Consider the following 72,089-nt stretch of genomic DNA (forward strand, 5'->3'; position numbering starts at 1 on the left):
CGCATTTATCCAGTATCCTTTCTTACCCTTTCCAGCAGCAGAGATCCACAATCAGAAACCCATTGTCTTCATAGGTGTTGATGTGATGGAAGAGGTTGAAAGGAGAAGTCCTGTATTTATTATTGAGGTACTTTTTCCTTTTTTTGTCAGCAATATGAAGCCAAACCTTGAAAAATGAGGAAAATATTTTGATGCATTTAAAAAGGAAAAAAGTGTACATTATTAAACACACCTTCTTCAGAATCACAAGCTCAACAAATATATCTAGGACTTACCCCCATGGTTTCATTGGACTCAAAGCAATCCATGTAGTTGGCTCCCCAAAGACTCCATGAAGAAAGGAACTTGAACAGGTTAATTTTGACTGGTGTCTCCACAAAAACGATATAGTTGGGAGTCAAACCAAAACTGTTCAGAAACACAAACGGGCTTGTGAATGAAAGGGCTGATTCTCAAGTCACAAACAAATTTGTATACATGCGGTATGCTCAGTTACAAGAATCAACAGTGCCTACATGAAATTAATTATGTTTAAATTTAGTTTTCTGAAAAAAAAATTGTGATCAGGATTGATATCAAAGGTAGGCAAAGCAAATCTTTAAACTTGAGTTTTCCTGAAGATTCATAGCAGGCCTTCAAGTTACCTATGAACGTAAGATGGCTTGAATCGGTCACTGCAGGGGAATTGTACAACGATCTCTGACTTGCTTATTGGATCTTCCTTGTCTGAAATAAAGTGGTTTTAAAAGGCTTTGGAACAGCCTCTTATTTTTTTTAATACAAAGCATTTAGAACAGCTTATACAGGCAAAGAAACACATTTTGATTGTTTTAGAGAGGTTATTTTCATTTTCTCCATCATTTGCACTTCTTAGTGAAATTTCATGTGATGCTGCAAAATCACCCAGGAAAATCCAAATAGCAGCAGATTTGGAAACGTGCATTCAAATAGGGTGTGGCAAGCGGAATATAGTGGAGTCACATCTTGTAATAGCTGGAGGTGGGTTTTAAGTCAGGGGAGTAGGGAAAAAACCTCAGAATGGGCAAAATGCCTTTTGCAACATCTTAAGATGCCCAAAGGATATAGTTTAGATGGGTTTGTGTCAATAGCCCTGTGCAGTAATTCTTAACACACATTAAAATTTACTCACTAGAAAGTGAATGTCCTCAAACTTTAGTGTGCATCAGAATCACATAAAGAGCTTCTTAAAATACTGATTGCAGGCTCCACTCCCCCAATTTCTCATTCAGTCTGCCCTGGACAGGGCTCAAGATTTGTATTTCTAACGGTTTCCTAGGTGATGGTCTTGGTCCGAGAACTATACTTTAAGAACTGTACTAAATAATACTAAACAAAAATCTGTATATGTTCAAATAATTCCATCATCAAGGTGGTGAACAATGAACCTGGCAATAAATGGAAAATGAATGGAGAATTCTTGGGTACACTCCTTTTTGCTGTAGTTTTTTTTTCTATAGTATTTATATGAGTTAACAGATTTGTTTGTAGTTTTGGGAAGTAAGCACAACATACTTAGTACACTCTCATACATGTATGTATGCTATTATACACACATACATGCTTATTTAATTTAGTTTTGCCTAGCACATGGATAAGTGCTCAATAAATGTTTGCTAAGTTTGAATCCAAATTGTATATGATCAAATCCATATATATATATTATGTGTGTATATATGTGTATATATACACACTACATTTTTAAATTCTAGAAGAGAACTTGGACACTTGCTTTCTATATTTTCAAGTAGTCATCCTTTGATATGATGCCCTTGGGCATTAGGACCCTTATAGGGTAGGGGTGAGGGCAATATTTCTGAAATCTGAGAGTAATTTAATTATGCACAAAATGCTATTCTGATATTCTGATCTTTCTCACAACACAGTAACCTTCTCACAATACAGATACTTGTTTTCAGAAGAGGACAGATTGGTAAACTCACCTGCTTGCAGTGGTGGGATCTTTACAATGTTGTAGGCAATTGAAAAATTTTTTCCAAAGCAATTACCAATATTGTAAACGGTTCCATCATTTTCAATGTGGGGGTGAGCAGTGGCTCCATTGACGGAGACGTAGTTGCAAAGATCAACCTACGGAAGTAAAGTGAATGTCCTCCCGTTGAGAGAAGGAAGATACATTATACCTTTGTCCCTAGGTCTGAGGTCACCACTCTCACCCTAAGTGCACTTTCTCTTTCTTCTCATCTCTCTGGATTCTACCCTCTTTCACCTTGAGTTCCCACCTTCATGCAGAACACACTGCCCCTCATGTGTCTGAATCTGGAGTTACCTGTGACATCTCTTTATCTGATGTGTACTATACAAGGCTCTGGTTAGTTACTTTTAGTATATGCAGACTGACCTCAAGCCATAAGTTTGAGTCTTCAGACTTTTTTTATACACTTATTATTGTATTAGATTTAATTGAATAAAATTGCTAATATCCAAAAATTGTTGATTTCAAAAAATGGCAATTTTGTATGATACTGTGTAAATACCAACTATGTGTCTTGCACGCAGTACTATATGAGTTTGGAACTGAAAGGGACTTCAAGCTTCATGTAGTATAGAAAGTCTTAATTTAAATAGACTTTAGGAGAACCATGGATCTCTTTTAATTAAATATAAACATTTCAGGCAAAACATTCAGCATTTAATTCAATTTTATGTCTCATAAGAAGTTTAGAACTGCAAATGTAACACAAATCTCTGTTTGCAGAAGGATAAATTGAGGTCTCAGAGAGATCAAGTGTCTTGTTTAAGGATAAAGAGCTAGATAAATCAGCACTAGATTTCTACCTGGGACCTACTTGGTAAAGATTTATTGAATGAATAATTAATGGAATATATATTTATAAATTATTTTAATTTGGGGGATTTTTTTAAAGCATAGGACATTTTAGCACACTTATTTAAATAATAAGCAAGATACTCATTTATTCAATCAATCATTTATCAAATGCTCTGGGCTTTCACTATGTGCCAGGTACTGTACTGTACCAGGGCCCAGGAAAGAGAAGATCTTTGCTTTCAAGAACTTCATTCTAGACTCGTGCTGTTCTATTAATATAGTGACCACTAATTTTTAGATAGAACTTCAAATTCAGCTCCTCAGTCACATTAGCTACATCTCAAGTGCTTAATAACACCGGGATAGCACAGTTATAGAGCATTTCCGTTATTGCAGAAAGTTCTATTGGCAGCACTGCATTAGACCAATAAGCTGGCATAAAGCATTGCGAGTGTGCAATGGCGTCATAGAGAAGCACCATCTAGTCCAGACCGAGGGATTAGGCAGTTTTCCTGAGAAACATGACTCCAACTAATGTTTGAAAGGTGAGTAGAGTTAGCCAAGTGGAGCAGGATGACAGTGTGTTCCGGGGAGTGGGAATCCTAACGTAAATGCCTACTGTAAATGCATAGACTTGTGAAATAATGTGTGCTGTTTGGCAATTACTAGTCATTTAACCTGGCTACCATGAAGGGCACGCATAGAGGAGGGGAAATAAGAGTGGGCCAGACACAAAGACCTTCACTTGGACTTTATTTGGGAAGTTATGGATTCCCTAGGTGAAGTAATAATTTCATATTTACATTTTAAAATTTCCTACTGCTGCCTTAAATAAATTGTATTTAAGGGAATCAGTCTGGAGGCAAAGGCACTGGTTAATAACAGTAAACAATCAAAAATTTCACATTTTTAAAATTACATTTTACAGTGCTAGTAACAATGGAACCTGACCTCTTCCTAATAAAGTCTACTCTGGAGCCATACCATAGCTTCTATATTTCTCATTAAAATACCATGTAATTGTAATACAGATTCCCTGTTAAAGTCAAAGGAATGACTTAGAAACTCAGGTTTTGTTCTTCTCTAAAGGAGCTACACTCACACTTGTGCATGGTTACACACACAGTATAAACAAGAAAGGGCTGTGGGGAGTATATGTTAAGACGCAGTAAATAGTCTGTTGAGAATTATAGATCAACTTGTGCTATTGAGACTCAATGTTGAGACTATTTTTTTTCTTCTTATTTTTACCAGTACTGTGTTTGTGGTTCTGGCCTTCAATTTCACCTCTTGGTCTCCCAGCTATACTGTATCTCTTTTACCTTCCCATATAGCTCACACATGGCTCCCCAAATAAACATCTTGAAGTATAGCCCTACTCATACTACTTCTTTGAGCAAAAACTTTCAGTAGCTTCCCATTAGCTAAACAACATATTCCAAATGTTTAGCCAATTATTCAAGCTTTTAGTTTCATCCTACCCTGTGTCTCACTATTCCCCTGACATTAACTACTCTAGGCAACCAGTTCTCCACTGGGAGTGTTATTGCCTGCTAGAGGAAGATATGGAAATGTCAGGAGCATTTTGGGTTAGTACAATGATTGAAAACATGACTGGTGTTTAGTGGATGAGGCCAGGGATGCCAAACCTCTCCCATGTGTGGGGATGTCCCCATAATGATGAGTCACCCCCTGCCTAATGTCATACTAGTACCTCCACTGAGAAATGCTGCAAGTCTAGTCAAAGGAGATTGTTCTCCAGTTTTCACGAACACCTTCTACCTCTATGCCTTTGATCGCCTTACCCCCTCCATCTAGCATATCCTTCCCCTAAATTCCCTGAAGTCATACCTCTCGTTCAACTTCCAGCCCAAAACCTTTCCCTTTAAACCTTCTTTCACCTGTCCCACCTTGCATTGCCAACTATTTCCAGAAGTTATTCCTTTAGTATTTGTGCTTTCTTAAAAGATTTTCCTTCTTAAAAGACTTATCATATTCTTTGTCCTATTACAGTTATATATTTCATTTCTCCACCTAGACATTAAGTCACCTGATGATAAGAACAATGCCTTGTAAGTAGGTGTATCTTAATAAATATTGGTTCAAAATGTGTATCTGAGGACTGCTGCATTGAGATTCCCTAAGGTCTCAGTAAAATTTGTCACTTCCTAATATTGCTGAAATTTTGTTCTATGCTATTTCATTCAAGATATAGCTTTATTTCTCATAAGAAGTATCTATAAGAAGGGGCAAATTAGTGCAACATACTTGCCTAGAACCATAAATAGCATGATTTTCAGTATCAGTAGCTATAATTTCTTGAGCACCCAGTATTTACCAGGTTCATGCTAGCTTATAAAAGCTATGAAACACAGGGACCATGTTATCCTACTTATTGATCTATCCCTTGCATCTAGCATAAATTCTGAATGTGGAAAGCACTCAATAAATATTTATGTCATGAATGAATGAATGAATATATTAGGCATTTTATATGGGTTTTCTCCAATCCATGTAAGTGTTTAAAAATTTATAGATGAAGAAACGATGTTTGTCCTATGTCAAATAGCTAGTCATTGTTGACAACGCTAGGATTTGAAACTTAATCTGGCTCTCATGTTCTTTTCACCAAATTGCACCAATTGCAGGAAAGCATCATAGACAGAGGCAATCAGTGCAATCCATTTGGAGCTTAGAATGGTCATTCTGTGTGTCTTCATCAAGTCAGAATCAAACATTCACAGCATGAATAATTTATGTTGATTTAATTTTAAGTTCCAAATTCTAAATTCCCGAACATCACCTAGCACTGTGTCCTACCTGCTTAATTGTCTCCAAGGTCTCTGGATTAATCTTTGTAATAAAGTTGGTCTCTGTGCAAGCGTAGTAGTCTTCCCCCACTGGGTAGACATTAACAAGGGCATTGTCGGTAACCTCCACTCCTCGAAAGTAAGAAAAAAACCTGTAGAAGCAAATGAATTTTTCAGTCCAGTAATTTTCAAGCCATGAGAGAAAAAGGGCTAATGTAAAATGTCTTGAGTAACATTCAGTTTGGGTTCAGTAACCTGGAAAATATATTCTTGCAGGGATCTGGGAAAGCACAGGTGCCAAATTCTGTTATGACGATCCTTTTCTCAGTCATTGCCCGTACGTAAGCATCAGTGCGGATGAACCTGAAGGACATTGAAACATAAGGAAGGGTATAGACAGGAGCAATCCGTACAACCCATGTGGAGCTTAGAATGGGCATTCTATGTGTCTTCATCAAGTCACAATCATAAATGCACAACATGAAGAATGAAGGGTTTTATTAGCTCACTTTCTTGGGGTGACCAAGCAGGGCAGACACAATGTCCCACGAGTTTACATTTCTGTCTTCTAAACCTCACATATGAGGAAATTGAGGTTCAGAGGAGTTAAGTGGTTGGCATATGTAGCCAAGCTGGTTTAGAATCCTAGTTGGTCAGAGCTGGACAGCATGAACTTTCTGTATCACACCATGCAGCCCTGGGGGAAGTTCACAAAGGACCCCCACCCCCGTCACCTACAACCTGTCAACCTAAACTTACTGGGGAAATTCCACACATGGTGTGCTGAATTATATTCTTCTCAATCTCTCTCTGTCTCTTTTATGTTTTTCTTCAATTTTAACATTTATTTTGTTTTAAAAATTAAGTATTCTTGAATTCTATCTCTTGCCCAGACAGGTCTTAGAGTAGATAGCATACCTTGTCCAGGATTTCTCATGTGGACAGCCAGTTACAATCTGATTTTGTACTTTTATTTATTTATTTGAGACAGAGTCTTACTCTGTCACCCAGGCTGGAGTGCCGTGGCGCAATCTCTGCTCACTGCAACCTCTGTCTCCTGGTTTCAAGCTATTCTCTTGCCTCAGCCTCCCAGGTAGCTGGGACTACAGGCATGCACCATCACGCCTGGCTAATTTTTCTGTATTTGTAGTAGAGATAGGGTTTCACCATGCTAGCCAGGCTGATCTTGAACTCCTGACCTCAAGTAATCCGGCCACCTCGGCCTCCCAAAGTGCTGGGATTACAGATGTGAGCCAACACGCCCGGTCACACTTTTATGAAGAAGAAAGAGTGTCCTGATCTGTCGAAGGTATATGAAGCTTTATCTGAACTCCACACTAAGCTGTCATGGCTACATTTCTGCTTGACATCATCTGTTTCTCTTCTGTTATCACACAACTTGTCCTGCTTCAAGTCCCCTTTCACTGTTCCTTTACAGGTCTTGTCAAAATGCCTGAAATCTGTGGTGATCAGCAAAGCCACTAATAGGCTTGAACGTGAAAGCAGAAGACAAAGTATTTGTTAATACTTCGTTAACAGGGGTTTCCTGGAATGACGATTTAGAGCTTCAATAATCTCTTGTTTTCAGAAAACTTCTCTTTCTGGTATCATCGTGACATGCTCTGTCCTTCACTACCCTCTTACCAGTGGCCTTTCCAATTTTATAAAAAGAAAAAGGAATCAAGATGGCCATGGTTTAATAATAATAACAAGCATCACAATAGCTATTATTATGAAGTGCTTTGTGTGTGCTAGACACTGTGCTCTCATTTAATGCTTGTAATGAACGTATGAGGTAGATTCTATTATGTCTCCCATTTTACTAATTATAAAACCAAGAATTGGAGGTCAACATCTTGCCAAAGGTTACCCCAGGCAAGTCATGCCTGTTGAATACGGGGTTTAAAGCCACGCATGTTGGACCCCAAAGCCCTAGGCTTTAGCTTCTCCTTTATTCCATGATAGTATTCCCTCGTGTCCAGGCAGACACACTGGCCCAGGTACATTCTGAGAAAGTGCGTATATAGGTTGCCTCCTGGGTCCAGAGGTTAAAACTCACATGGTTAGGGTTAGGGTTAGGGTTAGGGTTAGGGTTAGGGTTAGGGAGGAGCTGAGCTAGGCCCTACTTAGGGGAGGAGGAGGGGCATGGAGTGCTGCTTTACCTTCTGTGGTATGTGACGTGTCCTTCTTTAAAGTCAAATTTGTGCAGGAGGGCTTGCCCATCAAACAGGTGGTAAAATGGCTCAGATCCAACTTCAAAGAGTCCTGGCCCACATCGAAGGAGACTGCCGGTGAGCCACAGGGGGATCCTGCCTGTGATGAGGGGAGAAAGAACGTTGCTTCTTATCCCTGCCTTGGGCTGGGCTTGTCCTTGGTAAGGCAGAGTGTATCAGCAGCCTGATTGGGCAGCTTCTTCCTCATAGAGCTGGCAGTGATTTTCATTCCCAGCCCTTGCGCTGGACAGCACTGAGAAAATGTCTGCTGACTTGACTCTCCTTCACTAGGAGACCACACTGTGGGAAATGTGGTGACACCCCGGAGTGTGGATAAAGGGTTGGAAGGAGTGAGGGAGAAGCATCTTGAGAGGACAGGGACTCTCCACCTAGATCTCCCCAAACACCAATCCATTTGCCTTTTGCCATCTCATTTTGAAGAAGATTTTCAAATTTCTTGATATATTTTAGTAGAGTGAGGAGTAGAAGGATGGATTAAGAATGGGAATAAATATATTTTAAAAAGATGTGTCTATAGAAAAAAACTTTTTAAATGAATAAACAGGAATCCTGGCTCTTTAAAATCTAGAGCTATATCCCTCTGTGAGTGTGAGCTACTGCCTGGATGAAAGTCAATCTGCTGTAGCAGGAAGTCCACAGGGTTAGATGTCAGGGACCTGACTTCTGGTTTAGGATCAGCTCACATGTCATCTCTGGACCTCAGTGTCCTCATCTGCAAAATGTGGGGTACCCAAGAGAGTCCTTAAGGCCTCTCAGCTTTCACAGTTAGGTTTGTCCCTAAAAACCCAGGTAGATTTATCCTTTGAGAAAGGGAGTGCTTGACAGTGTTTCCTTGATTCTTACCAGTGAATTTTTTCAAGCAAATGGATTATTTCCTATAGCTAATAATGATACTGATAGTAATAATTACTGTCTATTGATCACTTTGTGTTGGATATCGCATGAATCATTCTATTTACATTACTCCACTTAATTTTCACAAAATCCTCGTGAGGTAAATTTTGGGCTTTTGTAGATAAGGGAATTGAGGCTCAGAATGTTGAAGTAACTTAGAGGATTCACAGACAGTGAAATGATAGAGTTAGGTTTGCATCTACATCTGCCTCCCAGCAGAACCAACATTCCTCTAATAAAATGGGCATGAAACCCACCACCCTTTCACATTCCCAGGTGCTTGTCCCTGGACCTTCATTTATTCAGACACCTATGGAACAGATATTTATAGGACATTTACTATGTGCCAGGCACTGAACTAGGCACTGACAGTTTGAAGATGACAAAGGTGTAATCCTGATCCTTACGGAATTCCAATTAGGTAGCGTTTTTCTACCTTAGAGAAATAAAGTAAAGGCAAATGAAAGAAAATGGGTTCTTGCTACAAAAAGCCCAAACCACCTGATCTCTCTCCCTGTGACCCACAGGGGGAGTCTGCATTGAGAGATGCCAAGGAATAGGAAGCCAGAGAAGAGAGACTTTGACATAAAAGAGGATGGTTTAAAGATGGGCGAGACCAACCTGTTACATGAGCCGTGAGCGGCGAGGACAGTTCCTCCACAGTTTCAAACAGTTTCTTGTAACCACCAGCAGGATGCTCGACCCTGAAATAGTGGAAGAATAAGGAAGAAGCCCATGTTGACGCTCCAAGTCTGCAGAGATAGAGGCAGAGCTGCAGGAGACAAGGCACTCTAGGACTGGCTCAAAGCCTGTTCTCTCCTACCAGTCTAGTTTCAGCCCGTGGGTTGAGGGGACGGAGGGGCGGGAGCTGGGGAAGGGGACGGGGAAGGGAACGGGGGAGGGAGGAGCACATGAGGCTGGGGATGGGGAAGACTACTCAGGTATGGAAGGGGGTCCCAGATCACTGCTCTGATGTCAAGAGAAATGACCTCTATGGTCACAGTGAACTTAATCCTGTCCTCTGCAGTTTTTCTTTACTTCGGAATACAAATCAATCAATCCTACTGCCATCACTTCACTTCCTAAAATTTGTTACTAAACAGGGTCCTTCCCACAGTATTCTCCCACCCTATCAACATGCTCAGCTCACTGCATCATTGATTTTCTTGCCTCAAGGAGAGACTCATTTATCTCCTTCCTAGGGGTTGGGAGATGACAGCTTTTTGGGTCGGGTACCTCATCTTTCATTATCCACTCATATTATACCATAATTTCCCCCCATGATCTCATTTTTCTACCAATCCCCAAGACCTACAGTACTTTTTCATCATAGACCAGGAGATTCAGGTTCTTTATTTTTGTTTATTTTCTACCTCCTCCGTTCAGTTTCATTTTATAACTTAAAAAAGTGGAATCTCTGATCAGACTCAATTATAATAATTACCTTTTACTCAGCAATTACTATGTCCTGCATACCATAAAAAGAACTTTGCATGGTATTAGCTCTTTTAAATCTCACAGTAACATAATGGAGTAAAAGCTGTTGTGACATCTTTCTATATACGGGAAAAACTAGACTTAAAAAGTTAGGTAATTTGTCCAAAGTCACATGCTAGGAAATGACTGGGCAAGAAGTGGAGCCCGAGTCTGTCTGAAATCCCCATACTCAAGACTGCTTCCAAACCCTGGGCTAAGTCACACAAATCCCCCATACTTTGGACCTGAATTCTAGAGAGTTGCTTTAATACATAAGCAGGAAAAAATGTCCCCACCAAATTTTAAGGGTCTTTCCTAAACAGGTCGTGAATCAATGCCTTCTCTTCAGGAGCTCTTGAAATAGCGCATTTATCATGAATCCACTAAGGTGTTTTTAAAAAGTCTCCCAGAAATACTTACTGGATAGACATTTTCTTCCAGTTCAGGATCCAGAGTTCTGGCACCAACTGCAGAATGAAGAAGCAAGTTCCCAGCCAGGGGCCTTTTTATGCCTTCTAAATCCCCTAAAAGGAGCTATGGCTTTGGGAGCCCTTTCCCACCCCTTCAGCTGAGGGAGGGGGAACAGAAGTTGCTTTCAGCTCTCAGATCCTCCTGATGCTTGAGCTTTATTTGGGCTTGCTGTTCCCATAACAGTTATTTGGCTGTTTTCCAGAGACCTCAATCCTTCCCAAGGAGAATGAGAACAGATTAGAAAGAAAGGACCCGGGTGGGAGTGGCCAGCATCAGGCCTGAGCTGATCCCAGTCACCCCACTGGACCTTGGCACCATTCTCTGGGGCCCACCTCCCTGTAATGCCTCTGTGCCTTCATTCTCACCCTCATTCATTCACTCACCTATGTTTAAAAATATCTATAAACATACTATCTATGAACCAGACAGAGATGGGTATTGTCCCTGTCCCTGTCTTCACAGATCTTATAACTCTGTAAGAGTTACAGGAAACAAACTATTCAACAACTTTTGATTAGTGCTGAGATTGGAGAAGTATAGAATGTTAAGGAAGCACATTGTGCACCTCTAACCCTCTCTGGCCACCTTATTGATAGCATTCAGTACCAATATTCTTCCAACCAGGTTGAGGACTTTTGATTTGCTGAGAATGAAATTCTGCATATCTTTGCTTGTCACTAATGCCTGTCTGTTCTCTGCCTGACCTTATTGTCCATTGGTATATATTTGGCACTCAGAGAGTATACAGCACTAATTCATTCATATCTCCACATTCTTTCATTAAGTCTCAGTTGTTTGCCAGCACAGACATGGTGCTGCCCAAAGAAGTCCTTGGAAAACAGGCAAGATATATACTACGCCAGCTGACAACCTTAATATTTTTTTGAGAAACTCATTAACAATTTTAAATTCAGTTAGTAGTTATGGCTACTTACCCTGGGGGTCTTCTTCAACAAAACTGTATAACAATTAATCCAAGTGCTTCCCAAGATATACAACAATACTTCATTTCCTTACAGTGAGGGCATAGGCATGTGATGGGCTCCACCCATTAGGGACAGTGGTAGAAGTCCTAGTGGTAACACCTGGGGATCAGCTTCCATAATATCTCTGCCCACCCAGGGCAATTGTAGTGTCTCCATTCCACCGTGGAGCCTGGAAAATTGTTACTGGCTGGGTAGCCTCCAAGCTCCATCCTTTAGCGATCCCAGAGATTCTGTTACCTCCCTAATATTTAAAATATTTGCATTCTGCTTTATTAGAGTTAGTTCCATTATTTGCAGCTAAGAACCCTATGCCTATAAAATGATGGTAGTATAAAATACTACCATCATTTTTGGGGGCGGGGGTATAATCACTTTTGTTGAATCTTGGAGAGCTAGAAGGGGAGATTAATATCTATCTTTGTACGTTAAAAGACCTATTTCCAAAATACTTCAAATAAGAAACTTCTCCTCAAAGTATAAGGATAATCCAAATCTTCTTAAACAGCAATAAAAAATAAATTTTTATCTATAATTAAAGCAAATACTTCTGTATCATAAACACAATATTAAACTTCAATAAATATATCGCTAATTTGGAGTGAGCATTTATTTGCACAATACCATATATACATTTTTTTGCTATGAGAATGCTTTATTAGGCAAAACCACATACTATGAAAGTGCTTTAAAAGGCAACAGGAGGAGATGTGAAGACACAAAGAACAAGGGCATAGTGACACATGGATATTAGAACACACCATGCTAACAATCCACACTGCTTCCACCCTTTACCCAGAAAAGGAAGGATCTAGGCCACCTCCTCCTCATCACTGTAGGATGCTGTGGTACCACCCAGGAAGAATATTGATACTAGCATTAGGAAGCTCCAGGAAGAAAATGAAGTATCTAAGCTGAGACAGGATAAATATATAAAAGTTAGCCAGTCAAAGGGCAGGTAGAAGAGTTCAGGCACAGCTTGCAGAATTTACAAAAGTCTAGAGGCTAACGTAAGGTGAGAAAATAGCTAGAGATGAAACTGGACTAGAGATAATCATAGGCCAGATTGTGTAGAACATCATAAACCACGTACAGAAATCCAGACCCTTGTCATGAGAAGAGGGGAATCACTGAAATATTTTATTCAGAGGAGTGACGTGATCTGATTTGCATTTCAGTAAGACCACTTAGACTGCATTGTAGATAATATGCTGGAATGGGAGATTTGGGCAAGACACTTTAAAGGGAGGCACAGATCAAACAAGTGGAGATAGCTGTTATAAGCAGGTGCACTGAGGGATGGATAGGAATAGTCAAACTCAAGAGATACTTCAGAGGAGGCCTAATCTAACTCTGGCACTGGTAAATGTGTTGGGGAAATAAAAGGCATAAAAAAGGATTACCAGTAGGTTTCCAGTTTCTGGTACAATTCATTGAGATAATACACACTGTGTGTGTGTGTGTGTGTGTGTGTGTGTGTTTGTGTGTGTGTGGGGGGGTGTGTGTGTGATGTTTCAGGGATACAGAGAAAATGAATTATGATTGTGATTTGAACTTATTTATTGAAGGAGAAAATCCTCGGGGCCTGTAATCATTTGAGAGCCTAATAGGGAGGCTGAATGAGTTAGCATCTGAAGGATAAGCTCAATGTTGACACAGAAAAAAGATGGAGGTGGCATTCCTAGGGAAAGACACAGAGTGAGAGAAGGCAGAGGAATGAGCATGTTAGAAAGACTCTCCTGCAGCATTTTTGTTGTATTTTATTTTCTCAGCAGAGTCTCTTCTCTTCGAGAAGAGCTACAGGCCATGTTGTCATACCTGTACATTGTCAGTTCATTGGAGAGAAATTCCACTAATATCCAGATCCAGCAGCTTTTTAAAATTTTCACCTCTCCCCTCCCATTACAAGAGGCTGAAAGTGAAGCCTCTGTCGGAAAGAAAGCATCTATTAGTTGAGCGATAGAGCATTAACAAACTGCATTTAACATCACTTCCTGGGAGATGAGAATCCTGTCTTACTGGTGTCCATGACTGCACCAAGTGCCTTTTTTAGATATCTCTGTGCTGCCTTTGGTATTCTGGGGCTGTAAACACATTGTTTAACGACAGCAACCAGTTTTAGCACTTTTTGCATTGTTTTGCATCTGTGGTATCCTTTATGCTTCAACGTATAGATCCTAGAAGTCAGCTTCTTGAAGGATATTTCTTTCAAAAGTGCAAATCATGGCAATTCATTCTAGGAAGGCTCACAAACTCATAGGCCTTATGAATCATCAAATTAGTATGCTTGGAGAAATTCAGGATGAAAACTAATTTCTGTTTATTAAATTCCATTGAACCCTGAGTTCCTCAGGTATTAGGCAGGGAAAATATGCAAAAGCATTCTTTAGCCAGAAATATTCCATACAAATATTAAGTAATGCTTATTAATGTCAATTCTCAGGAAGTTTGGGAGTGTCTAATCTTCTGGCTTATACTTCCTACCTCAGAAGTAACCCATTTTTTTTTTCCTATTGTGCCATTGGTGTGAAGTTAAAGATCAGATGTCCACATCCTTTCAAAGCATGATTTTGACCTCTTTGCTCCTATAGCCTCAAATGTAGACCTCTTTTCTAGGTCTTACTTTATCTTTCAGTGGTTTCAGTGTGATTCACTGGATCCCCAATGTATTGTTACTTTTCCTTTCATCCTCTCCTTTTATTCCTTCCCCACCTTAATTTTTTGCCTTTTGGTAAAATCAGATCTTTATGTCCAATTTCTGTGTCTGCCTAAGAAACTGTTTTTGATATACTTTGGTACATTTACCAAAATAATATTCCATGAATTAAAATAGCAAAACACCTTTCTACAGAGGTTTCTAAATAGAAATGGATTCCACATTTCTTTGAAGAAACTGGTTTTGAGGGTATTATAAAAGCTGCTTTTTCATCCTTATATTAGGCAGATCAGCTGGGGCCTGCAGGTCATGGTGAGGAGTTTGGATTGAGTTCTGAGAGCTATGGGAAGATATTCAGGGATTTAAACAGGGGAATGACTGAGGGATCTGATTTATGTTTTGGAAAAAAATCCCTCCCACTGATATTTGCAGAATGGATTATAAGTGTCTAGAGAGGAAGTAGGGAACTGGCAGTTCATTTCAGGTGAGATGATGATGGTGCTTGGATTAGAGTAGAGCAATGTATATGGAAAAAAGATGGAAAGATTTGAGATACGTTTTGTAGGTAGAAATTACAGGACACATGGGATAGGTTGATATATCTGGGATATAAGAAAATGAGTTAAAGGTCATCATGTATCTATTGCTAATATTGTAGCATAAAAGCCAGACAGCAAACCTCAGTGTCACACAAGAGTAAGTTTCTGGGGTGGTTGGCGAGGTATATCTGCAATGTGTCTTGATTTACTTTCGTAACTGGAGTTTACCTTGCTGTCTAGATGCTAGCTGAGATAAGTGAGGTTATTTGGCTCTGCTATACCTCTCCTCTCCAGCAGGCCAGCCTGGGCTTATTCTCCTAGCAATGACAGATGAAAGAGCAAGTGAAAACAGGAGAAGCCGTTTAAGGCCTAGGCTCAGAACTAATCTACTGTCACTTCCACCACTTTCTACCAGCCAAAACAAGTCATGCGGCCAGCTTAGACTTTGAGGTGGGTGAAAATAGCTTCTACCTTGGTAGTCTTTAGTGAGAAGAACTACAGTGTCACACTGCAGAGGTCATGAAAATAGGGAAGGATGTAGAATTGAAAGCGTTTGTTTCAGCTTAGCACATGGGAGACCCAAATTCGATTTCTAGGTTTTAGAATGAGCAATTGAATGACTGTCACACTACTCTCCAGGACTAGGGGAGAAATGGCAGAGCGGAAATGGGTATATTACGAATTCTCAGTCAAACACGAGATGCGAGAAGCCTGTAAGACATTGATCTTTTCCAAGACACTTACTTGTCCCTCTTGCTCCTTCCCTGATAGCAGCCCTCATCCTCCCTTCCCTGAAGGAATTTTCTCAGTAGAGGTAGGATTTGACCCAAAGTAGTCTGAGCCTATATTTTGTAAGTATTTCTTCCATCCACATATAGAAATTCTAGCAAATATAATTTTCTTGGTTTCATTACCTGCTCAATGATACTTTAGTACTCCTTATAGACAGATGATCCTGGAGGCTTCCCAGCTGTCTTGCTGGGAAGTTAGCTGGGAAGGGCTGAAATCTCTCTTCAACCCTTTCCCAACCATACTGCCAGAGGCATTCTTTTAAAGGAAAATCTGACCATCTTCCTTCCTTGAGGTTTTTAAGAGCTCTACAGAACTTACTTGATAAAGCACAGCTATAAGATCCTGCCCATCTTGTCCCCTGCTGGCTTCTTAGTGCCATCATCTGCCATTTTCCCCTTTCCTTTGTGCTCCAGAAGGACCAAGCTGGCCACTGTCTCTCATGGAGTGCATATTGTTTCAGGCCTCCCTTCACTCTGTCTAGCCCTTTGCTTGGGCCTCACTTCCTTCTCTTGTCTATCTGTCAAATTCCCAGTGTCTGTCACAACCCTGATAGAGTACAACCTTGGTGGGATGCCTCAGACAGGATGGTATCCTTTGTTCTTTTTCTGAAACTCATATATGCCTATTTTTGTATAGATCACATTATATTATTTCACTTGTTAGCATGTCTGTCTTGCTGTTCTTGCTTATTGTAGAGAAATAGAATTGTCATCCCTAGCACATTGATAGTTGGCTAAACTGTTCAATATCTGCCATGCTGGAAACTGGAGACAGCCACCTGTTCCCCCAGGGGAAAATGGACAGACTAACAAAGCTTTGCACTCACTTCTGCTTTACACCTATAAGTCACACGCAAGGCAACCTTCCTTGCTCCTCTTGTCTTCCCACCACTGCCAGAACTTAGTCTCTCCTGGCATGACTCAAAAATGTCATGGGGAAGAGGGACCTAGGGATAGCTCCTGCCACGTATCTTTCTATCTCCCCTCCTCTAGTGGATATCAGAGTGTCCTTTTGCTGGTGGGTTTCATCCCTCATTTAGAGAATCCTTCTTGCCTTCCACATGCCTGTGTGTATAATAAACATCAAAATTACTTGTGGTCTCTGGCTTGGGTGTGATATGTATTGACATTTGATATCTTGAAAATGTAGAGCATTACGCTCAGGGCATCAGTACTTAAAGAGCTTAAAACTTGTCGATGGTTGACTAAGTTAGTAGAGGCCACTAGAAGAGCTGCCTGAGTGAACTGAGCAGGCAAGAGTAAAAATTTTGTTTATAAGTGAGTGCTTAAGGATTTGTTTTTTTTTTTTTTTTAGAGAATTTGAAATATTTTACTTAAAATCTTGATTGTACTCTGATTTTAGTTAATCAGCTCTTGATTCACACCCACCAAAAAAAAAAGCACAAAAGAGGATTCTGGGTCAGCCCTGTTGGATTAATGGTGGCTCAGCTATTGAAGGCCTGTGGTACCTCAGCTATTGAAGTTCTCAGGTCATGACAGTCTGTGCAAATGCAAAGAAGAATGGGCAGCTGAAATCTTCTAGAAAAAGAGACCCTTCTCCCTGACTCTTTGGACCAGAGAACTGGTTTATTTGATCAAAGAACCTCAAGTGTAGATTAAAACCACTTAACCTCTGACTGTAGGTATCAGACAAAGAGCTATTCTAATAGCATTAGGAATTCTGGTTATGCTGAGCCAGTTTATGGAATTTTTTGGAATTATTAGATTGCTTGGCGGGGGGCCTTCTCAGACAATAAAGAATAGGCTTCCTAATAGGAGATAGTTATTAATAAATTGACTGAATATCCACACTTATATTTATTTTTCTTTTTACCAGCATGTATTTATTATCTGTTTTTATGTTTGACTCCCTACCTAGAGAGTTTCTTGAGAGTAGTGTCCCTGTTAATTTGTCACTGTATTGTAGAACCCATTAGTTAAAAAGTAAATCCTAGTCATCCCATTCTTTCTAGATTCTCAGTTTCATCTCCTCGACTCAGAAAGTGTGTTGCCTGGCTTTATCTACGCTCACTTCTTGCATATCACAGCCTGGAAACTTTTTATAACACTAAGATGTTGCAATTGGATGGCTTTCACCTTGTTTAGTGATTATTGTTCTTTATTCGCTGATGTCTTGTATCTTAAACACTGTTGTTTTATTTTTAAATTATTTTAGGCAGAGGCCAACTATGGTCCCTAGGGCTCAATCTTAGTTGGAAGCTGAAGTTCATAAATTGATAAGTACTTGTTTTGAAATAATTTCAGAGAACTGTCTGACCTTCATATAGAACAGTGGGTTGGGTTGGGAAGCATTTATGTTGTGAATCTTTAGATATGAGAAAATGAGATGATAAAGTTTCATGACTAAAACCATTAGGTATGATATGGTGGTAGTGGAAGTTCAATAATATAGGAGGCAAGAAACCTAAGAAAGACTACTGTTAGACTCATAAACTATAAAAGTTTCCTGTCATATACTGTGTATATGGCAGTGAATTGGAAGACAAAGTCCTTTTTTAAAATCAAACTTCATCCTAGTGAGGCAACAGACAATATAACCAAAAAATACACAACATCTGACTTATGTTACATTATAGCCTTATGCTGCCCCTGTTATAGCACTTGTTACATTATTTTGTAACTGGCAATGTATTCATCTCTTTCTCCAACCAGTTTGTATACTTCTCTAGAGTCAGGACCAGGGTATCCTATCTAGTCTTTTATCCCCATTGTCTAGCACAGTACAGAGCATATAGTAGATATCAGTGAATGAATAGGTAAATGGACAGTACAAATTTTTTGTATCAAAATTGATGGTCAAGGAAGTTATTTTGGATAAATGGTCTTTTGGTTGCTTTTAGCTAATTGCCCTGACATCTCAGAGTTGAATGGCCAATGCATTCATTCTCAACCCCCACTGAGGGTGGTGTGTTGTAATATGTTAAGTCTCCGTATATGTTTTCTAAAGTTCTAATAATAATCTTCTAGTGACGACTTTGTTTTTCTAGTTCTTTTGCCTTCACATTTAAACAAGTGAACAGTTATTCACTTGTTTGAATCCACTAAATTCAAAGAAGACAGAAGCTAATTATGTGTCTACTTGTGTATTATTCAGTACTTACTTCACAATATGGTCAAGACAGCTACGTGGCAAAAAATGCTAAGGCAAAAAAGGACAGCAACTAATTGTGTACCATGTCCATGGCAGCAGGATCCTTGAACCTGTCCCTAGGATCTCAAATAATGTTTCGAAATGAATGAATAAATAGATGAATGGACAGTACCTCAGGTATCCTTCTCAAGGCTAATTCACCGTCAGTAAAATGAGTCTGAAAGGCTAGCTGGAAAAAGGAAGGGTAAGCCATTTTCCATAGAAATATCTACATCTGATGAGGATGCTTTTATCGTGGTTTATAAAGACAATTCCCATTTCCCAACAGGTGTCCTCTAAAACTGCCTGTTCAGCAAAGTGGGTATTTTATAACCAAATGGATGGACTTGGGCTACTATATAGAGAATGGGCAAGCAGGCTATTTTTAAAAAAATATCTGTGGAATAAAATGTTTTAGCTCAGGCCAAGCTATTCAAGTCATGTTCAATACCTTAAATTTCAATCAAGTTTATAAAAGAGAGTTCGATTTGAAAACCTCTGCCAGAATTAGTTGTATCTTGAAGGTCCTTGTATGCAAACAATAAAATAGGACAAGAACACACAGGAGAAGAGAAGGAGAAAAGTCACATATAAGAGAAAATGTGGTAAGGTTATGCATAAGTTATTAGGCTTTAATCTTATTTTATAATTAAACATTTGGTCAAACATTTGATAAGACATCAAATGTAATTATGAAAAGGTAAAATAGCAGACAATAATCCATTAAAGATGCCTAAATCAGACTTGTTAAATTAGTTATTTCCAGAATCTGCTTATCTTGCATATGAAGACTTCAAAAAGCTTGATGGTGGGCAGATTAGTAGATTCTAATAGTTTACCATGCAAGCTGTGATGATTAGTTTGCAGCTGCTGATATGTGCATTAAAGCTGTGAAGTATTTCATGAAACTGCTACAATGTCATTCTCTGACATCAATCTGTAAACGCAGAAATTCACACTCAATCAGATCTGCTAGCAATTTTTTTTTCTACTGTAAATCCTTCATAATCTTTCTTTAGCTAAGTTAATCATATCTGCACAGGCTGTGTGCAGTTAAGGTAATTACCCAAAGAATCTTGGCCTTAAAAAACACTTTGATAGCTAATGTTCATACTTCTAAATGAACACTTTATTTCTTGTCTGAATAATCTAGTATTAAGTTCACATTTCATTTCTCTTTGTGAGGACAAGTTTTTGAATACCAAAATTATTATTTTTTGCATTTATTAATTAGAGATGTTTTGTTTAACTAGGAATTTTTTTTAACAACTGGATTTAGAAAGGTTCCAATTGCACTTAAATTACATTTCAACTGTTACATTAAAAAAATCTACCTTAGATTATTATGGCTGCAAAATTCATAATTAGCAGATGATAACAGATTTGAAAGAATCAGTAAAGTTAAAATTTGAAATGGGGTAGAAGAAGAAGCAGGGTGGCTCCTTTCTTCCTTCCCTGCCTCCCTCCCTCCCTTCCTTCCTTCTTTTCCTTCCTCCCTTCCTCCCTCCCTTCCTTCCTCCCTTCCTCCCTTCCTGTCTTCCTCTCTTCCTGTCTTCCTCTCTTCCTTTCTTTCTTCTGACAGAATTTTGCCCTTTTGCCCATGCTGGAGCACAGTGGTGATCATAACTGATGGCAGCTTCAAACTACTGGAATCAAGCAATCCCTCTGACTCACCCTCCCCAGTAACTAGGATTAAAGGCACATGCCATCATGTCTAGCTAATTTGTTTATTTTTCTTTTGGTAGAGATGGGGATCTCTCTATGTTGTCCAGGCGGATCTGGAATTTCTGGCTTCAGATGATCCTCCCACTTCAGCATCCCAAAGTCCTGGGATTACAGTCATGAACCAACATGCCCAGCCTATTTTCTGAAGGGCATTAAGGGAATTTCTGCACTTTGAAATCAGTGAGCACTATTTCAACAATCGTTGGAGCATGGGACCATTTCAGGTCTGGAACAAGAAGTAAAGGAATGACAAGGAATTCCTTCTTCTTTCCACTTCCATATCCAAACTTGGATTAAAGAAAAATACTAGCTGGGCTTGTAGAAACACATTATTTATTGGTCTTTATCATATTAATCAATCAGTATAGTAAAACTGCAATCAATTCAATAAACGTTTCAGTCATATCCATGACTTGTTATATTTTGTTTGACTAAACTGACTCTAAGAATCCAAGATTCTTGTCTTTAAAGGAGTTTAGAGATAATCTCATCCAAACCTCCCATTTTACATATTGGGAAATTAAATTTCAAAAAGAATAGTAATCTAACCTATTAGTAAAAACCTGAGGGGTATCATTACTTTTACTTTCAATTCAGTCAAAATTGAAATGGCATTGTTATAGCATATAGCAACTAGATTTTAGGCATGTTAGAGCATATTTGTTTTTCTATTTATCAGTCTTATTCTTTTCTGCCACCAGAGAATGTTTATTTCCAACAGCCGATGTGTAGCCCATATGGATACTAGATAGCAATTATCCACATCACATTTAATTATTAGGAATGAGAACCCTAGGTCTTGCCTTCTGTTTGGGCTATACCCAACATGTTGAAACAGAATGCCCAGGCTGAGTTTCCAGGCAAAGTTTATTTCTCACCACAGAAACCAATTTTCATGAACCCAGCTTTTAGGACTCAGTTAAGTCCATCAGAATTAGACTGTATTTAAAGTCAGTCTAGTTAATAGGTATGGCAGGATTTACCAAATCTACATGATTATAAGACTCACCAGGGGCACTTGTTAGAGATACAGGTTCTCTCCTGAAGATTGTGACTCCTTAGGTGTGTTTTAATAGGTTATGCAAGGTTGAAAAACACTAGAATAGGATATGTGAGCTAACTGAAACAAGGCAGACAGAGTAGAGTGTATAGATGGATGTTTCAAAGAAGGAAAAGTTTAAAAGGCAAGCTCTAAACAGAAGCAGATCAGACATAAAGGTAGAGGATCTTAGACTTATTGGACAGCGAGGACTTCAAAGTTGAGGTTGTTGAGTGACGTTAGTGGCTCTGAGGACAGGCTCACTGCTCTCGACTTTCCTATTTGGTGCTTCCTCTAGAATTGTCTAATCAGTTGAGTTTAATATGTCAAACCCAAAGTCCCTGTGGATCTTAATATGCCCAGTGCCCGACACAATTGTCACTTGATACATATTGCTGAAATTAAAATAAAACAGATTCCATAAAGATGGTGAGGAAATCTTATGCAGAGGAATTCTTCCCATTACAAATGATTGAAAAGGTTTTCTTGTTGTTGTTGTTATTTTGTTTTTGCTTTCTGGCTGAGATGGTAAATGTACAAATATCTCTTTAACAATGATAGGAAAACTTCACTTCCTCAAGTACTTTAGCCTCTGAATCTTGTGGAAAAGATATGCCTTTTGGTGTGACAGGAGCTCTGTAAAGGTGTTCATGTTCTCAGATGATCCAGAGATTGCTATGAAATTATCATTACCATCACATAGTTTATCCTCTGAGGCCTTTTGTTTCCTGGTGCAAAGGTCTTAGTAAATTGTTTTACCTTCCTGTGCCTCAGTTTCTTCACTGTAATATAGCAAGAATAATTGTACCTACCTCAAAGAATTCTTGTAAAAAATAAATTATGAATATAAAGTGCTAAAAATAGTGTCTGGCAACAAGTTCTCAGTACATCGTTAGCTATTATTATTATTATTGTTGGTTAAGCATGAGAGTATCTAAGATACTAAGGGGAAGAAAGAAAAAATCATTGGACAATGGGGAAGATTGACAACAATGGTGACCCAAATTTATGTTTTCCCTGTTTCCATGCTTTCTGCAATGTGTCTGGGCAACTCCTCTTATCAAGAGATAAATCTATTTTTCCAACTCTTAAATCTGGGCTGGCCATGTGACTTCCTTAGGCCAGTAAAATGCAGTGGAAGGGACGGTGCACCAGTTCCGGGCCTAATCTTCTGCAGGCCTTGAACAATTCCACTCTGTCTTTTGAGACTTTACCTCTATCTTGAGAAAAAGCCCAGGGTAACCTGCTAGAGAATAACAGACCACATGAGGCAGAAATGAGACATTTCAGCTGAGACCATTCTACAGCAGCCAAGACCAGAAAACTTGCCCTTCAGACTCCAGATGAAATTGATCACCTACAGAATTGTGAACTAAATAAGTGCTCATTATTTTTAAGTCTCTAAATTTTGGGGTGGCTGTTTAATGCAAAAATACTTACCTGATACAAGCTATAATTAAAAATAAGGGACAGGCATTAAGTAATAAATATTTGCTTATTTGCTGTGAGTCACCTCTTATTAGCAGTTAACTAATCCTATAGAACATATTATCATATAATAAAATTTGAAGTAGACCTTAAAGGTCTCTTGGTGGAAAATACTCCGTTTACAGGTAAAGAAACTGAGACCCAAAGAGGTTAAGTGATTTGTAAAAGATCATATAGATCATTGTAAACCTTGATTTACAGGGTGGTAGCAGAGTAATAAAAAAGGCAAACCATAGCAAATGAATGTCAATTTTGGAAACACAGTAAAGAAAAACGCTCAGAAACTCCTCTCATGAGACAGAAGAGAATGACATGTGGAGAGCTTAAGAGAGCAGCTCTGCCTAAGTGGGGATTTTCCCATCTTTAACAGTGTTCATGTGCTTCTCAACTCTCTTCACCAAAATATGCTCCATGTTTAAGACCATAGCCAGAGGCTACTGGCCGGAGGGACCACATTTCTTTGAAGTTTCTTAAAAATTCATATAGCCTACCACATAAAATACTATGTTTATATGAGTACACACTTTTTCTTCTCTAAAATGTTATGATAAATTGATTCTGCAGAAAGATGGGTCCTATCTGTCCTGTGTGTTCACTTACTCCCTGGCATATGACCTTGAATGTTAATGGAAAAGCACATTAGATCAAGATGGTGGGGCAAAACAGTCACATGCTATGCACTGAGGACTCAGTAGTTAGGTCTCAGGTTTTCTCTGTGGTTCCTCATTGTGAGTCCTCCCTCGCTCATTCAATTCACAAACATTTATTGAGTGTCTTCTATGTGCCGGACACTGTTTAGGCACTAGAGATACAGCAGGGAAAAAACCAAAAACTCTTGCTCGCAAAGAATGTTATTAGTTTCCAATTGCTGCTGTAACAAATTGCCACACATTTAAGTGGCTCAAAACAACACAAATTTATTATGTTATAGTTCTGGGGTTCAGAAGTCTAAAATAGTTTCAGACTTCCCTTTCTTTAGCCCATCGAGACCTTTTCTTGGACCTCCCTTCCTTCCCTTGTCCATCTGGCAAATTCCCAGCATCTGTCACAACAAACTCCTTCTGAAGCCCCTGGGGGATAAGATGTTTCCTTGCTGGTTCCGGTTTCTAGAGGCTGCTTATAGTCCTTGGCTTGTGGCACCCTCCTCCTTCTGTTAAATCAGCAGCACAGCATCTTCTGTCCTCTCTGATTTCTGCTTCCATCTCTAGACCTTCTCTCTTTGACTGATCCTCCTGCCCTCTTCTTATAAGGACCCTTGTGATTATATTGAGTACATCCAGATAATCCAGGATAATTTCCTCATCTCAGAATTCTCACTTTAATCACTTCTGTGAAGTTTTATTTTATCACATAAGGTAACAGAATCACAGGTTTTGGACATTAGGATGTGGACTGATTTGGGGGCCCATTATTCTGCCTACCAAAGGAGGTTATATTTTAGTAAAGCTCATTTTTCTTTTCTTTTTTTTTTTTTTTTGTTGAGATGGAGTCTCTCTGTCACCCAGGCTGGAGTGCAGAGGCGTGTTCTCGGCTCACCGCAACCTCCCCCTCCCAGATTCAAGTGTTTCTTCTGCCTCAGCCTCCCCAGTAGCTGAGACTACAGGCACATGCCACCCCACTGGGCTAATTTTTGTATTTTTAGTAGAGATGAGGTTTTGTCATGGTGGCCAGGTTGGTCTTGAACTCCTGACCTCAGGTGATCCACCTGCCTTGGCCTCCCGAAGTGCTGGGAATACAGGTGTGAGCCGCCGCACCTGGCCATAAAGCTCATCTGTACAGAATAAAGTTGAAGTTCTTGAATATGACTCAAATGAATTTCTGTGATGTTTTTTCTTCCTAGCCCTATCTCTAGTAATTCTCTACTACAAATACATAGTTCAGCATCCTGACCTTCTTCTATTATCCTCCCCAACTCAGAACACCTCTATTTCTCACCCTTGTGATTTCCAGCTGTCTGCAAGGCCATACACCCACATTCCTCTTCCCTACATCTCTACACCCTTTGTCTGGCAAAATATTCAGCTAGGGCATCACCTTGTCTAAGAAATGGGGCCTCTCCCATTTACTCTCAAAAGACTCTGTGCCTGCCTCTACCACCAACTTCATCACACTATATAGATCCGTTTAGGTGTTGCCTGTCTTGCTCCATTAGTTAAAAAGCTATTCGAGGGCAGGGAAGGTGTCATTCATTTTTCTAGCCCCATCACTTAGCAAAGTACCTGCACAGAGTTAAGGGTTTAAGAAATGTTAATTGAACATGTGAGTATCACTGAAACTGTTTATCAGTTAATTAGGAGAGGAAGAAGCAGGGGAAGAGAAGGGGAAATAGTTTTAATCTTGAGTTGGTAAGAAAGTTTAGTAAAGAGTGGATCTCTGCTGGTGTGGAGAAGGAACAGCAGACAAGGGAAAGATGAGATGAGATATACATGACTTTCAGGCAGTAAGGATAATGAGCCTGAGGCGCTGAAGCCTCAGGGCTGCATTTCTCAGCAGGGTTGCTTTTGATGTGTGCCTGCTTTGATCCCTGCTGTGTAACTATGGCCCAGGATGTTCTGGAATGAAGAAAATCTTATTGTGTCCTGTTCTCAGGACCCATGGTGTGTGAGAGAAGAAACAGTAGGGGAAAGGAGTGGTTTTCTGGTGGCAAAATAAAATCATTTCCCAAAGGTAAATAGCCTTTCCAATGTGGTGGAGCACTGAAGCAGAAGAGAACATGCAGAGAGAGGACATAATGTAAGGTAGAGAGAGACAGAATGCAACATAAAAGCTGAGATAAGATCAAACAGATAAATGCAGAAGGGCTGCAACCCACGGGAGAGGGAAGCAAACTTGTTCATGGGAGCAACAGGACACTGGGCCATAGGTGGAGAGAATTTTTCTGCCTCATGGACAAAATATGAGAACACAGGAAGTGACACTTCAAATGCCCCTACACCAAGGAACAGGGCAACACAGGTGGCTAGATCATGGCTGGCAGAGAAACACAGAAGTAAGGAGAAACACAGAAACACACTGCTACCCCTTCTTGTATGGGAGGCCAAGGGGGAACTTCCTTGTATTGTGTAGTTTAGTTTTAGAAGCATAAATTCTGTCACTAATTACGTTCGAGTTAAATAAACCTTATTAAATGTAACTGGGATATGAATTCAGTTATTCTCAAAAACTCCTTTTAGAAATAGTTTCCATTTTAGAAATGTTAAATGTGTACACTAGTCAGGTCCTGTTGACCATCGCAGACTAACCTAGTGTAAGTGTATTGCTATGTTAATCTGCCCAGGTTGTCAGAAAGAGAAAGGAGAATGTCATGAACTCTCAAAGGAAGGCAACATGTGGAACATGCTTTGGAGAATTATTGTTTGAAAGAAAATCAAACACTCCGATGCCACACATATTAAGCAGTTTAAAGAACAAACAACTGGGGTGGTCCTTGAGCAACTACTTGATGGGACTTGATTTGAAAAAGAAGCACTTTTTAGAATATGCTATATTTTATGGTTAATTACCTTAACCCTATATCCCCATATTCAAAGGGGTATATAAGTGGAAGTCAAAATCACTATAGTTCTCCTACAAAGGTATAAATTATATGTTTTAACTCATAGCAAGAACCAAGGCAAGACCCTTGTCTATTTTAATCAACATTAGTATAGTACCTGCCCATCATGAACACTCAAGAACAGTTGATAGGCTGGGTGTGATGGCTCATGTTTGTAATCCCATTGCTTTGAGAGGCTGAAGCGGTAGGATCACTTGAGGCCAGGAGTGGACAATATAGCAAGACCCCATCTCTATGAAAAATAAAACAATAATTAATCGGGTGTGGTGGTGTGCACCTGTGGTCCCAGTGACTACGGAGGCTGAGGCAGGAGGGTCACTTAAGCCTAGGTATTGGAGGCTCTAATGAGCTATAATTGTACCACTGCATTGCAGCCTAGGCAACAGTGTGAGACCCTGTCTCTCTTAAAAAAGAAAAAAAAATTGATAGAATGAACATAAGGGATGAGAAGCTGAGGCACTGAGTCTGTAAAATTTGTGCTTAAGAATGGGGATAATAACTAGGATAAAAGTCATGATTTCCCAAAGATATGTGAGCCACTGAGGCTTGATTTCCTGTAGTTTAATCCTAGGAGAAAGTTAATAATATTCATACCTGCATTTTTATTGCATGTCCATTGTATGCTAAATATTGAGCTGGATAACTTAGCTATATTGTTTCTAATCCTCAGAATAAGCCCCCATAGTGTTATCCTGGTTTTACAAATGGAGAAGTAGGTTATGAAAAGTTAAACAACTTTTCCGAAGTTACATAGGTAGTAACACTTACCACATAGGTAGTAAGTGGCAGCATGGTGACTCAAACCTAGATCTGACTGCTACATAATTACCTTTTATGCATACTACAGTATCACAAACAGCATCTCTATTTTTAAAAGCTTTATTCCTTGTCACAAAATTAGTACATATTCATGATTATAAATTTGGAAAATATAGAAATATTTAGGAAAAACAAATCAACCATGATACCGCCACTGTTTTGCAAAAATATGGTAATACAATTGATTCTCATTATTTGTAGAAGTTATGTTCTATAAAGTCACTGCAAATACTGAATTAGTGAATACTGAACTTTTGTTCCTAGCAGATACGTAAGATTAGGCTACTGTAAGCCCAACATTTTTATCAACCAGTCAATACATTACCTTATTTTATGTTTATTTCTATTATAAAGACACATTATTTTATATATATTGCTGCTTCATTAACATGAAACTCACAGCCAACAGCACTATAGCTCAGACCTGAATGAAGTTTATCTAACATACATGTTTTATCTGTAAGTAAGGCACATTGGCCTTGTCCTCAGGAATGCTAGACAGTACCTTAGAACCAGACTACGTGGCCATTTCAGACAGTGAAATCGGCAACAAAAAGCAGAAAAATGTGGCACTAAATACACCTCAAAAAGGACGCTTGTTTACAGTATAAGAGCCGAAACAAGATGGTAGAATATCACCTTGTTTGACTTTGATGAGAAATGTGTATGTTGGGTGACTCAAATATTGCACGACTCTGGGTAAGTCTTTGAATAGCCATGAAAGTGCTGCAAGTACTGATTTGGGGGTTACGAATACATTTTAGCAAGTAGGTGCATTTGTAAATATAGAATTATGAATAATGAGGATTGACTGTTTCCTTCTGAGGAGTCAAAAATCTGATTGATTTTATCAAAATCAAGAAACTATAGAAGAGGACTTTTCAGAAACATTTTCAAAGCTTTCTTATGTACAGACTTTGGTGCCACAGGCCTGACACAAACCCATCCTTCCATTCATTTCATTTAACATCATTTGAGTAACTTCTAAGTATATGTTAATGTAGGAACCAAGGGAAAATGTCTTTACCTCGTGAAGGTTCACTGAAAAATCACATGACAAAAGCCAGCTTGGAGAAAAGGCACATAAATCTATTAGCATGCACACGGGGAGAGTCATGGAGTGATGAAATTCAGAAGCTCATATACTATCTGGAGGATACAGAAAAAAATAGGGGTTCAGAGCATGGCCCAAAGTACATGATGGTGGTTAAATCAGGTTATACTGGCAAGACATGTTATGGGAGAGAGAAGAGAAGAGGAGACCTGGCTAGCAATGGTAGTCTTGTTATATAAATGAAACCTCACGGGTAGTAACCCTCAAAGAGAATAGATGGTAAATATTTCTTTCAGACCTTTAAAGCGTTCTGACTCTCAGTTAATCTTTCCTAGATCTGGACAAGGGAAGGCCTGCCTGCATCAGTGCAGATTCTCTACAGATGTAAATCTCCTCCGCAAAAGACAGCTTAGTAGAGCTACTTCTGTTTACGGGATTTCTAAACAGCTATCTCAAAATATGTCAAGGAAATATATTTTGGAGTGAAATAGTTTGATTTACTTCACTAGGTACTGTGATAGGTATTGGAGTTAACAAGAATGAACAAGAAGGTTCCTATTCTCCAGAAACTCATGGTTTGACGGAAGAAGCCAGGCATATAAACAAAATAGTTTAGCAAAATGTGGTAAGTTCAGTAATGGACATAGATTACAGGGTCTTTTGGGAGCACACCCAGGAAGAGATCCACTTAGTAGGGTGGGTGGTGCCTCAGCTGAGTACTAAGAAATTAGTCTGATTTAGTCAGGTGAAGGGTGGCAGAGGTTGGTGACTATTCCTGTGGATACTATGCAATAACATAGTAGATGTTAAAGTCTAATAAATTTGATTCAGAAGTCTTTGTAAACTACAGGTAAGATGATTAATTACCAATTATTCTAGCCTATATCTTCCAGATAGCACAGATTTTATTGTATCTCTTCTCACCTAACTTGGAATTGTTGCATCATCATAGTATGAGGAATACATGTAACATGCCTTAAGTGTTTTGTTAGATAGGTAAAGAATCTTGTCTTCTTGTAGCATATACCAAGGTCACCGTACTTATGTTAGTTTTCCACATAGATCGTAGGCTCACTTCAAGGCAGAGTGCTTTGTTAAAAAGTCTGCAAATAGAAGCCATTGTCTACTACATGACAAAGAGCTAGCAGTTGAATATGTCTAGCTCAACCTCTGCTTCCTGAGAGAATTATAGGTAGTTTATTGTAATCAATTTTGAGGAAAATTGTATACAGTTTCCTTTGATAGTATATTTTATGATTTCAAAGGAAGTCTATACAAAATCTAATCGCTCTATTAAACTTTCTTTTTTTTTTCTATCTTGTTATACTTAGAAGCAAAGATTAGATGGGGAGAGATGATTATCTTTTGTTTTGTTTTGTTTTTGTTTTTGTTTTTTAAGGCAGTGTCTCACTCTGTTGCCCAGGCTGGAGTGCAGTGGTGCAATCATGGCTCACTGCAACCTCAACATCCCTGGGCTCAGTGATCCTCCCATTTCAGCCTCCTGAGTAGGTGGGACTTCAGGCCTACACCACTGGGCTAATTTTTGTATGTTTTGTAGAGATGGGGTTTCACCATGTTGCACAGGCTGGTCTTGAACTCCTGGGTTCAAGCAATCTGCTTGTCTTGGCCTCCCAAAGTGCTGGTATTACAGGCATTAGCCACCATGCCTGGCCTTATCGTCCATTTTTAATGTAAGAGTAGTCTCAAATATTTTCGTTTTCTAGGTGTTTATTTTTGTGTGTTTTTATTTTCAAAAAGTAATACTGTACATGACTGAAATTAAAATAATACTAAGGATATACACATTAAGAAATAAGACCCTTTTATAGCTCCAAAATTCAGCAACCACTATTTATCAATTTCTTATAACTATCTAACAGTTATATTCTATGCAGATATTAACATATACATCTATAGCTAAATTTTAAAGGAAGCCAGAATGAAAACAGGTGGATGAGTTTTCTAGGAAGACAGTTCCTTCATACTCTGTTTTCTCTAAAAAGGTAATGATATGTTCAGAACTTTAAAATTTTCTGGGCACAAAAGCAATAAATGGTCTAGAGATATTTCCGTTTTAATTTCAAGGAAAAGGGCACTATTATCAATTGAAGGCATACTGTGTGCACATTCTGTACTAGGCACTTTATACATGTCATTTAATTTCAACTCTCAAACATGTAGTGAAGAAAATATTATCCCCATATTATAAATAAAAAGCCAGCATCTCAGAACATTTAAGTAACATTTTAAAGGTTTCACACACCTGGTAGATAATAGAGCCCCAAGAATGCAGTTCTGTGTGATCCCAAAAATCCATGCTCATTCCATCTATATTCCAGATGCTGTACATTATGTTTGATATTTTGATTATAAATCTAGACAGTTGATATTAGCTTAGTGGTTAAAAAATTTCTATCAGATATCTGTACCTGTAAATTTACCCTTTTAAAATTTGTGAATAACATCACTGTGTAATTGATATTATAAAGCTGTATTTAGTGGAGCCAAATCCCTTTAAAGAAGAGATTTTCACAAACTAAAAAGAGCTGCATCAGAGGAGGCCTGCAGATGGCACTGCTGCCTGAGAGTCACTTAAAAAAAATGCATAAAGAATTACTTTAGAAATTATCCAATGCTGATTCCAAAAGTTAAATTTCAATCAATATTTGAGTAAGTTATAATTTGTGTAATTCCTTCCAGTTTATGGTTGATGTTGAAATTTAATTTTCAATTTAATGAACAAGTAGAGTAATGCTTAGTAGTATTTCTATCCAGTAAAAGGTAGAATATAAGCCTTTGTGGATGGGACACATGAAGATCCATTAAGTTGGAGAAAAGAAAGAGATTCAGATTCTTTGCTTGGGCATAAGATGCTGCCTGACAAATCAGATTACTGAGGAAACAGAAGACAGATGGAGGCTGCTAAGATCTATAGATGAATGCAGGAATTTCCGAGTTATAAATTAGAAAGCTAATGAAAACACATGAATACAAAAGTCTGAGACATCAATTGTAATAAACAAAAATGGAAGGTCTTTTATCAGTGTCTTTTTAGTGTTATCGTGATTTTTTTTTTTTTTTTTTTTTTTGAGATGGAGTTTCACTCTTGTTGCCCAGGCTGGAGTGTAATAGTGCAATGTTGGCTCACGGCAACCTCCGCCTCCTGGGTTCAAGTGATTCTCCTGCCTCAGCCTCCTGAGTAGCTGGGATTACAGGCATGGGTCACCACACCCGGCTAATTTTGAATTTTTGGTAGAAACAGGGTTTCTCCGTGTTGGTCAGGCTGGTCTTGAACTCCCTACCTCAGGTGATCTGCCCACCTTGGCCTCCCAAAGTGCTGGGATTACAGGTGAGAGCCACCGCACCCGGCCTCATGAATTTTTAAGAAAAGTTATTGCAAATCCTTAACCCTAGCTAATCACATAAGCTTTAGAAGACAAAAAGATACTTTTTCTTGAGTAGTTAAGGTATATAAAGTTCTGGAAATAGAATACTCCAAGATTTTCATACGGTCATATCTGGATGATAAGATTATGGGTGATTTAAACTTTCATTTTCAAATCATCTATAATATATATTTTTAAAATAAGATATAATCAATAAATATTAAATTTTAAGATAATCAAAACCATTGTTCTCATTCCTTCTGTCTCTGTCTGTCTTTTACATATTAACACAAACCGTTTTTTTTTTTTTCTTTAGTTTTAAGGCTATGGATCCCTTGTAGTGAATGTGGGGTATTCTGCACAGATCCGTTCAGGGTTGAGTCATTTATTCCTCCAGCTGTCGGGAATATTGGCTACATTCCTCTTTAGGAACTGTGCTTGGCTAAAGGGAACTACGTTACAAAGCTTACATCTCTTCCCCAGGATCAGCCCATATCCATTGACTGGTTTATATGAAGGTAAAAGACCCAGCTCATTTATTAATTTGGGACAATTCCGAAAAGTCATCACAGCTCCCGGATCCTGCCATGGGATCAGCTGAGGCCTTTATTGCAATTGCATTGTGGTTAAATTTTTTCTTTTGCCCCATCCCACCTCCATCACTTTCTTACAAATGTCATTCCCAAGTAAACCTCATAAACACAAACATTTGTCTCAGTATTGTGGGGAACATGACCTAAGACAAAACCAGGAGTAGTCCTAAGAAGCTCACAGCCAAGTTAGCAAATCTACAATAACATATCACTCAGTTGTTTTCTGGTTTGCAGTTTTTGACAAGAAATCTACCTTCATTCTTACTTTTTGTTCCTCTGTGTATGTTTTGTCTCTGGCTACTTTTAAGATTTTTTTTTTTTATCACTGGTTTTCAGCAACTTGATTATATGTTGCTTGGTGTGGTTTTATGGTTTTTTTTTTTTTTTTTTTTTGAGGTTACTTTAGCTTCTGTGAGGTTTTCATCACATCTAGAAAAAAATTAGTCATTATTTTTGGCCAATAATTTTGTGTTCTCCCTCTTTCTTCTCTCCTTCTCAGCCTCCAATTGCACGTTAATGTTTCGTATTTTTACACAGCTCACTGAAGCTCCTTTCATTTTTTTTCAGTTTTGTTTTCTCTGTATATATTATTTTAGTTTCTATTGCTTTTTTTGAATTCACCAACGTCTCTTCTGCTGTATCTAATTTTCTCTTAATCTCATTCCATGTATTTTTTTCAATTTGGATATTGCATTTTTCATTTCTTGAATTTTTTATTTGGATCTTTTTTATGTCTTCCATTTCTATTACTTTATTTCTGATTTCCTTTTTATCCTATATTTATAATAACTCCTTGGAAGTTTGCCTGTTAATTCCATTACCTCTACCATTTCTGGGTATGTTTTGATTGATTCATTTTTCTCTTGACTCTCATCTTTTTTGTTTCTTTGCATGTCTGGTAATTTTTGATTGGATGATCAACATTGTAATTTTTACATTGCTGAATGCTGGATTTTGCTCTGTTTCTTGAGTGGGAAACCTTGTTTTGGCACACAGTGCTACTTGAAGACTAATTTGAACATTTTAAGGCTTGCTTTTAAATATTAGAGTAAATCCATAGCAAATTACTTTTATTCTAAAACTAATTTGGCCCTGCTACTAAAGCACAACCATGTTGACGATGCCATCCAATGTCCCCTGTATTACAAGCTTTCTCCATTTTGGCTGATGGGAATGTGAACTATTGTTAGCCCTGTGAGACCCAGGAACTATTTACTGCTTTCCAATCATTCTTTCCTTGGCTTTGTTACATTACCACTCAACTCATTTCCTTTACCCCATGCTAATTAATACTCAACAAAAACCTCTAGGGAGGACTACTCTACAGATCTCTGGAGCTTTTTCTCTGCAGCTCCCTGAGTCATTCTGAACTCAGTCATCTTTGGTTTCTCAATTGCAGTGAGACCACTGGGCTTTAGTTTGGTTCCTCTGCTGGCAACTGCCTTCAGGCAATAATTTGGGGAAATCACAAAGCTCATCACCTGTTTTCCCTCTCTTGGGGATCATAGCCCTGCATTACCTGTAGTCCAATGTTTGAAAAGCATTGTTTCATATATTTTATCTCATTTCCTAGTTGCTTATGGTAGAAAGGACAATTTGGAAGTCCACTAATATACATGAAGCTAGGCTTTGATAGAAAAATTGTGAGTTTTTATAATGAGCAAAAGTCAACAATACTTTCACTTGTCTTATAAATTGTTTCCTCAGTACACATTCTGAGAGGTTTTCAGAAGACATAAAAACAACTAACATATATATTTCTCCCAGTTCTGAGAAAACAAAAAAATCCTTTATAAAACTTAATTCGGAGTAAATACGTAAGTCTGAGTTGCTGTACTTACTGTATTTAGAACTGTTAAATTTATTTTGGTGAAACGATTTTTCTTTCAATTTAATATTAAAACTAGCTATCCTTCATTTCTTTCCCAGAAATACTTCAACAATAACACCCCCCCCCCCCCCCCCACACACACACACGCATGCACACACACACATTTTCTCTCTCTCTCCACTTTCAAAATAAAAGGGTGGTATATCTCTTGGTGGTACAGATTACCAGGATATAAAATTCCATAACCATTTTTAATTTCACCAAAAACGAGGTAAAAAATATTACCACTGATAGGGTAGAAAATATATTGTGAAATATAAGAAAAGAAACTTGATAGCAAAAGAGTTTTAATCAGTAGAGATCTTAAAGTCAATACAAAGCAAGAGGAAAGGATATAAAAATTGAGCATGGGCTTGCTAAATTCAAGATTTAAATATATTGCCTTTCTTTCGCTACAATCACAATTCAGTTAGGTAGATACTTTAATTCACATTTTATAGATGAGAAGATTCAGAGTTTAAGTTTCCCAAGGACAGAAAGATAAGTCAGTGGGAAATTCCATGTACATTCCATTACTAAATGCCACATAACTGTTTGGATAACGTGAGAAGAGTGGGTCATTATATGATACCAATTAGAAGATATTATGGATGGTAGAGGCAGTAATTTCTGGGATAAGAACTATAATTTACAGAATAACCAGACATCATTTGATCTGGTGAAGCTTGTGCATTCCCACAATTAGACTTCACACTTTCTCTCTTTAAATGTGCAACACCTTCCCCATCCCCTCTTTACTTGTAGCAGTTGATTTTGATTCTTATATCCTGAGAAAGCAACTACCACCAAATCTACCAGTCAACTCATCTATATTTGAACTTAAAGATCTTTCTGTTAGAATGGAATCTATCCATGCTCCAGCTTAGGCGAAGCTCTTCTGAAGATATCCATTCCTTCCTTCCTCATCAAATTTTCCCTCTCGACTAGATTAAAAAATTTCAACGAGTAGGCATACTCAGAAACTTTGTCTCATAATGAAAAGATAGTTATTAACTTATTAACTAAGACTCATCAGTTGTTCGTAATTTTGTTTTGGTTCATGTCTGTCCAAAGCAACAGAAAGGACCATATTTTTGCTAAGATCTCTTCTAGTGCTATAATCCTAGGTGATTCTAGTAAAAGCTAATATTTATAGAGTGCTTATTCCATGCGAGACACTGTGCTAACACTTTATATGCATTATCCTACTTAATCCTCACAATCCTAAAGAGAGGTACTATTATAATCTTCATTTTATAGATAACAAAACTGGGGCTTAGATAGGTTAAATAACTTGTCTGAGTTTACCAGCTAGTTAATAGCACAGTAGGATTCAAACCTGACTGGCAGAGTTGATGTTATTAAAAGCATTGTACCATGTATTTTGTAATCTCTATTGCATGCACATTAATGCAAATGGAAGTTTCCTGCCTTTATGATTTATATATTTGTTAATAATACAAAAGCAAAATTATATTGTTACAAAACCCCAAATAATTTTAATCTCAATTTGCAACATAATCCACATTTTACATATCTGTAAACAATAAAAGTTTTAGTATACAAATGCCTTAGAAAGAATTCAATTTGGTCCAATAATTTTATAGCCAGGATAAAGTCATACTTATAATTTATAATTTTCTGTCCAGGTTTTTAATAAAAATCAGTAATGTTAAATGGAACACTATCATTTTATAGAGAAATAGTATGAAATTACATTGAGAAATAAGAATAGTCATTAAACATTAAGATTTCATTACAACCCAGGCATGATATATTTCTTTACACTTAAGGAATACACATGAAACAATCTTAGAGTAAAAAATAGAAGGTAACTTGCTTTTTTGTACCAAGTCAATCAGCAGAAACCTGAATAATCTTGTTTTAAGATGAGAGTCATTTATACTTGGCAGGCATTTTCTTCCAATGAAAAAATAAGATCAATGTGCCATTATCTTGACCCTTATAAAAATGTTTATGAAAAGCATTTAGGCCATTGATTCTCACAGTTGGCTGAATATTGGAATCACCTAGATTAAAAAAAATACTAATCCCTATACAACATCCCCGAAATTCAGATTTAATTAGTATAAGTTAGGCCCTGGGCATATAGACTGTTTTAAAACTCCTCAGGTGAGTCTAATGTGCTGTACCAGTTTGAAAACCACTAGCTTAAAGACCTGTTCCATCATCATAGAAGTCAGTCTTTAGCTGAATGATTCTATACACCCTGATTTCAGTGGGTAGTGTTGTTATTTTAAGCATCTGATAGGTGTATCTCCCATGATTAAAAAATAAATACCTTATGGAAGAGATTATATGTTTTATTTATCATTGTCTCTGCATATCTGGAACAATGAAAGGCACATAGCAGTTGCTAAATAAATATCTTTTGAATGAATATATGATTGCCTTATACATCTTTTATATCCCCATCTTCTAATAGATTACGAAAATGAGAATTCAAAATATATATATATTGAACAAATGAATGACTAAAGCAGTTGGGGATAATATTTAAGGCAAAGTCAAATCTGATAAAATATACACATATTATAAAAACACATACATATATATAAATAGATCAAAAGTAGAAAAAGAATATATAAGAGAGTGCAACATTTGGCAGCTGAGAATTATTTCATTGAGTTTTCAAATATTCTTCACATTCTTATACTTAGAAACAAAGAAGTAACCCCAAACAACTAATTCATTAGCTAGTATTTCAGAACTTGCACGTATGCAGATAAATTTTCTTTTAAAAACAGAATTATAGTTTAATCCCTAACACAGCTTAGTTTTCAAAATTCAAGTAAATAAAATTTTAGCACACATCATGATAGCCTTATTGGATAGCTGTGTTAAAAACAAAAAGTATTTGGTATCACCTATTGCTATGTGCTCTCAATTGAGATCTAGTTAGTTTACTAGGAGTCTCACATTGATAAACAACTATTTTGGCACTTCCTTACATAATGTGTTTATTTAGAAATACCTTATTAATGACAGACTTCCTTTTGAGTAGCTACATTCTCAGATATGGCTTCATTTATCAAAGTTCCACAAGTATTACATAATTTTGAATTCAGTTAGTATCTTAGACTACAGAACTTTGGTTTTCTTAAAATCAGCATTGGTTGCTTGATTGTAGGTTTGTCACCAAAAAGTGCTGCTTCACTCTCCGTGGTTGGAAATCTTTTCTGATATATCAAGGGATATTCCTTCTGAAACTTAAAAATGAGGTGAGAAATTAGAAGGCATTTAACATTATTTCCCCAGCTGAAGCAGTGCTCAACATTTTATAAGAATTCAGTGTCTTTCTCAAAGAAGTATTATAGAGATTAGTATCCTTTCATTTTATCCTTGCCTTTCCCTCTCTCTTCTCATGTGAATACTATAAGATCTCTTAGATCTCATTAACATTAACATTATAGGATTCTTTCTCTTCTGATGTTAACTATCCCCCTAAATTCCAGATCTTCTTTCCCACTGGCAAAACCTATGAAGGGCATAGGCATCTAGTATTCATACTTCTTTGAGTGTCTCAGACTTAGAATTGGACGTGCCAAAATCATGTGGCTACTGGGCTTTCAGAGCTAAAAATTCTAAAACATAGTGGTAAGTCACTCAAAGATACCTATCCATACCTTGTAATTGTTTTCCCAGGCTAATCCAAGCTATAATTATACAAAATACTAGTGAAAAAGGAGAGTATATATTATTATTGTTAGTATTATTTCAAAATTCAGGATAAAGAGCAAAATCAGGTAGGTACTCACATGTTTTAGGTTAATGCACATATACAAGACATCATAATATATAGTCCATATACCTCAAACTTAAAATCTAAAATATTAAAATAAGAAAGTAGATTCTAAATGTTATTAACAACCAGGAATAGCAGATAAAAAATATTTACATAATTGAGAACTTGCTCATTCTCTTACCTGTTTTAGTTTTTTCCTTTTCTCTTTTAGAGGTAAACTCCTGTTTTTAATAATATTTTCTAAAAGTTCTGCAATTGCAGCTTGAGAGGTAGAAACTTTTTGCTCATCAAACTCCTGAGCACTAATCTGCTTACAGTATGAGTAAGTTGGCAAAGGAGCAAATAGTCCATCTCCAGGATTTTCAATCTGTAGTGAACAAAATGATATAACTCTGTTAATTCTGGTCATGTTCTTATATGATAAAGTATTCTTTTGATGGGATCTAGCACCTATTAAGTTACCACCAATCAAACATTCAGCACATTAAAAAAACTATGTATTATGCAGTAGAGGTGTGTAAGTCAGTAGGTTCTAAACCCAGCTCCATAATCTACTTCGTCTGTAGCATCCAACAATGTATTTAACTTTTCTTGGTCTGTTTTTTCATCATTAAAATGGAAATTACATAAGAAAATGTATATAAAGGGCTCAGCACACAATAAGCGTTAAATAAAGACAGGTGTTATAATTATTACCATTAACTATGGATTTTATTCTTTTAACTATAAAATAACAATCTAAGTATTATTCTAATTCATCTTAAGACTTTAATGTTCCGACAGTGCAGATAGTAGATGATCAGCATATTTACTGAAATATTTTTAGTTTTCATGTATTTTTGTTTTGAGGCCTAGGGACATAGGCAGAGCTTCTAACATCTTCTGATAAGAGAAAGAAATTCTAGGAGATAGTTATAATTATAAGCCAGGGCAATATTAGAATGGTATGTATGGGAAAAACATAAACATGTGTTGGGCAGCCAAAGACAATACAGTAGATGTCTGTTATTTTGGCTGCTCAGTATTCCTTCTTTCCTTCTTTTAATAATTCCTTTCCATTTTAACCCCTCTACCTTCACCTTTTGTGAAGAATACATTCTCCTTTAATCTGTGTAGAACCAATCAGAGTAAGGCCCTATCTCCATCCTACTCACTCTTACCTAAACGATGCATATTTAACCTCAACTAGGCTGAGTTTATATTCAGAGCTTTTAAAATTGGAGATGGAGGAATGACTCTTTTTCCTTCGAACTGCAAATGTAAGGCTCTAACTCATGAACTTCAACTAGCCACATTCCTCATCATGTGAAGGAGCCACTGTCAAACACAGGATCAACACAGAAATAAGAGATGGAGGGATGGAAAGAGTCATACAGCTATTTGAGTCCCAGATTCTGTCTACATTCCTGACTTCTAGAGGTTGTTTACGGGAGCTGAAAAAGTCTCCCTTTTTGATTAAGCTACTGTGAGATGAGTTTGCCACTTGCAACTGACTACTGCAGAGAATTTTAAGACTCACAATACTTACATGTCCCTTTTTTAAGTAGTCAAGATGTTTTTCCACTGCAGTCTGTAAGTAAGAGGGTACTTGAAGAATTTCCTGATGATGATCCATTAAGAAAGAAACTAATCTTCCAGCAAGAAGCTCATCAAGATCCACTTCTTCAGCACAGCATAACACACATCGAGAAAAGGTATGTATCATCTAGAAAAATATTAAAAGATGTGAATTTAAAAAGCTAAGGTTGCATACAAACTAGAATATCAGTAATTTCCAGGTAGCATTATGTGAAGTATTGGGATAAAGTGATAAGCAGCCCTCAGTTTAAAAATGAGGACAATGATTTATACAGTTAGAAATGTAAGAATTTGATTATACTTAAATCCTTTTTAAAGTTTTTCCATGGCTGAGCATGGTGGCTCATACCTGTAATCTAAGCACTTTGGGAGGCTGAAGTGAGAGGCTCACTTGAGATAAGGAGTTCGAAGCCAGCCTAGGCAACATAGTGAAACCCTGTATCTACAAAGAAATAAAAAACTAGCCAGGCATGATGGTACGTGCCTGTTTCTTGAGCCCAGGAATTCCAGGCTGCAGTGAGCTGTGATCACATCACTATACTCCAGCCTGGGTAACAGAGCATGATCCTGTGTAACCAGAAAAAAAAAAAAAAAGTATATCCTTAATGTAATTCCCAAGAATTATAAAGGCTTTGGTTTTTCTACAATTTTGTCACAATTTTATCAGTAAACACCATAGGTTCTATTAATACCACATATATATGTTGCTTAAGCTTAAAGATGGTCAGAGAACAATAACTAATTACATTAAATGAACCCCACAAAAAACACAAAACAGGAGAATGTATAACATATAGAACACTTATATTCATAAGTGGTTGCAAAGTTGATGCCACTTAGCTTTTGAAATGCTGGAAAATAGTTTTTAAAAATGCTTATTCTGTCAGTCTTTAGACAGCAATTTAAAACACATTTTTCAATTCCATCTTATGGGATCTTCAAATCCTGGGATAAAATTAATTACTATCACTTATTACTCTCATTACTCTCACTTATATCTATGCAACCCTCTAACTGTAACACACACACACACCTCATTCTAAAATACTTAGAAATCAGAATTCTGTTTTAAATATTTCATACATAGTAGAGGATTAGCATATTTACAGAATTGATAGATTTTCAGTTTTATTCCTACATCAGTCAGGGTTTCCTGTCTCCTTCCATGGCTTAGACCTCAGCCTTTTGCTCTTTCTCCACATTCTCAGTCTTGTAGAGATCATCTACTCTCATAGCTTCAAGTACTATCCCTATGTAAAAGACCAAAACAATTTGCCTTCTCCCCTGATCTCTCTTCACCTGGCTCATAATTCCAACATTCTGCTGGATAAATTTCACTTAGAGTTCCTATGACCTCAAATCCTAAAAGTGCAGAACCAAAATTATCGCCTTCCCAGTCATGTCTCTGAAAACGTCTTCCTCTATAAACTTCCTATGCTTTTTAATAGTGCTATAATTTCTCAAGAATAATTCCTCTTCTTTATATTAGGACTGTCATTGTTAAAGAACTATCTTTAATAACAAGTAGAAGAAAGCATAACTCTAGATTCCTTGCTATAAAAGCCTCTTGTCAATTGAAGTTGCATTTTGAGGAAGTGGTGACTTAAAAAAAAAGAGAGAGAGAGATTAAAGATACTATTTCAAGAGTTCATTTCCAATCAATTATCAATTCATATGTCAAGGACATATGAATGCCCTTGTCCTCATTCTCACAAGGAGCCTAAGGCTGTTTGGCATAGTGCTTCCCAACTTCTTGTCCACAATGACCTACTTTCCTATCACTATATTCTTTGAAACACTGACTTACTGTATTAAGTTCATTAGTTCTCTACTTCCACAGTTATAGTCTCCTTAAGCTTTCAACAGTACCTACATTTCCTCTTCCTTATCCACCAAACAAAACTGGCACAAGGCAACATAACGTGTTCTGACTGGTCAATCACTATGAAGTGATTCAGGATGAATGAGCAGGCAAAGTCCTCAGTCAAGATTAACACCAGCATGTGAAAGTATAATGAGTGTGTACAAAAGATTAATACACTAAAATTCTGCTGTTAGGAAAGGGTAAAGAGCCTTTCCAACCTAAGAATCTAGCACTTTAAGACTAAGACATCATTTGAGTAGTACTTTTACCTAGTTTGGTCTTCTTATTTTGGTTTATGAATCAGATTTATTCTTTCCGTAAGAAATCAACTTACCAGTGATCTCGTACCCATTGCATCATGAAGTTTGGGCATATCAACATTTTGACTCATTCGGGAAATCATACGCATTAAAAGTTGCAGCTTTCTACGATTTGGTGGGGGAAGTAACAAACAACATAACTGTAGAGCATCAATGGCAACCCTCTCTAAATGAGGTTGCAGCAAACCTAGAATACAAAAATACCCCCCCCAAAAATCATCAATGACACTAGTTGCTTTCATACTACCAGTATATACACCTATAGAAAGAAGGTAAAATAATATCTTAGTATTTCATTTCTTTTAACTATTTCTAGAAATTACATTCCTCTAAAGCATGGTAAGATTCTCATTTTCTTTACAACTTATTTCTAAGTATAAAAATTCTTCACTTATTACAAATAAAGTGACTCAGAATAAATGAAATTGCAAACAAGAAAATAAGTGCTTTAGGTAAATAGAATAAAGCTTGGTTACATCATAGACAAAAGTCTTTTATAATAATTCCTCTTGGAGGAAAAAAAATCAAGCAACTTCAAGGAATAAAAGCCAGGTAAGCAAAACACAGAGTTAGTAAACACTAAAAGTTAATATTGCATGCATTGAGAGCAACAGCCTTACTTTGTGTGCCAGTCAACATAGAAGAAGCTGGAAGTAAAGAATTTTCTGAAAGTTCTATTGTACTTTTGCAGAGTCTTTTATTGATTGTGGCACTAGACTCTCCGAGTTCACCTTCCATAGCTGTTTGCACACTTGTGCTGCCTTGTCCAACATTTGGTTTCATGATAATTTCAGCCACTGGTGTATTGATATAACTATTCCTTCTTGTACTACTTCTTAAAAGCAAACTCTGAGACCTACAAAGCTCTTTTGACTTGCATTTCCCATTACACAACTCCTCTTGGTCTTGAACAGTCAAAGTAGAGGTTCTCTTAAAACCAGCACTGAATGGCTTTTGAGTATTTTCCTCTGAATGAAGATTCAACAGGAATTCCTGTTTAGGCTTAGACTCTAAAAACAGTTTATTATTTTGTCCTTCTATGTTCGGAAAAGATTGATGAAAGACACTGGATGCCTCTTTACTTGAATTCCCTGACACATCTACAATTCCTTCCAAAGAACAGCACCTTGGTTTGTTGTTAGAGGCTAGATCATGCATACTGCTTAACCCTATTAAATTATGACAACTTCCTCCCATTATGTCATTAGCACTCACTCTTCTGTTTCTTAAATTAACTAGCTGCGTTTTCTTAGCACATCTTTCTTGAAATCCTGGATTGCTTATCTGTAGTCTCTCAGTAGAATCTGATTCTTCTTTGTTTTTTTCTCTATGAAGCAGACTGAGAAGAAGGCACTCAGTTGATTTGAAGGAATTCAAATTGTTTAAGTGAAGGAATTTTGAAGACTGTGGATCATCTTGGATTTTATGAATCCCACTGGATCTATCTGAAACTGTGACGTAGCCACAAACAACTACCAGGAAATGAAACAAAAATTAAGATGCAACTGTATGACAGTGGACAAAAATAAAACAAAAACAATAGTAAAGTTAAAAAAATAAAGCATTACTACAGTGTATGTTGTTAGTATAGTATACATAGTAGTTGCTTAATTCAGAAGCCACTTAAATAGGACACATGCAACATTCGGTTACAAACGTGCAAGACAGATGAGTGGTTTTCCCACTTGTAATATAACTTTAAAAAATTATTTCAACAGCCTAATTAAATGGATTGAGCCAGAATACGTTTAAAAATATCAGTTCTCAGTCTGCAAGTACTAGAAACCTCATAAATATAAGACAATTGTGGTGTTATAAAATACATATATTTGATCTTTGTCCTTAGTACCTGGTATGGAGCTCCTAAAATCCTTGGAATTTCCTGAATGATAAAGGTCTTTGGTTATTCATAACAAGCCTATTTCAGCATATATGAGTTCATGCTAAGGTAACTGAGGGCTGGTCATGGTTGGAATTTTCATCACCAACTACAACCTTGTGGGAGGAGAAATGGGCTAGAGATTGAGTTCAATTGACAACAGTGACCAACGATTTGGTCAGTCATGCCTTGGTAATTAAACTTCAATTAAAACTCTAAAATATGCAGGCTGAGGGAGTTTCTAGCTTGGTCAAACACATTGATGTGCTGGGATCACGACATGACTAGAAAGGGTAGAGAAACTCTGTGCCACCCCTACCCTCATACCTTGTCCTGTGTAACTCCTCCATTTGGCTATTCTTGAGATCTAGCTTTTATAATAAACTAACAGTTAAGGTAAAGTGCTTTTCTGAGTTCTGTGAATCATTATAGTGAATTATTGAATCTGGTAGGGGGTTGAGGGAAGTCCCAAATTGGTAGTTGGCTGGGTGGAAGTATGAGTAACCTGGGGACCTTATTTCACTGAATTTTAAAATAATTTGTAGGCTGCCACCTTCATATTTACCTATGGTTTTAGATCTTCTAAATTATAAGAAATTTGAAAACTTTAACAAAATGAACTAAAATCAGTAAAATCCATACATACCCAAAATGTTCACAAATAATTCGTAATATTCAAAAGTAAGTAGAGGTTCAGGGAGATCTAGAAAATAATCTGCGATTGTTCTGAATACATCTCGTTCAAATCCAACATAAGTTGGATTATTCATATCATTGCTTCTTGGCCCTAAGAAGTAGAAGGCAAAAGAAAAAGGTAAAGTATATTTTAATTTAAATACAATTTTTAAATACAAAAAGTATAAAATCTGTGTTTCATGAAGGAGTTATGTTTAACAACAAATTCTGCCACCGTTCAAAAATTTAAAGGGCATATCTCATTCTTCCTCATTATCTTTCCACTAGAAGCAGTCAATTGCTAGTATTTTGTTTTATTTTAACATTTGTATACCTGAAAAATCATACATAGAGTAAAATTTTAATATCATTTTAAAAGCATTAGGGAAGCTTAGTTTACTAAGATTTTACTGTAATTCATTTTGTAAAGGAAAGAATATTTGGATAATACAAATAATTCCTTCAAATTGTCTTTGTGTAAATTTACATTTTCATGAATACATTTTGTCTGACATGAAACATAGCCTTAATGAATTTAAATAATATCTTTACATTGTTGTTTCTTAAGCTTGACACAACTATTGAAATAATCATACTTACTCATTTGTTTTTTCCTCAAAAATAAGATCTGATCTCATTTTATAGATAAGAAAACTGAGGCTAAGAGTACCTTGCCCAAGATGAAAAAGACTTTGGTAGCAAAGTTTGAATTAGAAGTTAGAGCAGTGTAAAATAAGAGCAAGGACCAGGACTTTTAGCTCCAACAACACTTAAAGTGTGGTTCATGGATTATATCACAGAATCATCCAATGTGCCTATTAAAAATACAAACTCCTCTATGGAGACCAGAATCCATGAAAGTGGGGCCAGAAATTTACTGACCTAGAAATGTTTGCTTCTAGTTCACTAACTGAGTGGTTTCCAAACACTAAGCTGAGAACCTTCACTATAATAATCTTCTGGGGGCATTTTTTTTTTTTTTTTTAAAGATTCCTGACCTACTAAATCAACCACTTCAGAATCTCTGGAGAGTCTCTTTAGTGACTGTGGTGTGCATCCAGGTTTTACAGCCATTATACTATCTTTCAAGTTAAAATGTTTCTCTTCCCAAGTCCAAATACTATTTCTTACTTCCCTGTTTCCAAACTTTTGTATGGACATACAAATGTGAGAACACACTAAAAAGAATTAAAGAAAACAATTCCCACTCTTAACAATAGAGCAAAATAGATATTTTTTTAAGGACATAAGAAATAGTATGTGGAATAAAAGATTTGATAATCATTAGAAAGTTCTCTAAGAAAATACATGTTTACAGGAATTAAAAATATTAAAAATATAGAATTTATACAGAATCTAGGTTTGAGCTGTAGCTCCTTTGCACTAAAAGAAGATACTCTAAGCTTTGGTTTTCTCTGTTGGAAAAATTGGGATGGTATACTGATTACTAATTCTTACATCTCACAGAATTACTCTAGGGGATCCAATAACAAGTAAAGTTAAGTCTTAACTGTGCCTCTGGCTAAATACATTGTTGCTAATTTGGAATCCAGTAAGTTATATAATTGGTATCATTTAGGTATTACATAGACTGGAAAGAGAAGGAAGACAGGCTCCCTAAAGACCAGATGTCAGAGAAATCCCTGTCAGTATGCCTATCTGAATTCCTAACCGTGAGCAAAGGAATGAAAGAGAAGAATACTTAACTATACTTGGAAAGTAGAAAGACAAATTCAAGTCTTAAGTTCATAATAAAGATTTTTATCTTAATTTGACAAATAAAATGTTTCTGTAAATGTATTTACTTTATTGCTATTTATTCAATGTCATTTTATCATATTGACACCCAGTGGACAACAAAGGAATATAAAGTTACCCTGAACATTAATAAATCCCTATTAGCATTTTAGAAAACGCTAATTTTATATGAACTAGAAAATTATATTTGTAACTAAAACATAATTTAGCTTTTGATGATCTAGTTTATACCTTTGTACATTTAAAAAATTAACTTTGAAAGCAATTAGGATTTTGTACTCATACTAGGGTTTTATGTTACAAAAATCAATTATCACTGATCATGATGAAAAAGCTCAATCAATTAAATGCTAAAAAAATTTCTGGATTAGTGACTGATAAGGTTTGGATCTGTCCTCACCCAAATCTTATGCCAAATTGGTAATCCCCAGTATTACAGGTGGGGCCTGGTGGGAGGTGATTGAATCATGGGGGTATATTTCCCCTTTGGTGCTGTTCTTGTGATACTGAGTGAGTTACCACAAGATCTGGTTGCTTAAAAGTGTGTACCACCTCCGCACACAACCTTCCTCCTGTTCCAGCCATGTAAGACGTGCCTGCTTCCCCTCCGCCTTCTGCCATGACTGTAAGTTGTAAGTTTCCTAAGGCCTCCTCAGCCATATTTCCTATACAGCCTGTGGACCCATGAGCCAATTAAACCTCTATTCTTTATAAATTACCCTGTCTCAAGCATTTCTTTATAGTAGCACGAGAACAAACTAATAGAATAACAGATAACCTTTTTTTTCATAACATAAAGTCACATTAATATATCTAGTATTCTATGCTTCTACACTATAGAAATCCCATGGAGTTCAAGCCATTTGAACTCTGTGCCTTATTCATGCAATTAGTGTGGATTTCACTTAAAAAATCCTTTGAGATCCTCTAGGCTATGACTTTATAATTTATGTGAACTAAACCATAAATAATATGCTTGAATTAAAAAATCACCTTCTTTCTAAACAGAAAAAGGGCTCCATAATGTAATAAATTCCACTAGACTTTGATTTATATATCAAGATAAATGATATACTTTAATTTTATCAGGACTTTAATAAATTATTTTAAAAATTTCCTTGGTTCTTGTTAAATACTATCAATATAAAACATACACACACACACACACACACACACACACACACACACACACACACACATATTTAACTTACAATTTGCTAGGCACTTCATGGCAGATAATACCCAGTGAGGGAGGTCATCTACACAAAAAGAAAAATATTACTAAGTAAACCATACAATTTTTATGACAGTATATTTCAAAATATCATGCTTATGTGCAATTAAATGTATCTATACACATACACATACATGTTACATTTGTATATGTGTGTATTACCAGGATTAAAAAGTATTATAGGTTTAATAAGACACAGGATCAAGTCAATATTTTAAAATAGAAAAAGTCTGAAAAAATTATAGAGATTCTGAGTTTGATCCATATTACATATAACAATTAAATACTGCCAAATTGAGGATTAATTATTTTGAGGGAGTGTTTAGATATAAATTCCACATTTATTTTTATCTACTATCACTACCTTTTCTTCATCCTTGTTTCTATTCTGCCTATTGCTATGCTATTTGAATATTAATGATTTGGGTGAGACCTATGATTGAAATGAACTGTATGTCGTTATTATGCTCCTTTTATAGTGAAGTTTGCTTAAAATCTTTCAAGTGCTACTGAATAAAATATGTTCCATAGAAATCTAGCACTTTTTTTACACAGGGTTACAAAGAATAGAAATCTTAAATGAGGGCATATACTGTTAACCATGTTATTTTAGATAATGGAAGAAGGGACTGGTCTACAGCCACATGCATAAGCCACATAGCAAACTCATCAGTTTTAACATTTACCTTTTGCTCCTACAATTAAAAACTCAAAGTTCTTGCCCATAAAAAGAAAATCAAAGTAATATATGTCAGTTAATTCCACAGCCAGAAACTTAGCACAAAAACATTAGCTACAATTTTGAGAGATTTATTGATACCTTTCTCATAATCTAAGTTTTCTAATACATCTATCTAGCTTGAATTATTTCCCTGATTTTTGTATCTAAATCTGAAATCAATCAACTATATAAATAAATAAAACAAAAAAGCCAGTCCCTCTAGAGTCCTCATCTTTAAAGTCTGAGCTTATTTTGTTGTGTTATTACAGTTTTGTATATATGTTTGACTCCTGTTAATTTGTACATAACTACTCATGTAAGCCTCATGAGCGTATGGACCATTTCTATCTTATCATTAAACTTTAGCACAATGTCTGACATGTTGGAAGCCCTCAACAAAAATGTGCTTAATCAAAACTTTTCTATACTTGTATACTTTTTGGATGTTTGTCATTTTTTTAATACCATGCATAAATCTATCTTAGCAGATAAAATATTTCTTATAATAGCATGAATAATACTCACTTATAAATTACTCCACTGTTATTACTAAAGCACTTATGATAGCCCCTCTGATGCTCCATGAAAGTATTCTACTTTCAACATTTGGGTCTCTCTTTACACTACTTGCAACCTTGTTGGCAAGTTTTTAAAAGTTCCAATTATTTTATTAATACCAACCTGATTTGTTTTGTAGTATAACTACTCCATGTTTACTTGTATTAGCCATGTTGTACATTATATATTGGGGAATTACTTGTTTTGGATTTATGACTTCTTCTAGGGATGGCACACCTAAAATGGTTTGCAGGCTAAATAGAAGAAAGAATATTAACTTTTTGTCTTTGTAAATAGGATAGATTATACATATGAATGAATATGACTAGTAAACAAAGCCACCAGAATATTTTATTTTTCTTAACTTCTAAAGACTTATATTTAGTATCCCCTTTCAAATGTATTTATCTCAGTAATCTTAAAAGGATTACAATATATATCATAAACTATGGCCACAATGTTGATTCAAAGAAAAGGTGAATCATACCAAAGCATTCAATTTCTACTCTATTAAGCTATAACAAGGGTATTTATTTAAAAACACATATACAGGTTGCATTCTAACCTTTGATAATTAATCTGTTCTGATTCATTTGCATATTTTGATGTAAATGTCAAAATAATAATCAGAACACTTCAGGAACTTCATTAAAGCTTAATTTTATCTTACTAGATCAGAATAACATATTTCCAAACTTCTTCAACATCTTCCTGGCTTAGTTCTCTATTATCAGCTGCATTTTCTTGATCTTCATTGATTATTTCATGCTTTATTTTCTCGGCCTTTTCCTGAAAAAAGGATTATTTTGGTTTAATCTGGTATGCTCAAATTTTTAAATACTGAAAGCAACAATAATTCTATTACTATCAGTCCATTGTGGAGCTATAAAGTGTCTCCCAAAGAAATAATGTAACACGGTAATGGGGTTTTTAATTTTGCAGTTGTCCCTAGCACCCTCAAATCAATTTAAACCAAAACACACTTAAATTATATAACTATTGTTTTCAATTATGTCTCACTACCATTTTTGTTATTCTTTCTATGGGTCACAAACAATTTTATACATACATTTTCAGAATGTAATGTAGGTTAGGAGGTTTCAGTTCTGGATTTAAATATTAAAGAATCATTTACTTTTAATGATTCTATTATTGAGTACACCATAATCATATTTAAACTAGTAATTAGTAAAAGGATGTGTTACCTGAGATAAATGTAATCCATGCTTTTTAGGAGTTCTACGAGATAAGTTTCGTAATTTAAAAATACTATCTCTATCTTTGGAAAAGTTCTCTATGTTGTTTCTTCGCAACTCTGGATGCCTTCGTGGTGGAGTTTTAAGTGGTGAAGTTGCAGGAAATCTGGTTTAAAAATAATAAGCAATTAAATAAGGTGAGATTAAAAACAAACTTTTAGAGTCTATTTATTTTAAAATTCACATAAGAGCCTGATTTATTAATACTACCAAGTAATAAAGATTCTAGACAAATAAATTTTCCCATTAAATCTTTAAAAAAATAGGTTTCTTCTTTCTTTAGTATATTGTGCATATTTTAACTTTATTTCTGGATAATTCAGGGTTATTACTAGGGTCAATTCTGGTAGAGGGGTATTGCTTACACAAAAAATGGCTCTAGAGTGCTACATTTTCTAAATTTCTTTGATGAGTTATCCAGTTTGTATATTCCCCCTTTTGTTTGTGCTTGTCCTACACTGTGGAACTTAGTTTCTGTTGCTTCTTTTGATTGTAATATTTTGGCCTCCTTTTATTTTAATATAAAATATTTCAAAGATATAATAAAACAATACCCATGTATGTAACTGGCAACCAATGTAATTGTTGACATTTTGCGACTTCTCCTTTATTATTTTTTTTAACTTTTAAGTTCAGGGGTACATGTGCAGGTTTCTTACATAGGTAAACTTGTGTTGTGGAGGTTTGTTGTACAGATTATTTCATCACCCACATATTAAGTCGAGTACTCATTAGTCATTTTTCCTGATCCTATCCCTCCTCATACCTTCCATCATCCAATAGGCCCCAGTGTCTATTGTTCCCCTCTATGTGTCCATGTGTTCTCATCAGTTAGCTCCTACTTGTAAGTGAGAGCATGTGGTATTTAGTTTTCTGTTCCTTAGTTAGTTTGCCTCCACCTCCATCTATGTTCCTGCAAAGTACATTATCTCATTCTTTTCTATGGCTGCATAGTATTCCATGGTGTATATGTACACATTTTCTTTATCCAGTATACCACTGATGGACATTCAGGTTGACTCTTTGTCTTTGCTATTGTGAATAGTTCTGCACTGAACATATGTGTACATGTGTCTTCATGACAGAATGATTTATATTCCTTTGGGTATATACCTAGTAATGGGATTGCTAAGTTAAATGGTAGTTCTGGTTTTAGGATTTTAATGAATCACTATACCGTTGTCCACAATTCATATGGAACCAAAAAAAGAGCCCAAATAGCCAAGGCTATCCTAAGGAAAAAGAGCAAAGCTGGAAGCATCATGCTCCCAGACTTCAAACCATACTATAGGGCTGCAGTAAGCAAAACAAAATAGTACTGGTATAAAAACCAACACATAGACTAATGAAACACAATAGAGAGCCCGGAAATAAGACCATGCACCTACAACCATCCAATCTTCAGCAAAGCTGACAAAAACAAGCAACGGGGGAAACAATTTCCTATTTAACAAATGGTGCTGGGATAACAGGTTAGTCACATGCAGAAGATTGAAATGGGACCCCTTCATTACACCACATACAAAAATTAACTCAAGATGGATTAAAGACTTAAGTGTAAAACCCAAAACTATAAAAAACCTGGAAGAAAACCTAGGCAATCTCATTCTAGACACTGGAATGGGCAAAGATTTCATGATGAAGATGCCGAAAGCAACTGCAACAAAAGCAAAAACTGACAGATGGGATGTAATTAAATGAAAGAGCTACACAGAAAAAGAAACTATCAATGGAGTCAACAAACAACCTATGGAATGGGAGAAAAATTTTGCAAACTATGAATCTGACAAAGCTCTAGTATCCAGCATTTACAAGGAACTTAAAAAAATTTACAAACAACTTCATTGAAAAGGGGGCAAAGGACAAGAACTGACACTTTTCAAAAGAAGACATATATGTGGCCAACAAGCATATGAAAAAAGTTCAATATTACTGATTATTGGAGAAATGCAAATCAAAACCATAATGAGATACCATCTCACACCAGTCAGAATGGTTACTATTAAAAAATAAAAAAAAACAGGTGCTGGCAAGGTTGCAGACAAAATGGAATGTTTATACACTGTTGGTGGGAGTGTAAATAACTCCTTTTTCTAAAAAACTGAAATTCTTTGCTCACTCATATCCCCCTCTTCCTGAGAGTAAAATATAAACTTATAGTTTCAGAAAATAAGCCTATAGTTGTATTTCTTTTCCATGCTTTTATATTTTTAATAAATGTATATAAATAATATGTGGTTTGGTGTTTTTTCACTTTATTGTATCTTTTACATCTTTTTTTTTTTCTTCTCTGTCACCCAGGATGGAGTGCAGTAGTATGATCATGGCTGACTACAGTCTCAATCTCCTAGGCTCAGCCTCCCAAGCAGATGAGTCAACAGGCACCAGGCATGTGCCACCATGCCTAATTTTTTTTTTTTTTTTTTGTAGAGACAGGGTCTCCCTATGTTGTCCAGACTGGTCTCGAATCCCTGGATTCAAGTGACACTCCTGCCTCAGCCTCCAAAAGTGCTGGGATTACAGGTGTGAGCCACCCTGCCTGGCCTCATACATCAAATTTATTCAAAAAGTTTGTAGTGATCTCAAAAGTTTGAAGACCTCAGAAGTGTGACCTTGGTCTTCAAAATTCTCTTAGACTTTTACCAAATGTCTTTTAGAATCTGCTTATTAAGTTCCACAAAGAAACTATATTGAAGTTTTGAATGAAAATGCACTGAATTTCTATTTCATTTTGGGAGGAATTGACTTGTATATACATGATACTAAGTATTTTCATTCATGAACAGGGTATCTTTCTCCATTTATTCTATTTAATACAATTTAATACTTTTCTCCAATAAGGTCTTACACATTTTTGGTAAACTTTATTTTTACATACTTTATAGTTTTGTTACCATCATAAAAGACTAGGAGAGGCCAGGCGTGGTGGCTCATGCCTGTAATCCCAGCACTTTGGAAGGCCAAGGTGGGTGGATTGCTTGAGGTCAGGAGTTTGAGACCAGTCTGGGAAACACAGTGAAACCCCATGTTCACAAAAAATGCAAAACTTAGCTGGGCATGGTGGTGTGCGCCTGTAGTCCCTGCTACTTGGGAGGCTGAAGTGGGAGGATCGTTTGAGCCCGGGAGGCAGAAAAGACTAGGGGCAGAGAGACTAGTTGAGGATTTATGCAGAAATCCAAGTAAAACAAAAACAAAACAAATAAAGAGAAATCCAGGTAAGAATTATAGCCTAACAAAAAGAAGATTCATCTTGGAGAGAGATGTGCAAAGATCAGAGAACTACTCAGGCAGCACAATAGACTAAATCATATTTAAAGGAGAAGAAAGGGAAAGAATCAAGGCAACTAGAGGGAAGGCAATGCCATTTATTCAGATAGGAAACCTAAGAAGACAAAATTTAGGTTAGGGGGTGATAGTCATTTTTCTATATGGTATATTTGAAGTGCCTTTCCAGGAGGCAGTTGAAAAAAATGGGCCGAAGGCTCAGGAGAGATATTTCAGGAGAGGCCTGAAAGTCTTAAGAAAAGTAGGTGAAGACATGGCATGAGATTGCCTAGGGAGAAGATGAAGTAAAGACAAGGGCAGGAACTTGAAGATGGGCAAGTTAAAGGATGAGCAGCAGTAAAGGAGCCCACAAAGATAACTGAGCAGTAGTTAAGACAGGAAAGATTTGTAGAGTGCTGTACAAAATGGATTATTCATGATTGTTATTGTAGTTTACTTGTACGACATAAACCATTTTTGGTACATAGGAAACAATAAATTCTTAGACATTTCATTTGAAAAGTACCTAATGTTGTAGGAAAAAAAAAACCATGGACATTAGATTCCACAGGCCTACTTTAATGGCTATATAACAAAGAACCGTAAGTCATAAGAGAAAAAGCAATTATGCTGACCTGTGGGAGTCAGAAAAGCTCCACAGAAGAGGTTATGAAAGAGCTGAGATTAAAATAAATGTATAAGTTTACTAGCCTGACAAATGTGTACAGTGGAAAAACATTTCAGGCAGACAGAACAAGATTTGTTGAAGCATGGTCTCAGTTTCCCCATCTGTTAAAAGGGGTTAATACCTACCCTGCTTGGCTACTACGCAATTAAGTAGGAACACATATGTAAATCATCAAATGGAGTTTCTGTTATATCTTAACTGCTTAATAAATATTCTCTTTAACCTGTGGTATTCTTCTGTTATCATTGTTATTTTTTGAGAGAGTCTTGCTCTGTTGCCCAAGCTGCAGTGCAGTGGTGCAATCTCAACTCACTGCAACCTCTTACCTCCCAGGCTCAAGCACTTCTCGTGCCTCAGTCGCCGGTGTGCACCACCACACCCAACTCATTTTTTGTATTTTTAGTAGAGACGGGGTTTCACCATGTTAGCCAGGCTGGTCTCAACTCCTAGCCTCAAGTTGATCCGCACACCTCAGCCTCCCAAAGTGCTGGGATTACAGGCATAAGCCACCTCACCTGGCCCTGCTATTTGTTATGTAAGATTTGCTATTACTCTATTACATGTATTCTTAAATTAAATGTTTGAAGGGAAGGATCTGTGAACTTATAAATCTAGAAACTATGCAACTAAGGTCAGTAATATGTCCTTAAAACGTTATAAAGTGTTCAGAATATGCAGAAGTGATAATATCTCACTATTTCCCTTCCAATTCCCTACTTTATTATATATGCTAACACTTAAAAACTTTAAATTTTGTAGCAATTAACTTTCACATTACAATTTTTCTAAATGATTTTAATTGAACTGAGAGCATTAATAGTTTTCCAAAGAAATATTACTTCTTTGAAGAAGCTGCTGTTATAGTAAAAATATAAGTAGAGATAAAACTACAGTAATTCAGTTTTACAGTTACATATCTGTTCATTACCTGAAGAGCTGGTTGTTATCATCAACATTTTCTGATCCCCACCTCCCTTTGATATCTTCAATTACATGATTCTTAAGAAATTTCCTCAACAGTTGGATAGTCTGTTGCCTTGTAACTTCAGGACCAAAATTGCTATTATTTCTTAATAGATCATAAAGCCAATCCACTGCTTCTCCTGCTGTGAAACAATTACCATATTTTTTAAAGTGCTGTCTGTGTTTTCTTAGAGGCATTCCTGCTCGAAAAGATGTGGTAACTTCATTCCACTGTAAAAAGAAGGAAAATATTTTTAAAAATTTGAAGAAAAATTAAATCTCATATTGATTTGAAGTACATTAGGTAAAGATAATTCTTTAATTCACATCTGATTACATCATAAAAATTCTTGAAGAATCATTCATCTTATTTGTGCCACATAAAATTTTATATCTGGCCGGGTGCGGTGGCTCACCAGAAGTTGGGAGTTCGAGACCAGCCTGACCAACATGGTGAAAACCCATCTCTACTAAAAATACAAAATTAGCCAGGAATGGTGGCGCATGCCTAAAGTTCCAGCTACTCGGGAGGCTGAGGCAGGAGAATCGCTTGAACCTGGGAGGTGGAGGTTGCAGTGAGCTGAGATCGCATCATTCCACTCCAGCCTAGGCAACAAGAGCAAAACTGTCTCAAAAAAAAAAAAAAAAAAAAAAGAAAGTACATCTTACACTGCTTTCTTTTTATTAATTCTAGTGCTGTAGTAATATTTTTATGTAATAGTTTTTTTATTAGAAGCACTTCATTGACTTATCAGTTTGTTTAAGAAACCTAGAAATAAGGAAGAACTACAATCAATATAGAAAACATTCATCCTTGTTTTTTACCTCAATTAATATTAATGTTGGTAGCACTGTGCTTCACATTCATTATTTCACTTTAATTATCACAATTCTATGAAAAGGTACTATTAATTTCTCATTTTTCACATAAGGAAAATAAAGCAGAGAGATTAATAAAATGACCAAGGTCACACAGCTAGGTGATGAAGGTAGGCATTCAAATCCAGGTGTGACTGACTCTAGAACCTGTACTCTCAACTACTGTGCTGGCCAAACAAAACTTATGGCAGGCAATAGTTTTACTGGTGAAGTATCTTTAACATGAAGAATGGCTTATGTATTTACTATAGCATCTCTTTTGTGAAGATTCCTGTAATGAACATAGAACAGATGGGATACATTAAGTAAGTTGAAAGTCCATTGCATATTTAATGACCCTGTGACATGTACATTTTGCAAAGATATATTTTTTAAACTGTCCTCAAATCATTGATGACCGCTCTAATGGTGGAGCATGGAGGTGATGTTGGTATAGAATAAACACATCACTTTTTAATAGAAAAATCCTACGTTAGCGGTCAAATCTAATTTGCAACCCATTATGCCACTACTAGCTATGTTACTGCTTTTCTAACCTATGTGGCCCCCATACCACAAGACAGAATTTAAGGGCTGAAAACTTGATGATTATATTGTTTTCTTTCCACACTTTCCCACTTTATATATTTATTTATCCAAGAAACTGATATTGAGCTGCTCACTCTGTACTGGCCTGAGGATACAGTAATAAAAATGACAGAAAGGGTCTCTGTACTAAGGGAGATTACAGAATGGCTTTCCTGAGATGTAGTACAGGGTAGTGGTTTTAAGAACAGGCTCTGGAGTTAAGACTACTAGGGTTAGTTTCCCAGTTCTAGCTCTGCCACTGTTGTTTATGACATTTTGGGCCTATCTTCAGTCTCTATGCCTCAATCTCCTTAACCACAAAACAGGGACAAAAGGACCTAACGAATGGGCTTATTGGAATGATAACAAGATGTAATATATGTGAAGTACTAGTAAGCATTCAGTGCATGTTTTCTTTTTCAGCGTGTTTATACTACTTTCATCTAATGGGTTTTTAAATTATGTGGCAGGACTACCTGATTGAGGTTCCTTCCTATCCTAAATTCTACCCTTTCATATTGATAAATATGGCAAATAACTTCCTAAGTAGCAGAATCCATGTGAGATTGCCAGACCAGGAAGATCTGAATTCTACCTCTGCCATTTTCTGTTGATGTGACTTTAGAAGGCATGTAACGTCTGTGAGCCTCAGTGTGCACACTGGTAAAGTAGGGCTAATAATACATGCTCGCCTGAAGGGCATTCCTAAGAGGAAAGTGCTTGTTATTCTGCAGATCACAACACACTTTCAAAAACAGCATCCTCCTGGGAAACCCCTTAAGGCGAGCATGTATTAGTAACCTTTACCAGTGTGGAAACAGGCTCGCAGAAGGTAGGGGACTCCCCTAACGTCACATAACCAGTACCACAGTATCCCATAGAACCGAAGACCCAACGGCACGAAACGCGTTAGGAGTGCTATACATGCAAATTCAGGAGCCGCCAGCAGTGGTTACTGACGGGTACTCAGAAATACCGTTTTGAAACAGGCAGCTGTTCTCCTAGTGCTATTCGGCCGGTACATCCTGCTTTAAATTCTATGGGTTCAATAAACAAAATTGTCACATTCGGGCTTGCCCACAACCTAACCCCACAAAGCTTTGGCGCTCATTCCCAATTGCTCCGTAATTGTGAGGCGGGTAGAAAATCAGACGGGGTGAGCGGCTAAATCGGAATATTCTAAGACGCCCCCAGGGCACAGGACTTGCTCCTCAAAGCCAGTCTGGTGCGGTCTACGCGCGGCGCTTCCTTTCGGACCTGAGACCCAGATCCTCAAAACAGAGGGAGCGGTGAGTCTGGCAAAGGTGGCATACCCGTTACTTCTCCTCGCCAGCGTTTTCACTGAACCTAGGGCTCCTGGGACTCATCCCTCCGACCGAGGTAAACCTGCGAACAGTGGTGACTGCCGTCAGCCCGCTGACCGGTCCCGTCTATCCGAGCTGTCTTACCAGCTTGGTGGCCCGATAAGGCCCGGGAGGCACACCCCGATTCTCCATAGGTCTGTCAGCGCCTGGTGGTGTCCATGGCGGCGAAGGCGACACTCAGGCCCAGCGGCCCGGGTAGTGGCGAGTCTCGGCACAACCGTTGGCCCCGCCGCCGATTTGAATAGCATAGAGGGCTGCGCGGATTGGCCGCGCAGCAGGTCACGTGATGCCGCAAGCCGGCCTCGGGACTGAGTCGGCTGGGGCCGAGGAGGCTCGGCAGCATTCCGGAGCTCCGGTAGCTGGCGCGGGCTGGGGTGGGATGGGCTGGCCTGGGACCGCCTCGGTGAGACAGGCTCGGGTTTCCCTGGCGCTGCTTCTCCCTCCTCCGGTCTACGGCGAGGCGGAGTCATGTTTTCGTACTCAGAAGGGATGAGCTGTTTAGTTCCAAACGAAATTATTTGGAGTCCAGCCTTTGGTTTAAGGAAATTTGAAAAGACAAGAAAATACGGTTTTTCTGCCTGGCCCCACAGGATATTCAGCAGTTAGCTTAGAAAGCAAAGCAGCCTGATGGATATATGTCGCAGTTTTTCTCTCTCTCCTCTCTCTATCCTCTCTCTCAGCAGGCGCCATGATTCTCTGAAGTGCTAAAATGCAGGTTCACAGCCCCCTAATTGTGCAGTAAAATGGATCATTCAGAATCCCCCCGACTGGGTAATAAAGTGAATCATAGGTAGACTTTCTTAAGTACATACAATGTGGGGCTGGGGAAAGGTTGTGTACAACTTGCCAAATTGCTTCCCTTAAAATCTACCACTGTAGAAAGAATCCTGGTAATGTTTGGATTATGATTATACACTTAAAATTTCACTGGGATCTTAGAAAATAAATCTTCAATGGAAGTCAGTTTTCAAATGACAAAAACTACATTCCGAAAGTTGAAGAGACTTACTCAGTCTTAGGTCTCCTTGGCAAAGCACAGACTTCATGATTTTAATAAATACCCTGTCACAGTCTGAAACTATTTGATGCTAAGAATCCCTTAGTACAGTGGGAGATTGCTTGAGTGATTTGAAGCTGTGGAAGAATTCACTTGGAAATTAAATAGCAGTTTAAGAGGATAGGATGCAGTAAAAAGAAGAGATAAAGGAAAATGTTCAGGGAGTGGTAGTATAGGTCTGTGGAGTTCTCCTTAATTTGGGTTATTTAGGCAGAAACACATCTATTTTCTACCAGAACCAGTAGGTAGAATTTTTCAAAACACACTTCGTAACCAGGAACAATCTACTCAATTTTCCACTTATGTTAAGGAAAAGTAAAATAATTGATGTTACAAAATAATGTTAACCGTTTCTTACCTGGCTTTATGATACATTGTCCCAGGATTTTCCTTTTTCTTTTCTTTTTCCTTTCAGAAGGAAACGGAGATGAGACTGTGGAAGCCAAAATTTATTTTTGCTCAGTTCCCCAAGTTGAAAATCATCTCACATACAGCCTTTGATATAAGTAGCCACAGCTTAATAGTACCTTAGTAATCCACTGTGGCTATGGATTCACTCTGCACCATCCACTTTCACATTTATAGTGTCTTTAGATGATAAAATATTCAAAAGTCAGGTTTTTGTTGGGTGGTCTGAGTTTCTTTAAGGTAATGTTGCATACCTCTGCTCTTAACAATTATTCATTGATTGCATAGTTTAAATCCTGGAAGTAATTTTATTTCCTCTCATTACCAATTCTGTGAGAGTCACTTTATCACCCTTTTCCTAATTCTACATCAGAATTTCTCAGAGTGGGTTACAAACTACATGTTTTAGGATTTCCTGCAATACCTGTTAAAATGCTGATTCCTGGGATTCCCCAAATCCTAATCAGGGGTGTGTGTGTGTGTGTGTGTGTGTGTGTGTGTCATGGGAGGGAAAGTACAGGGTAAATGTGTAGGGTTGGAGGAGCCTGGATCTCTGAAGGCTATGCAGCTGAGATGCTGTAATGCCCATGAACTGCCTAGCTGTGGACTTATATATGAAAGAAATATGAGCCTCTGTTAATTTACTCTTCTAGCTGAACCTAACCTAACCTACTCATTGTGATACAATGAGTATCACGAAAGAAAATGAGCTCTCTTCTTTTGTCTGCCACCATGTGAGATAAGCCTTTCACCTTCTGCCATGATTGTGAGGCATCTCCAGCCACACAGAACTTAATTCAGGTAGCTGGAGAGAGAATGGTGGATGGGAGGCAGGACTAGACGGTAGCTCCCACTTGGATGGAAAGAGCAGAGTGTGGAGGCTTGCATTATGAACTTTTGCTCCAGAATGACTGTAGGAATAAATCAGGAAAGCTGAGAGAATTGATAGACCATCTGAAGGAAGCAGATTGCTCCTGCAGGACCCGGGAGACACCCCAAATACTGTGCTGGCTGGTATCTGTGACTGAGAGACCCAAAGACAGTTCATATCACACGATTCTGTTCAGACAACCCCCAGTACCAGCCCAGAGCCTGGTAGACTTGCTGGGTGGTTAGATCCAGAAGAGATAACAATCATTACATCTCGGCTCTCAGGAAGCCACATCCCTAGGAAAAGGGGGAAAGCACGACATCAAGGGAACACTCCGTGGGACAAAAGAATCTGAACCATGGCCTTGAGCCCTAGGCCTTCCCTATGACAGAGCCTACCCAAATGAGAATCAGAAAACCAACTCTGGTAATATGACAAAACAAGGTTCTTTAACACCCCTCAAAAATCACCCTAGCTCACCAGCAATGGATCCAAAACAAGAAGAAATCCCTGAATTACCTGAAAAAGAATTCAGAAGATTCGTTATTAAGCTAATCAGGGAGGTCCAGAGAAAGGCGAAGCACAATTTAAGGAAGTCCAAGAAATGATACAGGAAATGAGGGGAGAAATTTTCAATGAAATAGATAGCATAATTAAAAATAAAAACTTCAGGAAACAATGGACACACTTATAGAAATGCAAAATGCTCTGGAAAGTCTCAGCAATAGAATTGAACAAGCAGATGAAAGAACTTCAGAGCTCAAAGACAAGGTTTTTGAATTAACCCAATCCCAACTAAGACAAAAAAAAAAAAAAGAAAGAAAAAGTATGAACAAAGTCTCCAAGAAGTCTGGGATTACGTTAAATAACCAAATCTAAGAATAATTGGCATTCCTGAGGAAGAAGACAAATCTAAAAGTTTGGAAAACATATTTGGGAGAATAATCGAGGGAAACTTCCCTGACCTTGCTAGAGACCTAGATATCCAAATACAAGAAACTCAAAGAACACCTGGGAAATTCATCACAAAAAGATCATCACCTAGTCACATTATCATCAGATTATCTAAAGTTAAGACGAAAGAAAGAATCTTAAGAGTTGTGAGACAAAAGACCAGGTAACCTATAAAGAAAAACCTATCAGATTAACAGCAGATTTCTCAGCAGAAACCCTATAAGCTAGAAGAGATTGGGGCCCTATCTTTGGCTTCCTCAAACAAAACAATTATCAGCCAAGAATTTTGTATCCAGTGAAACTAAGCTTCATAAATGAAGGAAAGATACAGTCTTTTTCAGACAATCAAATGCTGAGAGAATTTGTCACTACCAAGCCAGCACTTATAGTGCTGTTAAAAAAACCTCTAAACCTTGAAACAAATCCTGGAAACACATCAAAACAGAACCTGTTTAAAACATAAATCTCACAGGACCTATAAAACAAAAATGCAATTGAGAAAAAAAAAAAAAAGCTAAGGTATATATACAGGCAACGAATAGCATGATGAATGGAATGGAAACTCACATCTCAATACTAACGTCGAATATAAATGGCCTAAATGCTCCATTTAAAATATACAGAATTGCAGAATGGATAAAAATTCACCAAGCAAGTATCTGCTGCTTCAAGAGACTCACGCATAAGGACTTACATAAACTTAAGGTAAAGGGGTGGAAAAAGACATTCCTTGCAAATAGACACCAAAAGCAAACAGGAGTAGCTATTCTCACAACAGACAAAACAAACCTTAAAGCAACAGCAGTTAAAAAAGACAAAGAGGGACATTATATAATGATAAAAAGGCCTTGTCCAACATTAAAATATCACATTTCTAAATATATATGCACCTAACACTGGAGCTCCCACATTTATAAAACACTTACTGCTAGACCTAAGAAATGAGATATACAGCAACACAATAATAGTGGGGGACTTCAATACTCCACTGACAGCACTAGACAGGTTATCAAGACAGAAAGTCAACAAAGAAACAATGGATTTAAAGTATATCCTGGAACAAATGGACTTAACAAAAGGCATTCTACCCAACAACCACAGAATATACATTCTATTCATCAGTGTATGGAACTTTCTCCAAGAGAGACCATATGATAGGCTACAAAATGAACCTCAATAAATTTAAGAAAATTAAAATTATATACAGCACTCTCTCAGACCACAGTGGAGTCAAACAGGAAATAAACTCCAAAAGGAACCTTCAAAATCATGTAAATACATGGAAATTAAATAAACTGCATCCTTTATTGGGTCAACAATGAAATCAAGATGAAAATTTAAAAATTCTTTGAACTGAAAAATAATAGTGACACAACCTATCAAAACCTCTGAGATACAGAAAAGGCAGTGCTAAGAGGAAAGTTTATATTCCTAAACACCTATATTAAAAAGTCTGAAAGAGCACAAACAGATAATCTAAGGTCATATCTCAAGGAACTACAGAAACAAGAACAAACCAAACCCAAACCCAGCAGAGAAAGGAAATAAGCAAGATCAGATCAGAACTAAATGAAATTGAAACAAAAAAATAAACAAGATAAATGAAATAAAAGCTTATTCTTTGAAAAGATAAATAAAATTGATAGACCATTAGCAAGACTAACCAAGAAAAGAAGAGAGAAAATTCAAATAACCTCAAATAGAGGAGATGGATAAATTCCTGGAATGATACAATCCTCCTAGCTTAAATCAGGAAGAATTAGATACCCTTAACAGACCAGTGACAAGCAGTGAGATTGAAATGGTAATTTAAAAATTACCAACAAAAAAAATCCAGGACCAGATGGATTCACAGCAGAATTCTACCAGACATTCAAAGAAGAATTGGTAGCAATCCTATCAACAGTATTGCACAAGATAGAGGAAGAGGGAATCATCCCAAATTCTATGAAGCCAGTATCACCCTAATACTAAAACCAGGAAAAGATGTAACCAAAAAGAAAACTACAGACCAGTATCCCTGACGAACATAGATGCAAAAATCCTTAACAAAATGCTAGCTAACGAATCCGATAGCATATCAAAAAGATGATTCACCTTGATCAAGTGGGTTTCATGCCAGGGATACAGGGATGTTTTAAACATACACAAGTCAATAAATGTGATACACCGCATAAATAGAATTAAAAACAAAAATCACAGGATCATCTCAATAGATGCAGAAAAAGCATTTGACAAAATCCAGCATCGCTTTATGATTAAACTCTCAGCAAAATTGGCATACAAGGGACATACCTCAATATAATAAAAGCCATCTATGACAAACTCATAGCCAACATAATACTGAATGGGGAAAAGTTGAAAGCATTCCTCTGAGAACTGGAACAAGACGAGGATGCCCACTCTCACCACTTCTCTTCAACATAGTACTGGAAGTCCTAGCCAGAGCAATCTGACAAGAGAAAGAAATAAAGGGCATCCAAATTGGCAAAGAGGAAGTCAAACTGCCACTTTTTGCTGATGGTATGATTTTTTACCTAGAAAATCCTAAAGACTCTTCCAGAAAGCTCCTAGAACTGAAAAAATAATTCAGCAAAGTCTCTGGATACAAAATTAATGTTCACAGATCAGTAGCTCTTCTATACACCAGCAGTGACCAAGCTGAGCATCAAATGAATAACTCAACCCCTTTTACAGTAGCTGTGAACAACAACAACAAAAAACTTAGAAATATATCTCACCAAGGAGAATAAAGACCTCTACAAGGAAAACTACAAAACACGGCTGAAAGAAATCATGCATGACACAAACAAATGGAAACACATCCCATGCTCATGGACGGGTAGAATCAATATTGTAAAAATGACCATACTGCCAAAAGCAATCTACAAATTCAAGGTAATTCCCATAAAAATACCACCATTGTTCTTCACAGAACTAGAAAAAGGAATCCTAAAATTCATATGGAACCAAAGAACATTCCACATAGCCAAAGCAAGACTAAACAAAAAGAATAAATCTGAAGGCATCACATTACCTGATTTCAAACTGTACTGTAAAGCCATAGTCACCAAAACAACACGGTACTGGTATAAAAATGTCACAGAGACCAATGGAGCAGAATAGAGAACGCAGAAATAAGCCCAAATACAGCCAACTGATCTTTGACAAAGCAAACAAACACATGAAGTAGGGAAACAACACCCTATTCAACAAATGGTACTGGGACAATTGGCAAGCCATATGTAGGAGAATGAAACTGGATCCTCATCTCTCGCCTTATACAAAAATCAACTCAAGATGGATCAAGGACTTAAATCTAAGACCTGAAACTATAAACATTTTAAAAGATAACATTGGAAAACCTTTCTATACAGTAGCTTAGGCAAGGATTTCATGACAAAGAACCCAAAAGCAAATGCAATAAAAACAAAGATAAATAGCTGGCACTTAATTAAACTAAACAACTTTTGCACAGCAAAAGGAACAGTCAGCAGAGTAAATAGACAACCCACAGAGCAGGAGAAAATCTTCACAATTTATACATCTGACAAAGGACTAATACCCAGAATCTACAATGACTCAAACAAATTGGCAAGAAAAAAATAATCTCATCGAAAAATGGGCTAAGGACATGAATAGAAAATTCTCAAAACAAGATATACAAATGGCCAACAAACATGAAAAAATGCTTGACATCACTAATGATCAGGAAAATGCAAATCAAAACCAAAATGTGATATTACTTTACTCCTGCAAGAATGATCATAGTAAAAAAAAAAAAAATACATGTTGGTGTGGATGCGATGAATAGGGAACACTTCTACACTGCTGGTGGGAAGGTAGACTAGTACAATCACTATGGAAAACAGTGTGGAGATTCCCTAAATAACTAAAATTAAAACTACCATTTGATTTTGTAATCCCACTACTGGATATATACTCAGAGGAAAACAAGTAATTATATGAAAAAGATACTTGCACTCGCATGTTTATAGCAGCACAACTTGAAATTGCAAAAATGTGGAACCAACCTAAATGCCCATCAGTCAACAAGTAGGTAAAGAAATTGTGGCATACATATATGATAGAATACTACTCAGCCATAAAAAGGAATGAATCAATGGCATTTGGAGCCACCTGGATGAAATTGGAGACTTATTCTAAGTGAAGTAACTCAAGAATGGAAAACCAAACATTGTATGTTCTCATTCATAAGTGGGAGCTAAGCTATGAGGATGCAAAGGCATAAAAATGACACAATGGACTTTGGAGACTCAGGGGAGAGGGTGGGAAGGGGGTGAGGGATAAAAGACTACAAATAGGATGCAGTGCACACTCTTCGGGTGATGAGTGCACCAAAATCTCACAAATCACCACTAAAGAATTTACTCGTGTACAAACACCACCTGTTCTCCAATAACCTATGGAAATAAAAAAATTTTTTAAAAAGGAAATGAATTGCATATACCCTGTATTATATATAGTGAGACAAAATTTTTCCACCTAGACAGAAATTATCTATTCTAGTAGGCTTTCCTCATTCTGCCCATGGAGTTCATATATTACCACTAGAAAATAAGTTCCATGGCCAAGACTTTATTCAGTTTGATTACTGCTCTATCTCCAGCCCCTAAATAGCACATAGTAGGAATGTAATAAATATTTGGTGAATGGATGAATTTTTTCTTAACATAAAAAGGAAAGTTTATATATAGACAATATAATCTAATTTTCTTTCCTTTCTAGGTAACCTTTAAAAAAAATTCCTGAAAGTCTTTAAAATTTATTTATCCTTGAAGTTAGCCATTGCACCATACTATGTCTAGTTATGAGTCTTATTTCATGAATTTCCTCTAATATTTGGTCTGGTCTGAAAACTTCTATTTTTTTCTTTTAAATTGCTCCTGCCTCTTGTCCCCGCTGCTTCTGAAACTATTATTTATTATTTGATCTTCCAGATCTATCTTATTTTTCTGATGTCCTTCCTTCTATAATTTTCCTTTTGTTATGTTTTTCTTCAAATTCTGAGATAATTCTTCCAGCTGAGCTTCTGTTTAATTTTCTTTTATGCCCAGTTTTTCATTCATCTCCAGGAAGACTTTTCTATTCTGTCATTATTATTTATTTCTGTATTGCCTCCTCTTGATTTAGGCTTGAGAATACGAATTATGTATAAGACTTTAATTATTTTTCCCTTTTGTCTTAAACTAACTCACAGTAAAATGCTCAGAATGATCCTCTTCGTTGAACTGTTGATTATTTTATTGTTTGCATTGCTTTTAATTTAAATTTATGTATTCTTATAGAGGATTTTTTTTAAAATTTAACATCAGTAACTGAGATAAGCCTCAGTGAAGATCAGTTATGTCCATGTAAGTATTTCCCAGATAATGACTTTTTATTTTTCAACCATCATTCCCCAAATCCTGCATCCTCAAGTATTCAGACAGCTGGTGTAGTTTAGGATTAGAAGTACAATGGACATGTATTGTCTTGTCTGGCAATCAGCTCTCATTTCCTTTGGGAAAAGTATACCTCCTCATTTGGAAAAATAGCCTCATTTGGGAAAATACTTCTCTAGCTTTTTTTTTTTTTTTTTGAGACAGAGTCTTGCTCTGTCATTCAGGCTGTAGTGCAGTGGTACGATCTTGGCTCACTACAACCTCCACTTCCCAGGTTCAAGTGATCTGCTGTCTCAGCCTCCTGAGTAGCTGGGACTACAGGTGTGTGGCACCATGCCTGGCTAATTTTTGTATTTTTAGTAGGGATGGGTTTCACCATGTTGGCCAGGCTGGTCTCAAACTCCTGATCTCAAGTAATCCTTCCACCTATGGCCTCCCAAAGTGCTGGGATTAAAGGTGTGAGCCACTGCGTCTGGCCCTCTCTAGCTCTAAAATGTATTCTGAGAGAATTTTCTTTCTTGTCTCAGGGATCTAGGAGTGAACACTTGCTCCAACTGAGTCACAGTGTTCTGCTCAACCCAGTCCAATGAGGTTGTCACATGACCCAAGCTGAGTCAATAAGATTTTTAAAGACTGGATTAAGAGGGAAAAGCCTTCTCTTTCTGGTGACTAAGATGAGAGGCTATGAGCCAGGAGCCAATGTGGTTATAGTTACACCCGAATGGAGACTCTCTAGTCAGGTGAAATGCACTGATGACCAAAGAGAAGCAGAAAGGAGAGGTAGAGAGTGCTAATTTTAGTCTTTCTGTGGTTCGCTTAGAATCCTGAAATTTAATTAAATGAGACAATAACAGGTTTTTTTTTAAACAAGTCAGTTTAGATTTCTCTCATTTACCCTCCAAAGGTCTCCAGTAAAAGACATGTTTTCAAGAATGCTAACGACAATGACTTTTCTCAAGGGCCCGGATGCCATTGAGCTCCTAGGTAAGGTTCTATATCATTGCAGTATGTTACAACACTCTATATAGATGTCAGATCAACTATATAATTGTATTTGGGAGATTTTTCAGGATTGCTGATATAGTTTGGATATTTGCCCTTGCCCAAATCTCATGTTTAATTGTAATTCCTAATGCTGGAGGTGGGTCCTAGTGGGATGTGTTTGGATCATGGGAGCAGATTCCTCATGAATGGTTTAGGCTCATCCCCTCTCTGAGTTCACAGGAGATCTCATCATTTAAAAGTGTATGGAAGTGCCCACTCTCTCTCACTTGCTCCTGCACTGGCCAGATGACATGCTTGCTCCCCCGTTAGCCTTCCACCATGCTTGTAAACTTCCTGAGGCTTCATCAGAAGCCAAGAAGATACCCCATGCCATGTTTCCTGTACCGCCTGCAAAATCGTGAGCCAATTTAAACTCTTTCCTTATAAATTACCCAGTCTCAGGTATTTCTTTATGGTAATGCAAGAATGGCCTAATACAATTGCTCACAATAAAGTGCTCTCTTCCTGAGAAATGCAGATGTTTGACAGCTAAGCGTTCTTGAGACCTTTGAGTGTTTGTGAGGAGTTTTACCTTCAGAGACCACTGATATCCCACCTAGTACCAAGTAGATGAAAGTCCCGAAGTTCTCCAAAGATTCTGTTAAAGCCTATGGTATGAAATGGACCATCCACATCTACTGAGAAAAACTGGTAGGACAGTGACAGGTACTTGTAGTCATGTTGCCATATCCCATATAATTCTGTGCTGTATTTGTATGTAATAGGTTGATTTACAGGAAAAAAAATAATTTGGGTGTAAACTAAAAAGTAGCTGAGACAGGTTTCAATCACTTTCAAAGTTTATTTTGCCAAAGTTGAGGACATGCCCAGGAGACAGGTGTGTACTTTCTCCATAGGTGATGTTGATGGTTTCAGGGGAAAAGCAGGCTGGAGGAGAAAGAGGGAGAATGTGGTCACATTACTGAATTCATATGTTGCAAGAGAAAAGGAACAGGTATGGGAATAGTCAATTATGTATTCACCTCAGGCTCAGTATATTGGCACTTTACATAAGATAAGGTGAACATAGTAACTTTCTGTGAATATTTTTTCTTTCTTTTTTTGAGACAAAGTCTTGCTCTTGTTACCCAGGCTGTAGTACAATGGTGCAATCTCAGGTCACTGCAACCTACACCTCCTGGGTTCAAGTGATTCTCCTGCCTCAGCCTCCCGAGTGCTGGGATTACAGGTGCCTGACATCACGCCTGGCTAATTTTTGTGTTTTTAGTGGAGACGAGGTTTCACTGTATTGGCCAGGCTGGTCTCGAACTCCTGACTTCAGGTGATTCAACCGCCTCCACTTCCCAAAGTGTTGGGATTACAGACATGAGCCACCGCACCCGGCCTCCTGTGAAGACTTTTAACCTTTTATCTGTAAATATTTGCTTAGGAACAAAAGGAAAGGCAGCTTCTTGCATGATTCAGCTTTCAGGTAATTTTTTTTCCTTTTGGCATAGTGAATTGGGCTCCCATGTTTTTTTAAATTTTCTTTCGAATTTCTCTCCCCTTTTCTTTTTAAAATCTTCAGAGAAAATGTTTTAGAAGAAAATGAGTCTGTGGTCTTGAGTTTTGTCTCATCTCTCATGGGTAGGATGGTTTATTTCTAGAAAGGTCTCATGTTATTAGAAAAGCTCATTATTAACAGGTTGTGCAGTTTCGCCTCCTACAAAGAAAAAAAATATGGGGAGGAAGAGAGAAATAAAACTACAGACGAACAAAAAAAGGGAGAGCAATCCTGGAAAACCTATAAAGGCCATATTATTCTAAAGTCCATACATCAGTAGGAAGGTATGAAATGGTATATTTTATATATATATATATATTATATATACACACACAATCTATATATACACATACATATATGTAAGTGTGTGTGTTTGTACATATACATATGTTGCTGTTATTTTCTTCTGAAGTTTAAGTTGTCTAGTTCCAGTTTTCTCAGTTTAACTTTTAGTGATTTCAAATCAGGAAAAATGAAAAAAGGAAAAGAAAGAAAGAAAAAATGTAAGACATTATTCTGGGAACTTGCAGCCAGGAAAATCTTTAGAATTCTGTCCAATTTATAGAAAATAATAAAAATTAAAAAACATTAGGCAAGGCCAGAACCTAATAACAGGTGTACTATAGTTTATTTTGAAACATGATTTTTCTTTTTCTAATTACCCAAATTTATTAGAGACAAAATCATAGTAGGACCAATTTATTGTGAAATAAGTTTTAGTTTTATACTTGACCTGATTATTTGAATAAAGTACAGCAAGAATAAATTATTTGCCACATAGGCTCTTTTTAAATTGGCTTTGATGGAAGTTTGTTCCATAAGGAATCTCAGATTTTTCAAAGCATTGAGCCCAGCCACAGATTTATCTGTGCTTTCAAATACTTACATGAGTTGGGTAAATTGCTCTCCTCTCAAGGTGACAAGATAACTTGGGATTCCTGAGGCTGTCAGAAAGTGACATTCTTTGCTTACCACAGGTCAGGAACCCTGTACAGGGACTGTGTAGACAAGGTATGAGGCCAGTTTTCTCAAAGGGCTTTTATTGACTTTATAAGTCACCTTTGATTATGTAAAGCAGTCTCTTTATATTTGAAAATATGCCATTCCAGTCAAAGCCTTGGTAAAATAACCAGTGTCTTCAAATGGGTCCTGTGCTAAAGAAAACAGATTCTTATTGCACTTACGCAAATAACTATATTGCCATAAATTAAGAATATTCACAAATAGTTTCCAAATTCTGGAGAAATCAGGTAAAGAGAAAGAAATATGCTCCAAATTTTTCTTACACGAGTATCCTTTACTCACTTGCTAAAAGCTGCAAACAGCTCAAAAGAAAACAAAAGTTTTCTTGACTCTGAAAAACAAAATGAAAAGGATCAGCAACACTTTAAGCAAAAAAAAAAAAAATCATTAAAAGATTATTTCAGCGTTTTATTAGTTTAGTCCATACCAGGAATCCTTAGGAATATATTAGCTTTCTATGAGAGTCCTGGAAATTGTTTTGTCTGTTTTGTTTTTTCTACTTCAATGACCCAATTTTCAAAGTTATCAGAGAGTACAAGAGTCCTATAGTTGATTATAAACTGCCTTTTGAAGAGGATTAAAACAAGACAACAATTGTCTGTGGATGACAAAAGTCTTAGAACAGCCACAGTTAAAGATACAATTGGCAAGAAAATCTGGTCATCTCTGTGGTATACAGCAATTTAACATAACAATTGTAATTATTACTGATAATACATACTAAGACATATCAGAATGTAGAAATTTTATATGATTTTGTAATGCATACTAATAACATTTAGATGATTATAGCTTAAAGAAAGAAAGTTAAACATAATTTTATATTTGACAATGCTTCCTATATGATTTTAGTGTATCAAATAAGCTGAATATATCTCTTTTAGTCTTTGGGGGACCTAATATCTCAAAGGGTTAATTAGGTCAAAAAAACATAATTTAAAATTTGATTATGGAAAGTTTGTCAAATATCAAAGTTTAAAACACTTGATATTACAAAATAGAATTCCAGGTCACTATAAGTCATTTATTTACCAAAAATCATAACTCAAAAATTTTAAAAAGGCAAAAAGCTTTTACTCATTGATAGAGGAGACTTAATTTCCCAAACAATAAGCCCTAACAAAGACAGCATGAGGCCAATTAAATCTGTCTCTCAAATCTTATAAACATCTATAAAATTTAAATAATCTTGACCATAAGATATAGCTTCCATTAAACATTTTTGTAACCATTTATAAGTTTTTAAGAAGGCAGGTTAATGCTCCAAGAAAACCTTGTTAATCTGACACAGAGGCCCTGATGCAGGTGTTGCATCAGTTTGCATTCAATATTAACATTTAATTTATAAAGAAACTGAATTAATTTTATCTCTCAAAATTGGCCCTTACAATTTCACTTGCCCACCTCTTCCACAATAGTCTCTAGGCCTAGAGGGGTGAAATACTTTTAGTTCTTGGCCCTGTGTCTCATGAACACAGTTTGTTTTGGTTACCATCTTCCCCCAAGTCTGAAGATGATGCTTTAACTACTGCCCTTGTTTAAGATTTAGCAGGACTGGATGTCCTTTTTAGACCCAAGAATCAAAGCCCTGTAACTTAATAGCATAAGGACTTTCAAAGAATTACAGAAATACTGCATGTTCTCCCTTGTAAGTGGCAGCTAAATGATGAGAACTCAGTGATACGAAGAAGAGAATAACAGACACTGGGGCCTTCTTGAGGGTGAAGGGTGGGAGGAGGGAGAGGATTATAAAAAATAACTATTGGGTACCAGGCTTAGTACCCGGGTGATGAAATAAACTGTACAACAAACCTCTGTGACACAAATTTATACCAAACCTGCACATGTACCCCTGAACCTAAAATAAAAGTTAAAAGAAAAAGAAATTACCACAGCCATGCCAAACTTCAGCAATCACAAATTTGATTGGTCAGCTGTCATCAATATCCAGGCAAGACACTCCACTGGCAAAAAGACTATAACTCACTGAAGGCTCAGATAATTGCTAGCATTTTTTAGTAATAAAGTATTTTTAAATTAAGGTAAAAAATAAAAGTAATAAGAAAGTTACATGGATGTAATAAACTTAATTTTAAAAAGTTTTTAAAAACCTCAGTTTTCCTAAGCAAATCAAAACTTAATAAT

At 37.0% G+C, this 72,089-nt stretch overlaps 2 protein-coding genes across 3 annotated transcripts in view; both read right to left on the bottom strand.

Annotated features, from left to right (window-relative positions):
* RPE65 (RPE65, retinoid isomerohydrolase) overlaps positions 1–10,903 on the bottom strand; it is a 21,246-nt gene extending 10,343 nt beyond the window's left edge. Inside the window, exons 1-9 of the mRNA XM_025403114.1 lie at positions 10,644–10,903; positions 9,369–9,451; positions 7,782–7,932; positions 5,875–5,982; positions 5,630–5,771; positions 1,962–2,109; positions 645–726; positions 276–408; positions 27–166 (exon numbers count right to left, since the gene is read on the bottom strand). Of these exons, the coding sequence (XP_025258899.1) occupies positions 27–166; positions 276–408; positions 645–726; positions 1,962–2,109; positions 5,630–5,771; positions 5,875–5,982; positions 7,782–7,932; positions 9,369–9,451; positions 10,644–10,654 (998 nt within the window). The 5' untranslated portion in view covers positions 10,655–10,903. The remainder of the gene's footprint in view (positions 1–26; positions 167–275; positions 409–644; positions 727–1,961; positions 2,110–5,629; positions 5,772–5,874; positions 5,983–7,781; positions 7,933–9,368; positions 9,452–10,643) is intronic.
* Positions 10,904–34,635: 23,732 nt separating this feature from the next.
* DEPDC1 (DEP domain containing 1) lies at positions 34,636–58,039 on the bottom strand. Of its 2 annotated transcripts, XM_025367554.1 has the most exons (12): positions 57,763–58,039; positions 54,834–55,099; positions 49,903–50,059; positions 49,368–49,486; positions 48,821–48,951; positions 47,396–47,443; positions 44,398–44,538; positions 42,493–43,344; positions 41,887–42,059; positions 39,639–39,815; positions 38,292–38,477; positions 34,636–37,574 (listed from the first exon to the last, which is right to left on the bottom strand). In XM_025367554.1, exons 1-12 carry the CDS (start codon positions 57,808–57,810, stop codon positions 37,434–37,436), a joined length of 2,439 nt encoding a protein of 812 aa, XP_025223339.1. In that variant the 5' UTR covers positions 57,811–58,039; the 3' UTR covers positions 34,636–37,433. The 2 variants fall into 2 exon arrangements, with proteins under 2 accessions (XP_025223339.1, XP_025223348.1); XM_025367563.1 differs by lacking the exon at positions 42,493–43,344.
* Between the last annotated feature and the right edge of the window lie 14,050 nt (positions 58,040–72,089).

The sequence above is a fragment of the Theropithecus gelada genome, chromosome 1, assembly GCF_003255815.1.
Source record: "Theropithecus gelada isolate Dixy chromosome 1, Tgel_1.0, whole genome shotgun sequence".
NCBI classification, from domain to species: Eukaryota; Metazoa; Chordata; class Mammalia; order Primates; family Cercopithecidae; genus Theropithecus; species Theropithecus gelada.

Coding starts and splice junctions, on each gene's coding strand:
- DEPDC1 (XM_025367554.1), bottom strand. CDS start 57,810: ATGGAGAATCGGGGTGTGCCTCCCGGGCCTTATCGGGCCACCAAGCTG. Junction 55,100..57,762: donor CTTATCGGGCCACCAAGCTG/GTAAGACAGCTC, acceptor TTCTTTTTACAG/TGGAATGAAGTTACCACATC. Junction 49,487..49,902: donor ATGGATTACATTTATCTCAG/GTAACACATCCT, acceptor TCCTTTTTTCAG/GAAAAGGCCGAGAAAATAAA.